The sequence below is a fragment of the Odontesthes bonariensis genome, chromosome 15 (genome assembly GCF_027942865.1).
Source record: "Odontesthes bonariensis isolate fOdoBon6 chromosome 15, fOdoBon6.hap1, whole genome shotgun sequence".
In the NCBI taxonomy this organism is placed as follows: Eukaryota; Metazoa; Chordata; class Actinopteri; order Atheriniformes; family Atherinopsidae; genus Odontesthes; species Odontesthes bonariensis.
The window spans coordinates 1,701,013-1,771,583 of record NC_134520.1 but is presented as its reverse complement, the minus strand read 5'-3'; the positions used below and the strand labels follow the sequence as shown (position 1 = coordinate 1,771,583).

General features: G+C 54.5%; 4 protein-coding genes across 4 annotated transcripts; 2 read left to right on the top strand and 2 right to left on the bottom strand.

Moving 5' to 3' along the window:
- The first annotated feature begins 17,477 nt into the window (after positions 1-17,477).
- On the top strand, positions 17,478-21,653 carry cpt2 (carnitine palmitoyltransferase 2). Its single transcript, XM_075484591.1, has 5 exons — positions 17,478-17,851; positions 18,190-18,270; positions 18,356-18,462; positions 18,539-19,843; positions 20,417-21,653. The coding sequence occupies exons 1-5, from the start codon at positions 17,673-17,675 to the stop codon at positions 20,743-20,745; spliced, it is 2,001 nt and encodes a 666-aa protein (XP_075340706.1). The 5' UTR covers positions 17,478-17,672; the 3' UTR covers positions 20,746-21,653.
- A 61-nt stretch (positions 21,654-21,714) lies between these two features.
- On the bottom strand, positions 21,715-24,971 carry magoh (mago homolog, exon junction complex subunit). Its single transcript, XM_075484592.1, has 5 exons — positions 24,757-24,971; positions 24,366-24,424; positions 23,851-23,961; positions 22,020-22,102; positions 21,715-21,926 (listed from the first exon to the last, which is right to left on the bottom strand). The coding sequence occupies exons 1-5, from the start codon at positions 24,845-24,847 to the stop codon at positions 21,827-21,829; spliced, it is 444 nt and encodes a 147-aa protein (XP_075340707.1). The 5' UTR covers positions 24,848-24,971; the 3' UTR covers positions 21,715-21,826.
- Positions 24,972-25,464: 493 nt separating this feature from the next.
- Positions 25,465-27,693, top strand: aatf (apoptosis antagonizing transcription factor). The gene has a single exon (XM_075484588.1). It carries the CDS (start codon positions 25,530-25,532, stop codon positions 27,126-27,128), a length of 1,599 nt encoding a protein of 532 aa, XP_075340703.1. The 5' UTR covers positions 25,465-25,529; the 3' UTR covers positions 27,129-27,693.
- Positions 27,412-33,309, bottom strand: uck2a (uridine-cytidine kinase 2a). The gene is made up of 7 exons (XM_075484590.1): positions 33,055-33,309; positions 31,852-32,011; positions 31,621-31,717; positions 31,209-31,351; positions 29,473-29,570; positions 29,327-29,375; positions 27,412-28,871 (listed from the first exon to the last, which is right to left on the bottom strand). The coding sequence occupies exons 1-7, from the start codon at positions 33,157-33,159 to the stop codon at positions 28,744-28,746; spliced, it is 780 nt and encodes a 259-aa protein (XP_075340705.1). The 5' UTR covers positions 33,160-33,309; the 3' UTR covers positions 27,412-28,743.
- Positions 33,310-70,571: the final 37,262 nt, after the last annotated feature.

Here is a 70,571-nt window from a genome sequence, read left to right as displayed (position 1 = left end):
TAACTATTTTACCGTATTTACGTTTATCCTTAGCCAGCAGTTTTAAATAGGATTCTATGTCGCCCGCTCAGGCCCCTGGAATGCATTTGACTATGGCCGCTGGTGTCTCTAATGCCACGTTTCTGACTATAAAGCTGCCAGTTACCAGGGTTTTGTCCTCAGCGGGTGTGTCGCTGAGTGGGGAAAATCTGTTTGAAGCGTGGACAGGTCGATGGTGAACAACGGGCTTGACTTTAGAGCTATGCCTCTTCCTGACAGTCACCCAGCCACGTTGTAATCCTGGCTGCTCAGGTTCTGCTAGGGGGAGGCTAATTGAGCTAGCTACGCTAGGTGGCTCCACACTGGCAAAAGGGACCTGGCTCGCTATCGGTTGATTTTCAACAGTGCAGAGCCGAGCTTCCAATTCAGATAACCTCGCCTCCAAAACTACAAAAAGACTACATTTGTTACATGTACCATTATCGCTAAAGGAGGCAGAGGAGTAACTAAACATCTGACACACGGAGTAGGTGAAAGCAGGAGAAGGAGGAAGAGAACCGGTAGCCATGCTACGCTAGAGAACCAGACACACCGTTAAAAAGTGAGAATAAAGATTAAAGATCTGTAGGAGTGTGTTAGAACAGAACGGTAAGCTATAGAGTTTAACTATGCAAAATTGTGTAAGTTATAGATAGAAATAAAGTGATAATCAGTAGTCCAAGCAGAGCAAGAAATTCCACAGTGCACAAGCAAGGTAACAGGAAGTGATGCAATACGTCTTACCGCAAAGCAAAGCGTCACAGCGTCACAAAGAATGACGATAATGGCAAAAGCCAGGCGCCGGTGGCATGAGCCACGTACGCAGTGTATGATCCAGAACAGTATAAAAGGTTGTCACAAATTGAGGTCAGAGGGAACTTACGGACATTCTGTACGCACATGTTTCTGTGACGGTTTGTTCAAATAAACTTCCCCATGAGAGGCTGACCGACGCGGATTCGACTCCTTTTCTCCACAACATAATGGTGACCCCGACGTGATCTGAACACGCAACCTTCTGACTACAGGACAGAATAATCATGTTAATCTAAGAACATACGGAGTGTACATGCACAGGTAGAGACAGGAAAACAGTGTAACTGTGGAAGATGGTTTGTGGGGGAAGGCAGCACAGAGTATGTGGTATAGATGGGCATGGTACACTACGAGAGAACTGACAGCGACGGAGTGTCTCATATGCGCAGACGCTCCAGGAGCATTGCCTGTTGTTGTTCCAGAACCACACACCTTCAGAGACTGTGCGGTGGTCCAGCAACGGGAATGCAGAGAAGGTAGGTTTACATCGGAAGAGGATAAATGGTTATTGTTTAAGCTTCCTATGTGTGGTATTAAGTGCAGATTGATGTTTGGGGCAAATAAATGACATATTGTTTTCAAAATAGGGATATATCCATATTGGAGTCTTCTTACAACACAGGATGGGCCTCCTACTGATTATAGAGTAGACTACGATAGTGAGTTTGAATGCTTTACAAGTGATGGATTTACTAATGACAGTGGAACTCACGTAGGTAACACTATGGTTAAATGCAATGTCACATGGGTTTTATCTTGGTTTCCACACGCAAATTGAAACCAATATTTATCAGGACACCTGTGTGGTTTGAAAATCCAATTCCTTTGGATCGAAAATGTGAAAATATAGAAAAAACAATAAGCACGTTTACTTGGATGCAATAGGGCAGCCGAGAGGGATTCCTTTTGAGTTCAAAGCACGCAGTGAGATCCAGGGGTGGAAAGTAACGAATTACATTTACTCACGTTACTGTAATTGAGTACTTTTTATGAGTAATTTGTCATTTTCTGAGTAGTTTTTGAAATGTGTAATTTTTACTTTTACTCGAGTACATTTTGACCCAAGTACTTTTACTTCGCTACATTTGAAACCCCTCACGTTACTGAGTAAAACAAATATTTATGTTGAAAAATTAAATGCGGGCGGAAATTTAAACAGCTGTCCCGGAACTGAAAGTCAATAGCTGGGTTTCACTTGACGTCACTTCTGTATTTTCTAAGCGCACGAACCTAAGTGGTGGGCAACTGGAGCTGGGTCCCATTGAAAACACAGTGTTTTGTCTGCCACTTTTTTGCCCAAAATGCCTCAGGTTTGTGCCGTTTTTAGATGTTGCAATCGGTCTAACCGAGAGAAGGGAAAGGGTTACTATCGAGTACCTAAGGTAATCGCCCATAGAGGTGAGAAATGGAAAAAACTCACAGAACAACGCCGCAAAAAGTGGATAGCTAACCTACGTTTACAGGGGCTGAATCTGCAAATGCTCGTGTCTGCAGTGACCACTTCGTCAAAGGTATGCGCGAATTCTAACTGTTTTGTAGTAGTGCAGTAAAGTATTATGTTGTTAAAAAATGCCAATCAACAGTAATGTAATACGGGCTCCGTTTGGGCTTTGTTTTGAAGGCTGCCCCAGCGCATTGTTGGCTACCGAGTCAGTGGACTGGGCTCCGACGTCAGTATTTGGATATTTGGATCTCGGCATTTTATCAAAACATAAACATTTTTTATTGTTATTCCACAATGAAGTCCCGCAGGTCAGAGGGTTCTGGGGAATTGGAGGGGTATCTTGCCTGTGTGTCGGAGAGCATGGACCTGCTGAACTCCTTCCCAAACATTAAGAAGCTGTCTCTGAAACTCAACACAGGCCTTCCAGCCTCAGCTGCCTGTGAGAGGCTTTTTAGTTCAGCCGGGTTGCTCTTCACAGCAAAGAGAGCAAGACTTACAGCAAAAAACTTCGAAAATCAGCTGCTGCTGAAATTGAACAAGAGCTTTTCCGGTCTAAAGTTGTAGATAGTTGGCAGATTTGTGGGATCCTGTGGGCACTGTATTTTGTTTAGTGGGATCCTGTGAGCATTTTGTTTTATTTTGAGATGTGGGATCCTGTAGCATTTTAGTTTGATTTGTGGTATCCTGTGGGCACTTAATTTTGCGTGCATTTTGTTTTTTTAATACTTTGATTGTAGTTTAAATTTCTTTATTCTTATCATAGTGTTGTCCGTTGGACAATAGGACTGAAAATTGTTTGCACTTTATTCAATTCAATTCAATTCAAAAATACTTTATTTATCCCAGAGGGAAATTAAATGTTGATGTAACTCAATTAAATCAAGGAGTTATTATAGATGCTGATGGCTGTGGGCAGGAAAGATTTCCTGTAGCGGTCCGTTTTGCATCCAAACTGAAGAAGCCTTTGACTGAAGAGACTCTGTTTTCCGATAACAGTCTCATGGAGAGGATGTTCAGGGTTGTCCATAATTATGGTACAAGTTGTGACTGTCCTTGTGAGGAAGTATGTTCCTGAGCCCAGTTGATATTTTGCAAGTGTGGATGTGCACTTTAATACACCTCGAAATAGATTAAAACAACTTGTACTGAATTTGATTCATGACTCATCCTTTTTTGCATTAAGAAACTGAAAGTAATTAAGTAACTTTTACTCAAATTATATTTTAAATTAAGTAATTTTGTACTTTTACTCAAGTAAATTTTGAGATGGGTAATTTTACTTTTACTCTGAGTAGAATTTAGGCAAAGTAAAGATACTTTTACTTAATTACAATTTTTCAGTACTCTTTCCACCTCTGGTGAGATCGCAGCTGGATTTGAGTCTATTTTGCCGTGGATCACAATATATAAAATGTGGAGTGGATTAATTACATATACTACAACCAACAGGGAATTCTTAACTACACGAGTGAAGGGTTTGCAGCCTTTGGAAGACAACTACATGAGACAGGTATGATGGCTTGGCAGAACAGACAAGTTTTAGATTGGATATTAGCAGAGAAAAGTGGTGTTTGCCAGATGGTTGGGGAAAAATGTTGTACATTTATACCCGGGAACACTGCAGCTGATGGGACGTTTACAACTGCCATGAAGAAGATCAGAGAACTGAAAGAGGAGCTGAAGAGTATTGCTGGTGGGAGTGAATGGTGGTGGACTGGTCTGTTTGGGATTTTGGGAGAAGGGGGAGTGATGACAGTTAAGGCGGGAATAGCTATATTGTTGATAGTGAGGATGGTTTCCCTATTGGGGTGTTGCATTGTACCCATTCTGAGAAGGTGGTTGCTGCAAGTGATGTTCAAACAAACAGTGGAAGAAGCCAGGATGCAGCTGACCTTGCGAGTCCGGGTCTGAGGACCAACGCATGGAAGAACTGGACGACGAACGAAGGTTATCAACGGACGGTTCACAAGATTCTTTCTTCGGGTGTGGAACCAAGTATAGACTGACAGGGAGAGGAGATGGTAAAGATCTCTTTTTGGGAGCGAAGTACTGGCGACTCCTCCCAGAGTTAGCTTAGCAGTTCCAGACCCAGCCGGACGGATGTTCGGCCAGAAGCAGACGACGCCAGAGTACGGGAGATGGGACGGGACTGGAAGAGCTGCATTACATTGCATTTTATTACTATTGTTGTGTGATAATCCATAATTTTATGTATTGTACTTGGTACAAAACTGTGATTTATTCATTTGATGATGCTTGTGTATTCATTCTATGTTTATTATCAATCAGAACTAATCACTAATATGTCCATTGCCAGTTGTGTCAGTCAACTGTTCGGAGTGCGACCTTTGGTAAAGTGGTCGGTCGCCAAGTGGGGTGGGGCCGTAGGTGAGTTTTCCCAAGAATAAGAACATGAGTTACGGAAGTAGCAGCCAGTGGGTTTTTCGCTCCTATGCACTGCGAACAGTGGACAAGTGTGATGGCAATGTTAAAATTTGTATTATTGTTGAATTCAGTATCATTTAATGTGATTTGGGTACATATATATATTCCTTTTCATTTATTCAATATGTTCCCTTTGACTTAGAATGTAGAATTATTAGAATAATTTAGTGTTGATTATGTTAATTAATTATTAATTAATTGGTTATGTTAATTATGTGGGATGATTTTCTTTCATTTTAGATTATTTCTTTATTAAATCACTGATAAGTGATTTCAGGGGGGATTATGTGGGAGAGAAATGTCATGACATGGCCTAATTACATCGTGTGCTTTGTTGTTCGGTTCATATGAATATTGTTTAAGATTAGAATGAGCTTGTTTACGATAATGGCAAAAGCCAGGCGCCGGTGAGCCACGTACGCAGTGTATGATCCAGAACGGTATAAAAGGTTGTCACAAATTGAGGTCAGAGGGAACTTACGGACATTCTGTACGCACATGTTTCTGTGACGGTTTGTTCAAATAAACTTCCCCATGAGAGGCTGACCGTCGTGGATTCGACTCCTTTTCTCCACAACAGAGGCATCCTAACCAGATGCCCGAGCCACCTCATCTGACTCCTCTCGATGCGGAGGAGCAGCGGTTCTACTCCGAGCCCCTCCCGGATGACCGAGCTTCTCACCCTATCTTTAAGGGAGAGCCCAGACACCCTGCGGAGGAAACTCATTTCGGCCGCTTGTATTCGCGATCTCGTTCTTTCGGTCACTACCCACAGCTCGTGACCATAGGTGAGGGTAGGAACATAGATTGACCGGTAAATCGAGAGCTTGGCCTTCTGGCTCAGCTCCTTCTTCACCACGACGGGCCGGTGCAGAGCCCGCATCACTGCAGACGCCGCACCGATCCGCCTGTCAATCTCCTGCTCCATTCGTCCCTCACTCGTGAACAAGACCCCGAGATACTTGAACTCCTCCACTTGGGGAAGGATCTCGTTCCCGACCCGGAGAGGGCATTCCACCCTTTTCCGGCCGAGGACCATGGTCTCAGATTTGGAGGTGCTGATTCTCATCCCAGCCGCTTCACACTCGGCTGCGAACCGCTCCAGTGAGAGCTGAAGATCACGGCCCAACGACGCTAACAGAACCGCATCGTCTGCAAAAAGCAGAGACCCGATTCTGAGGTCGCCAAAATGGACTCCCTCAACGCCCTGGCTGTGCCTAGAAATTCTGTCCATAAAAATTATGAACAAAATCGGTGACAAAGGGCAGCCCTGACGGAGTCCAACCCTCACAGGAAACATGTCCGACTTACTGCCAGCAATGCGAACCAAACTCTGACACTGGTCATACAGAGACCGAACAGCCCATATCAAGGAGTCCGGCACTCCATACTCCCGGAGTACCCCCCACAAGAGTCCCCGAGGGACACGGTCGAACGCCTTCTCCAAGTCCACAAAACACATGTAGACCGGTTGGGCGAACTCCCATGCACCCTCCAGGATCCTGCGGAGGGTATAGAGCTGGTCCACTGTTCCACGGCCAGGACGAAAACCACACTGCACCTCCTGAATCCGAGATTCGATTATCCGGCAGATCCTCCTCTCCAGTACCCCCGAAAAGACCTTACCTGGGAGGCTGAGGAGTGTGATCCCCCTATAGTTGGAACACACCCTCCGGTCCCCTTTTTTAAAGAGGGGGACCACCACCCCGATCTGCCAGTCCAGAGGCACTGCCCCCGATGTCCACTCGATGCTGCAGAGGCGTGTCAACCAAGACAGCCCCACAACATCCAGAGCCTTGAGGAACTCAGGACGGACCTCATCCACCCCCGGGGCCTTGCCACCGAGGAATTTTTTGACCACCTCGGCAACCTCGGCCCCAGAAATGGGAGGCCCCACATCCGAGCTCCCCAACTCTGCTTCCTCATCGGAAGGCGTGTCGGAAGGATTGAGGAGGCCCTCGAAGTATTCCCCCCACCGACTCACAACGTCCCTAGTTGAGGTCAGCAGAGCCCCGCCCTCACCATACACGGTGTTGACGGTGCACCGCTTCCCCCCCCGAGCCACCGGATGGTGGACCAGAAACTCCTCGAGGCCGTCCGGAAGTCATTCTCCATGGCCTCCCCGAACTCCTCCCAAGCCCGAGTTTTTGCCTCAGCAACCGCCGAGGCTGCGTTCCGCTTGCCCTGTCGGTACCCATCAGCTGCTTCCAGAGTCCCACTGGCCAAAAAGGCCCGATAGGACTCCTTCTTCAGCTTGACGGCTTCCCTCACCACTGGTGTCCACCAGCGGGTTCGGGGATTGCTCAGGTCCGAACAGCTCAGGTTCCTTCCCCAGCAGAGAGGTGACGTTCCACGTCCCAAGAGCCAGCTTCAGTAGCCAAGGATCAGACTGCCAAGCTCTCGATTTACCGGTCAATCTATGTTCCTACCCTCACCTATGGTCACGAGCTGTGGGTAGTGACCGAAAGAACGAGATCGCGAATACAAGCGGCCAAAATGAGTTTCCTCCGCAGGGTGTCTGGGCTCTCCCTTAAAGATAGGGTGAGAAGCTCGGTCATCCGGGAGGGGCTCGGAGTAGAACCGCTGCTCCTCCGCATCGAGAGGAGTCAGATGAGGTGGCTCGGGCATCTGGTTAGGATGCCTCTGTTGTGGAGAAAAGGAGTCGAATCCACGACGGTCAGCCTCTCATGGGGAAGTTTATTTGAACAAACCGTCACAGAAACGTGCGTACAGAATGTCCGTAAGTTCCCTCTGACCTCAATTTGTGACAACCTTTTATACCGTTCTGGATCATACACTGCGTACGTGGCTCACCGGCGCCTGGCTTTTGCCATTATCGTAAACAAGCTCATTCTTTTTTTTTTTTTTTTACTTATTTTTTATTTGACACATTCATACATACAAACACAAATTCAACAACATAGGAGATGTGCGTTACATACAGATAGATTATAGTCCTTTGAAAGTTTTTTCCGTTCCCTAACCTCTCATTGACTAGATCTTTGTAATTATCAGTCAGTGTTCTCGTACTTAATACGTCATACTTTCATATTCTACAACCAAAAAACAATACCACCAAGTCTTAGTACTTGGAAAAACTGCGTTCAAGTATTTAAAACATTACAACAATATTACTGGGCATGTATTGTTGTAATGTTTTAAATACTTGAACGCAGTTTTTCTAGAGAATATAATTGTTTTGTATATGGGATTATTCTCCATCGACTCTTTTGGGCTTTCACATGCGCGAGCCTACAACCAGCGGTGAGTTACATGCTGTTTATAAAGTTGTTTTGTAACGTCCCCATGCCAGTAATGTGAGAACCATGCATATGGTTTTGATGGTAAGGCTTGTGACTTTATTGTCGGATGGGTTATAAAGTGGTGTGACGTTTCTGCAGTGTGCAAGTTGTTGTTTTACGTGGAAGGGTTAGCGCTTGCCCCTTAGCCACCACGTATTAGCCTCGCATGACATGCTGTGCGGACAGAGCGATCTCCACACAGGGAGCGCAGATACGCACCTCTCTGTGTCCTACTATCACTATTTGACAACCCCTAGCAATGGAAACACGCTTCAAATGCCCCGGAGTTCCCCTTTAAGTTAGGTAAATTCAACCCTCCCTTGTCTTTTTTGCTAAGAAGCGTCTTGTATTTAATTCTCGCTTTTTTATTTTGCCATAAGAATTTTGAAATGATTTTGTCCAGTTTTTTTAGAAAAGCTCCAGAGATCACAATGGGCAACGACTGGAACAAAAACAATAACCTTGGCAGTATATTCATTCTTACTGCTTCTACTCTTCCCAGCAGAGTCAATGGCAAAATCTCCCATCTAGCCAAATCATTCTTTATCTCAATCATCAATTTCCCATAGTTAGCCTCAAATAACTGAGCTGTACCAGGAGTGATAGTTATACCCAGGTATCTAAACCCTCTTTCGGTCCATTTAAAGTGGACCTTATCTTTAAGTTCTCCTGGACATTGTCCTGAGACCATCATAGCTATTGATTTGGCTTCATTCGTCAAATACCCTGATATTTCACCATATTCTTTTAAGTTGTCTAGTAACGCTGGTATAGACATGGAGGGCTCACTTATATATGTTAATAAATCGTCCGCAAATAACGACGTTTTGTGTTCTATGCCCCCCTCATCTTTTATTCCTTTTATGTTTTTATTTTGTCTTATTGACTCCGCTAACGGTTCAATACTTGCAGCAAACAGCAGCGGGCTCAGGCAGTCCCCTTGTCTGACTCCTCTTTTGAGATGGAAAAATTCTGAGCAGCAGCCATTGACTCTGATCCGTGATTTGGGATTTTTATAAACAATTTTTACCCAGTTTATAAATGCTGAATGAAACCCAAAAACCTCCAATGTTTGATACAAGAAGTTCCACTTCACGCGGTCAAATGCCTTTTGTGCATCTAGGCTAAGCAGCATGGTAGGTTGTCGATTGTTTTTAGTGCATGATATAAGATTTAATGTTCTTCTGATATTATTAGCTCCTTGTCTCCCCGGGATAAACCCAGTTTGATCTGGTTTGATTAATTTAGTTATATGTTGTTGCATTCTCTGTGCTAGTATGCTTGTTAATATTTTTAAATCATTACAGAGCAAGCTAACAGGTCTATATCCCTCACATGAAGTCGGGTCCTTGCCCTCCTTATGTAGCACAGAAATTATGGCTTCTGACCAAGTACCTGGAGGGTTTCCTGTTGACAGAGCATAGTTAAAAACCCTGCACAATACTGGTGTAATCTCTTCTGCAAAACATTTATAAAATTCTCCAGGGAAGCCATCTGTACCTGGCGATTTGTTACTTTTAAGGGTTTTTATCGTGTCATTTATTTCTTGTGATGAAATTGGTTTTATCATTTCAGATGCTTCCTCTTTCGTTAATGTTGGTAACCGTAGTTCTTTGAAAAATTCTTGTGTTTTGGTCTCAGTGAGATTAGACTCTGAGTCATTATATAAGTTTTTATAATATTCTGCAAAGGCCTCTGCTATCTCTGTTGGCTTAGCTGTGATTAAATTGGAGCTGGGATGCCTTATTTTAGTGATTATTCTATTTGTTTGAGCTTTTCGCAGTTGAAATGCCAGTAACCGGCTTGCTCTGTTACCCATCTCATAATATCTTTGATTTGTAAAACGAAGAGCTCCTTCTGCTTTGTATGTTAGTAGTTCATCCAACTCACGCCTAATTTTTTTTTTAAATCGAGAAGAATGGAGCTGTTAGATGTCCTTTTATGTTCTAACTCCAACTCTCTGATTTTGTTTTCTAGTTTTCCTTGTTGTTTCAATCGAGCTTTTTTCAATCTGGATGTTATTTCTATTATTTTCCCTCTTATGACTGCTTTTCCTCCCTCCCACAAAATCGATGGTGAGACCTCAGCGTTGTCATTTATTTGAAAATATTCCTTTAAATGTTGCTTTAGTTCTTTGATTACCTTTTCATCTGATAGGATCGACACATTGAGTCTCCAGTACCTGAAGAAGGATTCCCTGCCCAGCTCAAGAGATAGTGTGATGGGGGCGTGGTCACTTATAGTTATAGACTCTATACTGCAATTCCTGACTTTGTGTATGTGTTGTTTTGACACACAGAAAAAGTCTATTCTTGAGTAACTACTATGTGGGTTAGAAAAGAAGGTAAAGTGCTTCTCTTTAGGATTATTATGTCTCCATGAATCAATAAGGCCTAATTCTTTTATAACATTATTTAGTACTCTGGATTTTTTTGTATTTGGTCCTTTCTCTGGTGGCAGTCTGTCTAATTTACCATCCTGTATAGTATTAAAATCCCCCGCCATGATTATCATCCCTTGTCCATTACTGGAAACTATATTAGCTATGTTCTTGAAGAATGTTTCATTCTCCTCATTTGGGGCATAGATGTTTAATATCGAAATAGTAATTTCTCCTATTGTGCCAACCACCATAATATCTGCCCATATCATCTTTAATCACTTTCTCTGCAGAAAAAGGTAGAGATTTATTGATTAGTATGGCCACTCCCCTTTTCTTGCCATATGAAGCATGAAATACTTGGTTTACCCATTCCCTTCTCAGTTTTTTATGTTCATTCTCACTCAGGTGAGTTTCTTGTAATAGTGCAATTGCACATTGTAGTTTCTTCAACTGACTTAATATTTTCTTCCTCTTAATGGGATGATTTAAACCATGCACATTATAAGACACCAGGTTCAACCTATTCATGATATTTTAAGTTGTTGACCGTCAGCTCTGTTCCTCCTATAAATAAAACCAACCGTGCAAAACAGTACACAGCGAGAAAACAAACAAATAATACACATCTCCCTTTGAACTGATGTACAACAACAATGAACTCCCAAAAGTCCCATCATCAGAGAGATGTGGCAAAGTCTCTCTGGGGAAATAGCACAATGTGCACCTGTAACTTCTCAGATGTAATTAAGTTGCTACTTACTCAAATTGAGCTCCAAGTTAGCTCATTCAACCAATTTTGACATTAATATATAAGCAGTATTTAAATACCATAACTAGCTCTTTAATACTCTTTTAGCATTTTACTAGCCGGATATTCAGATTGTCCGTATTATATATTCTTCAGGATTGTTTTCACTTTTAGATCCAGACTACTGTCTGGTCCTTACCATTGTGAACTTCAGAGTTCACTGCATGAGGGCTTGAAGGTCTGCCTCTGTGATGCATGGCTGTCTCCTCTTCCCCTTCTGACCTGCTGCAGCGGTCCAGCTGCCATGCATCCTCACTCTCTGTAGTTTCTCCCACTCGTCCTCCACCACATGAATCCCCATGTTCCTCAGCATGGGTGCGGCCTCCATCAGTGTGGCGAATGTCTTAGTCCCTGTTTCCAGAAGCACCTTCAGTTGTGCAGGATATGGAGACTGTGCCTTTATGTTTTTCTCCTTCAACTTTTTTATTACATCCCGTACTTGTTTCCTCTTCTTCTGTATCTCGTTGGTGTAGTCTTGGTTGAAGTAGATGGTCCGTCCCTCATGTGTTATTTTTTGTTTCCATGCTTGCTGTATGATGCGGTCTTTCACCTGGTGATCAATGAAGCGGGCGATGATGGCTCGCGGGGGGGCCGTGCTCTCCGTCGGTTTGGCCATCAGCGAGCGGTGCGCTCTTTCGATGCGGACATCCGCGGCCGCGGGGATTTTCAGTGATGAGCAGATGAAGTCAGTCACAAATCCTATGGTGTCACCTCTCTCTGCTCCCTCCGGGATCCCGTGTATCCGTATGTTGTTGCGCCTTGACCTTGATTCCAAGTCTTCGCATTTTGCCGTTAAAGGGGAACTCCGGGGCATTTGAAGCGCGTTTCCATTGCTAGAGGTTGTCAAATACTGATAGTAGGACACAGAGAGGTGCAAATCTGCGCTCCCTGTGTGGAGATCGCGCTGTTCGCACAGCGTGTCATGCGAGGCTAATACGTGGTGGCTAAGGGGCAACTGCTAACCCTTCCACGTAAAACAACAACTTGCACACAGCAGAAACGTCACACCACTTTATAAACCATCCGACAATAAAGTCACAAGCCTTACCATCAAAACCATATGCATGGTTCTCACATTACTGGCATGGGGACGTTACAAAACAACTTTATAAACAGCATGTCACTTACCTCTTGTCGGTAGGCTCGCGCGTGTGAAAGCCCAAAAGAGTCGATGGACGATAATCCCATATACAAAACAATTATCTTCTCTAGAAAAACTGCGTTCAAGTATTTAAAACATTACAACAATATTACTGGGCATGTATTGTTGTAATGTTTTAAATACTTGAACGCAGTTTTTCTAGAGAAGATAATTGTTTTGTATATGGGATTATCGTCCATCGACTCTTTTGGGCTTTCACATGCGCGAGCCTACAACCAGCCGGTGAGTTACATGCTGTTTATAAAGTTGTTTTGTAACGTCCCCATGCCAGTAATGTGAGAACCATGCATATGGTTTTGATGGTAAGGCTTGTGACTTTATTGTCGGATGGTTTATAAAGTGGTGTGACGTTTCTGCTGTGTGCAAGTTGTTGTTTTACGTGGAAGGGTTAGCAGTTGCCCCTTAGCCACCACGTATTAGCCTCGCATGACACACTGTGCGAACAGCGCGATCTCCACACAGGGAGCGCCGATTTGCACCTCTCTGTGTCCTACTGTCAGTATTTGACAACCTCTAGCAATGGAAACGCGCTTCAAATGCCCCGGAGTTCCCCTTTAACATGGCCTCTTGGTGAAGGAGAAAGGCGACTGATCGTTCCAGCCGCGCCGCCCTGTCTTCAGTCTCCCCCAACCTTTCTTCCACTTCCAGTTCGCTGCTCCAGCGAGGCAGTTCTCTCCACAAGTTCCCTTACATTAGTTTCTAGTCTCACCAGAGCTTTCTTGTTTTCATTTGCCGCTTCTGTGTGCTCTTGTCTCAACTTGCGTAGCTCCGCCAATATTACGGATTCCTGTTCCCCGCCGTCGAGTCCCTTCTCCGGCATGGCTCCCCTCGCCGAGTCCATCTCCTCAGTGTTCGCGTATTCTTTTTTAGACCTTGTCTCCATCTATTTTTTTGTTGTCATTGACTTTCGTTGTCAAGTTCCCTTGACTTTGGCCCACTTTCCGTTGTTAATGATGTTTAAAAGAGCTAGTTTTAATTGGTTTCTTCGAGAGCTAACTTTTTATGCTGTCTTCTCCAACATGGCGCCACCGGAAGTCGGCAAAACAAGCTCATTCTAATCTTAAACAATATTCATATGAACCAAACAACAAAGCACACGATGTAATTAGGCCATGTCATGACATTTCTCTCCCACATAATCCCCCCTGAAATCACTTATCAGGGGCCGAAATGAGTTTCCTCCGCAGGGTGTCTGGGCTCTCCCTTAGAGATAGGGTGAGAAGCTCGGTCATCCGGGAGGGGCTCGGAGTAGAACCGCTGCTCCTCCGCATCGAGAGGAGTCAGATGAGGTGGCTCGGGCATCTGGTTAGGATGCCTCCTGGACGCCTCCCTGGTGAGGTGTTCCGGGCCCGTCCGACTGGGAGGAGGCCCCGGGGAAGACCCAGGACACGTTGGAGAGACTATGTTTCTCGGCTGGCCTGGGAACGCCTCGGGGTCCCCCCAGAAGAGCTGGAGGAAGTGGCCGGGGACAGGGACGTCTGGGTTTCTCTGCTTAAGCTGCTGCCCCCGCGACCCGATCCCCGGACAAGCGGCAGATAATGGATGGATGGATGGAGTATTTGGCAGGCAAAACTGACTGTGGTGACAGAAAATTCACAGTTGACATGGTGTACGTGGAGAAGTGAAGACTGCTTACCATCTTTAAGAGCTGAACAGACAAAACTGATTTACTTGAGAGTATTTCTCAACATTTGAGTAAACAGGTTGCACGCGATGTGCAAAATCCATCCAAAACCCAAATAAACAGTGCAGTAATGCACTTCAAAAAAGAGAAAACCTTGGGTCTTGGGTTTAGACTTATTTTCAGATTCTGCGTGGAAAACAACACTGAAATAAATCATGAAAGAGTTATTTGGTCACAAAATTTACTACCCTGCACGATCAGATTAGCAACAGAGGGCGATGAACCAAAGAGCTGGGAAGCTGCCACCTGACTTGCACAAACTTAGTAGACCATTGGTGACTTATTGCAGAAAGTGGGCATGAAACAGGTCGATCAAACAGTCGGGGATTAAACAGTCTGTTAAATATGTTTGGTTAAATTTCAAGAACATGCACGAATCTCATGATGTGGCTCAGAATCAGAAATCTCAGAGCATATGAAAAGGTACAGACAGCACTGACACGAAACATTCTTTTTCAAAGAAAGTGAAACATACTGATGGAAGTTGCAACATACACATACATATCTATATAGATATCTCTGTATATAGATCCGTATTTTAATCTGCAATCTACATGTGGTATTTGATCAGAAACCTTACAAATGGATAAATTAAAACAAGGCTCAGATATCGAGATGAACCTGCAGATTAATAACCTCTGGTTTCGAGATTTAGTATTCATTTCTCTCCCGGCTGCCCCAACATTACCAAAAAAAAGTAAAGCAGCAAGGATGAAAACCACGTTGCACGTTTTGAATTAATGGATCAGGAACAAAAGCATACATGAGACACTTCTTTATCACCCCGCTACCCTGTAAGGAAACATTAAGAGCTATTATAGTCAAAAGTTCTTTTATATGAGACTAATTTGACAAAAAAGAAATAAAAAGAAGGCTCCAAAAGAAGATGATTTCAGGGTAAGTTGTAAATATGATGAATCATTTCCTAAACCATCTGATCAAGATATTTGGCAGACAGCTGATATAAAGACACATAAGTGTTAACCTCAACCTTCACACACCTCCTGCAGGCTTTGCTTACACATCGCCAGCGTCCGTGCTAACGTCAAACACACATCCAAGTTATGAAACCTTCCCAGCTGGTGTCATTTCAAGGTTTAAAGGTAATGTGGGATCTCAGCCTAACATTCCTCTGCCTAGTGAGTGAAGCTACGCACGGACGTGGCTCAAACATCAAACGTTCAGGTTTATGGGAATAAACCTGCCTATGCATACGCAATGTTGCAATTGAAGCCGACTTACGGGATTGTGCTTTTATCATGACATTCTACACCAATCTAGAAGGTTAAAACGTCCCATCATCATCACCAAATGCTAGTCACAGGACGACTTGTCGCATTACCTTCACACATTGTGGCCTTTGAGGATCTTTAACTAACAATTAGCATTGATTTGAATCATGAAAGTATACACCAAAAAATAATTAATTAATTAATAAAAAAATCAGATCATTATTTGTTACATAACATCAATAGTTAGTTTGCTGAGTAGAAATGATAGATATCTTGTTACAGTCTTATGCATTATACATGTCTTATACATTTCAGCAAAACTATGTGACATACGACACTAAATCCGATAAAGATAATATTAGTTGGGAAATGTACATCAACACATTTCTTTTTTTTTTAAACTTTTTTTCCACGTCATGCCCGTCTGGCATGCCTGGTCATATAAGTAAAAAAAAAAATGGAATCCTCTCTGATCCATGAACCAGAAGTGCACCAGGTCGCTGCAGAACAAGTTAATCAATAAAAATTAAAAAACCACCCATATTCACCCGAACACCATGCCGTCGAAAAAGTGTCTGCTGCCACGCAGATTAAAGCAATACAATGTAACTTCTCAAAAAGCCCATTATGGAGCTCCCCCTACAGGCTGTTCCGAGAGCAACTCTAGTCCGGTCTCTTGCTTTGTCGGCCTCTCTCTTTCTCTTCCTTGCTTCATCAGTCAACGTCTTCTTCTGTTTCTTCGGTGCCTCTGCCATGATGATCGTACTGACAATGTTGCGCTAGCTTAGCCTTATACCTGGGAGCGTGAGAGGGGTCTATTTGTTTTTGCGGTAGGTGTGCCATGAAGAAAGTCGAAGTACTTCCGCTCAGCTCCCGGGCCGGTCCAGGAAAGTTACATAGCGCAGTTTTTCCAACTCAGACCCCCGAAGGGCATAGGAGACAGGCCAATCGTAATATTAAAACTCATTCTAGCCACACAAATTTTTTCAAGCTGTTATTTTAAGGTAGAAATGTTACATAGTATTACTTTAAGAGAAATAAGCACAATAACTCAAAAGTAGAGCCTTGAGATGTAAACGTAAGGTTAGGGTTATTGCCAGGAAAAACAGTTGTCGCAAAAAAACAAAAAAGAACAACAAAAAAAAACTGTCTGCATCCTTGAGGAGGACTTCACATTGTACGAAGAAAGAATGACTCAAATTTCTGGTAATCTTTTCTTGGACTGATTAATATAATGTAGTAGTGACTGCTTTAATTTTTTTATTTTTTTTATCGCTCTTGTTTTTATTCAAAGGTATCGTAAATAAACTTGGGGAATAATTACACATGTTTCCTCAACACAAGAGTTGAGTACATCTCGGGGCCTCTTTCAAACCCTCGCAGACATACTTAGGCAGTGCACTCGGGGGTGTGGGGTGGGGTGGGGTGGGGTAAGAATAAGTGGGGGCTGTTTGAAAGAAGCGTGCAGTCTTGGCTGCAAGGTGTCACGGCAAGTTAAAGATCTACTCCAGTAATGCTATAAATATATTAGATTTGAACTAGAAATTGTATGAAAAAAGTCATTCTCTTTGTGATCAGTAAAACCACAGCTGATCCACTGACTCCACTTTTTTTGCACTTCAGTTACAGTAATGACGTCAAGTAAAAGTGAACATGAGCACTTATTCATGCAAAATACATTTACAGTCTTCCATATATATATATATATATATATATATATATATATATATATATATAACAGCACATTTGCAGCTTGCAAGTTGTTTTCTTCAGTTTTTTCCAAGTTCTGCTTATATTGCTGAACAGTGAAAATGTGAATATACAGTATTTGTTAATGTACCACCTTTGCCACAGGTTTATCTAATATGCTAAATTGCCTTTATGGAGTCATTTTCAGATTATGATAGATGTGATGAAGGGTTCACAAACAGTTCCAGACCTTTTAGAAACCTGAAATAGTTGCAAGTCAGAGAGTAGAGCTATCCTGCTGCAGCGTCAGGGTGGTGGCCCTGAAGTGCAAAACACAACAGCAAAAGAGAAAACACAACAGCAAAAGAGAAAACACAACAGCAAAAGAGAAAACACAACAGCAAAAGAGAAAACACAACAGCAAAAGAGAAAACAGCATTGTGTTTTCTCTTTTGCTGTTGTGTTTTGCACTTCAGGGCCACCGTACCTCTCAGGCAGAGAAGGGTCAGCTAAGGAAGTGTGCTAATGCTTGCTAGCTGGTTAGCCATCGTATCAACCTGCGGGCAGAGCGGAGGCCCGGGTGTCCTTCTAACTTGAGCTTTTCTTCTCCCTGTGAAAGTGAACGCTTTGGTGTGTATCACATCACAGAAAACAAAGAGCTGTAGACACTCAGTGTAATAGTTTGTACAATGGCCGGTTTGCTTGCTGTGCAATGCGCTGCCTCTCTAAGGAAACCTGGGAGTCTGATTCATTTCAAAAGTGCAGCGGTGGGGATCCATTCTCAGAGACTCAGCAGCAGAAGAGTTTCTTCGGAGTACTTGCAGGAAAGCGTCGTGCCATCGATGCATTACCAGAAGAGCTTACCCAGGTAGGGAGCTGAATGGGAGTTCGCTCCCATTTGGACATTATCCAAACCAAATGCTGATACTAATAATAAGCAGCGCTTTGGTCCAAAATTGATCGGGATTCCACTGGACGTGTGTGATGGATGTTTCTAGATGTTGTGAATGAAAGAAGGTGACCCACAAAGCTCATAGATCAATGTAGGTAAAAGGGCACGCCTGGCCTGAGCTCGTTAAGCACACGGTGGTGTGAATGACAGGATTCATGGAGCCGGTTGGCAAACTTTCCGCTGCTGTGACTTTATGTAAAGCATGATTTTAGATGAATATTAATGGTGTAAATACAGCATCATTTACTGTTTAGACTCCCCGTCCCAAAGCTGGAGGATACTGTCAGGAGGTATTTAGCAGCCCAGAGGCCTCTGTTGGACAATGACCAGTTCAGGTACGCTCTCTCCAGGATGCCACTCTTCATTTGATTATTGGATGAGTTCACCATTAATACAGCTAAATGTGTGGGTCCCTTTCAGTGCAACACAGAAAATTGCTCTGGATTTCCAGAAGAGTGTGGGGAAACAGCTGCACGAGGAACTGGTGGCTCAGGACAAGCACAATAAGCACACGAGCTACATCTCAGGTGAGCGTGTCTCCCTCAGCGTGACCGCAGCCCAACCGAGCCTCTCTGTTTCATCTGCTCACATCTCTCCTTTCAGGGCCGTGGTTCGATATGTATCTGTCTGCACGCGACTCTGTGGTCCTGAACTTCAACCCCTTCATGTCCTTCAATGCTGACCCCAAAGCGGAATACAATGAGCAGCTGGTGCGCTCGGCCAACATGGTGTGTTCCGCCGTGCGCTTCATGAAAACCCTGCGAGCAGGATTGTTGGAGCCTGAGGTTTTCCACCTGAACCCGGCCAAAAGCAACACAGACACATTCAAAAAGCTGATTCGTTGGGTGCCATCTTCCCTATCTTGGTATGGAGCCTACATGGTGAACGCATACCCCCTGGATATGTCTCAGTACTTCCGCCTCTTCAGTTCAACTCGCATTCCTAAACGTGGGCGAGATGAGCTCTTCACTGACGAGAAGAGCCGGCACCTGCTGGTCATGAGAAAAGGCAACATGTATGTCTTTGACGTTGTGGACAGAGATGGGAATATGGTGGCGCCTGTGGAGATCTATTCCCACTTAGAGTACATTTTGTCTGACCCGACGCCAGCACCCGCCTTCCCACTGGGCGTCCTCACCAGTGAGAACCGAGACGTCTGGGCCGGGCTGAGGGACCAGCTTCTGGCTGCTGGAAACGCAGAGCATTTACAGATGGTGGACAGCGCCCTCTTCTGCCTCTGCCTGGATGACGAGAGCATGCGGGACCATATTCACATCTCCCACAACATGCTGCACGGTGACGGCTGCAACAGGTGGTATGACAAGTCCTTCAGCGTCATCGTGAGCAAAGATGGGCAGGCAGCCATTAACTTTGAGCACTCCTGGGGCGACGGCGTGGCTGTGCTCCGCGTTCAGAACGAGATCTTTAAAGACACGACAGAGAAGCCGCTGGTCCAGCCGGGTTCTGCGGCCGCTGCTGTGGACTCGGCCTCTGCTGTGCACAGACTGCACTTCAACCTCAACCCTGAACTGCAGAGCGGCATCCAAAAGGCCAAAGAGAACTTTGACTCGGCTGTGTCCAAGCTCACCATCGATGCCATGGAGTTCAGGAAAGGTGGGAAGGAGCAGCTGAAGAAGAGCAAGCTGAGTCCAGACGCTGTAGCCCAGCTAGCCTTTCAGATGGGCTACCTGAGGCAGTACGGTCAGACCGTAGCCACCTACGAGTCCTGTAGTACTGCAGCGTTCAAGCACGGCCGCACAGAGACCATCCGACCAGCCACCGTACACACCAAAAGATGCTCGCACGCCTTCGTGCACCAGCCTGACAAACACAGCGTGGAGCAGCTGTGTGCCATGCTCAGTGACTGCTCCAAATATCATGGTCAGCTCACAAAGGAGGCAGCTATGGGTGCGTATAAAACACTGTGCATAGAAATGCTCATCACCATAATATTTAACTTACACTGCAAGTCATTTTATTAAAGCCACGCTATGCAGAATATTGATTTATGTATTTGATCTCAGGGCTTAAAGCCAAACTCTTTCACCGTAATGCTGAGATCAGAAATAGGATTTCCTTGTCTGTAACTTGGGCAAAGTTTCCTCAAAAGACAGCTTACACAGCAACCAGAAAGCTGTTTTCATTTATTATTTGCATCTCAAGGTAAAACGTTGGGTTCCATGAAGTTGTGACGTCCCACTTTTCAGACACACTGAATGCATGGTGTGCTTTAATGTTTTAACTTCAGTGTTTGCTCACATTTACAGCTTCTCTGACAGGAGGCTTTAATCAAGGATTCTGATTTGACTGAGACCCATTTTTTAAGGAGTTGCAACCCTCTTAAGTGTTGCAGCAACACGTTAGATGTTACAGCTGTAGGAGGGTTGCGTAACATGCCTAATACAGTCAGAAGCGTAAATATTCAGCGCAGCGTTTCTCAGTGTTTATCACACTAACTGCTTCTTGTACTTGTTCCACCAGGCCAAGGTTTCGACCGTCACCTGTTTGCCTTGCGTTACCTGGCCCACTCAAAGGGCCAAGCTCTCCACAGCTTGTACACAGACCCGGCTTACGCTGCCATTAATCACAACATCCTGTCCACCAGCACCCTCACAAGTCCTGCGGTCAGTCTCGGGGGTTTTGCACCAGTGGTGCCCGATGGGTTCGGCGTTGGTTACGGCGTCCATGATGACTGGATCGGCTGCAATGTGTCCAGCTATCCAGCTCGCAACGTCCACGAGTTCCTGCAGTGTGTCCATAAGTCTTTAGAGGACATTTTTAGTGTTCTGGAAGGGAAGCCACTCAGCTGAGGAAAGAAAGTGTGTGTCAAGTTTTCTAAATCAGTCAGGATGAGTGGCATTACGCAGCTTTCAGTTGGCAGATTCAATGAATAAACGCACATGATTTGTACGTTAGTGGGCTTCTTTCAGTACCTACAGCTTGCTGTCAGATCAGAGAAAATCTTTGTTGAATTGTTCTTAAATTTGATGTGGAATTGCACATCCAGTCTCAACATTAGCAAACAGCAAACATTTGAATGTAAGTAATTATTCAGGCAATCTTAAAGATACTAAAGAAATGAGTGGAGAAATGCTGTGCCTTATTAAAAATTACCGTAAATTCTGGACTATAGAGCACACCTGAATATGAGCCACACCCTCTAATTTAAAAAGAAAATCCATTTTGTACTTATAATCCGGTGCAGCCTATACAAGATGCAGGTGTCCACATTGTAATATGAGATATTTACACAGAAAGATGTTACACGGGAGGATTTTTAAACTTTTAATTAAATGCGTATGGTAACAGATAAACTGTAAATGCTTTTTTTTTTTTTTTTTTTAACTAACAGTGCCTATAACACCAATGGTTTTAACTTAAATACCTATCGGTAACGCACAAATACGTGGCATTAATGCTTTTTATTTTCTTCCAAACAGTGCCTGTAACACAGCTGGTTAAAAAAAGACAGTAATGTTACGAGGCAAAAATGTTTTGGCGGCATGAAAAAAAATAGCTGCACCTTATAAGCTCAAAGCCTGGGAGAGAAGTAGCGGCTTATAGTCCAGAATTTACAGTAACATCACTAACACCATTTTAACGTCTTCACTGGTTGGTTAAAGCCTCGTTGTGGTTGTGTTTTGGAATATAACTTGTAATTTAATACCTTTGCTTTATCATTTGTCTTTGTACAAATAAAAATAAATTACGAACAGTAGTATTCCTTCTCCCTAGGAATTTATTCCATCTTCTGCATTTGAGTTATAAAAAAGGCCAACTTTCTTTTTTGTTCGCTGTTTATTTCAAATAAAAAAGATTCCACCAAAAGCAAATGTACAAATGCGGTAGTACAACATAAACTAAAGTAATAAAAATGAGCAGATCCATATTTTAGATGGGCTTGATTTTGAAGTGAAGGCCGATCAAACTGAAGACGAGACATTTCAGATCTTGAACCAGATAGTAGAACACGCGAAGACCTTCGGGGTCCCTGAAACACAGTGAAACATGTCAAGTTCTCTCCAGTTGTCGGTGAAATCCGACTGCAGTGTCTGTTAGTCACACTCCTGGAAATAGAACTCACTTTGACTGGTTGACATCAATCAAGGAGCCAATTTTGGAAGTTGTGAATGAAATGTGCTCATCCCCAATGACAATCTCCAGCTCCTGAGAAAACACAAAAACAGGCTGAAAATGTTGATGACATTTTATTAAATGTTGAGTTTCTCAATATAAAAGTCTGATCAGCAGTACAAACATCAACAAGTTCAAAGGAGCACTTTTGGGTAGTTCTTATTAACAGCTATGGAAATATAACCAATGTTCATATTACGGAGATGAAGAAAAGCTCCTGTGCGCTCCCAGTCAGGAGTGTGAATGAGTAGGGGTGTGCAAAACTTTGGCTGCTTTTCTTTATGTACAGTGCAGAGATGCAGAGAAATGAAGTGAACCCTTAGATTTAACCACTTTGATCGTTTTCAGTAATAATCATTTCAGTATTTACAAAACTGCTTCAGCCAAACTCTGAACAGCTCAAGCTGATTAGTGAGGATTGTTATTTGCTGACTGGAAGGGGAAATCCTCGGTGATCATCCTGAAGTATGCCTTCAACTTTAATCTTTAATCGGGATTCAGTCTGCTACAACAATGCAGTCACCATTTTACACAAGATGTGCATCTTCTTTGTTCACGCTTTAGTTCTACAATCAGAGGGCGCTTCAGCAAAACATACAACTAGTTTGAGTTCATTCAACTAGTTGCATATTGTTTTAAATTTGTTCCAACTTTAATTCAAATGGGAAGACCTGAAAAGTGGCTTTAATCATCACCTTTAGGTCTCGTTTCACTCCAGAGACCCGTTTCTGCCAGAAGCTTTTTTCCAAATCTAAATAGGAAATGTTTGAATAACAACATTTAACATGGACAAAAACAACTAGTTTTGTGTTACCAGTTAACATACATCGTCTTTGATGAGAACTATTGTTGAAAAAGCTTTTACACAGCGGTCGTGCCAGATTAAAGTAAAGAAAGTTAAATCCTTATTACGCTGCTGCCATTCCCCTTATGGCAGCTCAATAAACAGGAGAAGCTCAGCAGCACAGACAGCCCACCCACACACAGAGTACACTCAAGCTATGCTTAGAGTTCCACTTGGCCATTTACCCAGACCACATCTTTGTCCTTGTATACGTGCACAACAGTCAAATCCAGCTAGTGACAGAAGTATATCCAACACTGGACTGTGCGGGTCAACCCTGAAGACAACTTTTAGTGAGTGTCTGGGACTTTGTGCGTGTACAGGTGAGTACAGGTGACCTCGCTGCACAGACATTCTCTTTAAGTCACTTACAATGGGGATTTTTGTCCGACAACACTGTGGTTATAAAAAAAATTTAATCTGGATTTATTAGAGCAGAGCACCAGTCTGGAAATGCTTTCTGAGGCAGTGAGTTGATGCGTTAACTTAGCTCACACAGTAAGCAGCAGGACAAAAGAAACAGCAAATATGTGAACAGGACATTTAGCTGTACTTTTATACTTTATACTGTACTCATGTTTTACTGATTCTACCTGAAAAAATGACTTTGCAGTGTGTGTAAAGTAAAGCATTGGAACGTAGTAGAGCACATACATGCAGCATGATTCAAACCCCTAACCTTATTTGGGTGTGGAAATCCAGTTTGGGACTAACATGTATTTCAAACGTCCAATAAAGACATTTTCTTGTGTCGTGCAAACATATTTGCTGACAACGGTAAAAAGAGGGCGAATTGCACAGTGCCGACTCTGCACATAAGCAACAGTTCAGCCAAGCAGCCTGAATGACACAGGATGTTACTTTGTTGCAAATCTCTCCTGGGTGAGGGTTGAACTCAATGGATTATACTGTGAAAAGCATGATCAAAATGACACACCTGTCTTCCAACTCTATCAGGAGGTGGCCACAGGGCGTCGTCTTCCTTGGTGATTTCACTGTCATCAATGATCCTTTTCAGCTCCTCCATCACACTTTTGTGTACGTATGCCTGGGACGGTTCAAAAAAAAAAAAAAAGAAAAGAAAGAAAAGTACATGTGAACCGTAAATGACTGGGACATATAAAACCTGTGTGAGCTCAAATTACTATCACAATACGAGTGTAATCTTCAGCACTGTGTCGGAAACAGAGAATGAATCTCTATCAACCCCCCTTCATAAAACCAGTCCTGCATGAAGGCTTTAAAAGTACCCCCAAAATGTGATCATTTCATCATAAATGCAAATGACAAATCAATGTCATTAGACTTGTAACACTGAAGCATAATTACACTGAATTTTAAGATGAGCAACAATTCCACAGGAATTCAGTCCATATAACCTGCAGAAGAATGTTCATTCTATGGTGGATCCTCAATTTCAACATCATTTACGTGTTTAGAATAATAAGTTACCTCCTTCCTGATCATGACGTCGTTCTTGTAGTTGCTGTTATTTGCATATCTCAATTTACCTGCAAGAAAGTAGTTGGATCCAAAAATAAACGGTGAATCACAGTCAGGTTGGAGAAAGAAAAAAAAGTTTGCCAACATGGGCCACATGGTTTGTATACACGAACATGATACCACTCGGAACATTTCACTGTATTTCTATCGTGAATGCATTATAATAACGCGTGCGAAATGTTCAAACTTAAGGAATGACCTGAAAAACTGGTCCTAAAGACATTTAGCCGCTTACAGCTCGCTGTTAGTCCGCCGCGGCCTACTCACTGCCGGGTGCTAACAAAGTTAGCCTGAACCAAGGAAAGCAACGCATCCGTTTTTACCGCCAAGCAGTACTTACCGTCTGGTCTGAATTCAAATTCCAGAAACTCGTGTCCAAACTTCCCCTTGTGCCCAACATAATATCTCAAATAAAAGTCACTTGTTGACATATTTACTCTCCAGAATGTGCAGTCTCTGATAAAGTCTAACGGACAATCGTAGCAAGAGCAGCTCGGAGTCCTAGCCTCGCCACTTAGCTGCGCATGCGTAGAGAGTCACTAGTTGATTTGGAAAATTGTCCCGCTTTTTGTCTTTCAGGTTTACTGGAACTTCCCGTTTATGTTTCTTCTGCAACTTAACGATTAAGAATTCTGGATATTTTATTTGGTCATTTCCTTTTGGATCTAAGACACAGAGACATAGATAGATACATAGATAGACTAAAAGTTGCAAAAAATATAAAAAGAAAAATATACCTTGATGATACCCATTAGACTTTAAGTCAGTATTCAAATAAATAAAGATGAGTTGTTGTTTTTGTTGTTCTACATTAATCTCCTGAATTTTTCCTGTTTTGTTTAATTCAACCAATGTGTCTTTCCCACAGTTGTTGGTCTTAAAGTGTTACTTGATTAATAAAATTGACTCTGGAGACTGATGATTGATACTGAAGACCAACACGTGAAACAGTCCTTGAGCGCCGTGAAGAGGCTTTGCCTGGAAGGCATCGTGTAGGGATTAGAGGGCAGCCTCACTTGGCTGTCGGCGCATTTTTGTAACGTCATCAACAGCCTCGTCTCAGGAAGGAAATCTTCTGAATGTGCGGCACGTGTGGCGTATGAACTTTTAGTCATGACGAGCTCGTTCTCACAAGAGTTGGAGGATTTGTTGAATCCTTTGCCGAAGTTTGCAGATCCAGAAGATGATGCTGACGAGGCGACCAAAGCCCGAGTAACAGCGAGTTTCAGCGGGGACGAGGCGGACGATGGAAGCGGCCTCAGTGTTCTGCGGAAACACAACACAGCGCTGCTCTCAGACACAGACAGACGGTATGTGGGGAAGCCAGTGTCCCGCCAACAGCTGCTGATGGACTGTAAAGGACCTGGCAGGGAGGATGATGATGATGATGATGATGATGTGAACGATAAGATTGAAGATGAAGAAGAGGATTGTGTGGAGGATCACGAGGCTGATGAAAAGAGTTCAGATGATGATGAGGAGGAGTTGCTGGGGAGTGATGCATCAGCATCTCACATGCAGGGCTCTGGCGTGGGCTCTCCTCGGGTGCTGGACTTCTACAAACTGACTGCGGGCATGGATCATCTGGGAGTCAGTGCTGAGGACTCCGAAGGAAGCGAAGAAGATGACGACTCGGGTGATGATGAGATGGAAGGCACAGTCGTCTGCACATTTTCCAAAGATGAAGTGGAGAAGGAGGTTGGGAAAGGGAAGGCTGTGAAGGACCAGCTGGACCTGTGGGACCAGCTGCTCGAGGGTCGAATCAAAATCCAGAAAGCTCTGGTGACGGCCAACCAGCTTCCACAACCAGGGACCCTTCCAGAGTTCAAGAGGAGGGATGGAGCTGAGCTGGCGGGGGCGCTGAAGAACTCTCACAAGGCTTTAAAAGCTCTCCAAAGGTCCCTGCTGGAGCTGCATGACCAGCTGCTGTTCCAGAACGCAGACACCAGAACCGTCGCCGGAGGGCAGGCACGAGCTCAGAGCGGAGACGAGGAGATGAACAGCGAGGAGCACGAAGAGGAAGAGCCGGCGGCTCAGGGCTCTGGAGCGCCCAAACGGAAACTGGAGATGGCGCAGTACCCAGACTTCATGGCCAAACGCTTTGCTGCTTTCCAGCCTTACTGTAGCTCCACACTGCAGAAGTGGCACGACAAAACCAGGCTGAGTGTGGGCAAGAGCAGCAAAGGTTTCGGGGCATTTGAAAGGAACATTCTGACCCAGGTGGAGCAGGTGCTGATGGACAAAGAGCGGTTGCTGCGGCGCACGCAGACCCGGCGCTCCGAGTACAGGATCTTGGGGAAAAAGGAGGCGCCTGCCGTGCTGGCGGAGGATGTCCTCTCAGAGGGAGAGGTGGCAGAGCAGCAACTGAAGTCAAACACTCATTTGAAAGATCTGGACGAGGACATATTTGATGACGACGACTTCTACCACCAGCTCCTAAGAGAGCTGATTGAGCGCAGGACCAGTGCAGCTGACCCAAACAGTCAGGTAGCCATGGGCAGGCAGTGGCTGGCCATCCAGAAGCTGCGCAGCAAGATCAAGAAGAAGGTGGATACCAAAGCCAGTAAGGGGCGGAAAGTCCGATACCACATCCACAGCAAGCTGGTCCATTTCATGGCGCCTGTGGACCACAGCTCAGTGAGCGAGGAGGCCCGCAGTGAACTGTACCGCAGCCTGTTTGATCAGAAGGCCTCTGCCAGGGAGGGATGTTAGAGGGGGAAGCCCCAGGCTTTTGGGTGAAGCATCTCCACAGGCAGCAGGTGGAGGGAGACGGGGCTCTGCTCCGCTCCTCCATCAGCAGGAGCGCCTCACTGTGGCTGCACAGAGACCTGATGGGAGTAAAACAACATGCTCACTTCTGTAGAACAGAGCTTACAGCTCAGGAGTATGTGTGAATAAAGTGTTTCTGTCAAAGTATGAGACTCATCTGAATGAAAGGAAATAAATCTGCAGTTTGAGCTTTCACTTCATATGATTCAACAAATCAAATGTTTTGCCTTTTTTATTTTTTTTAAATTAAGACAATACCAGTTCAGTCCACAGAAGGTACTGCCCATTTCCATAAGTCTGTGAAATAAACGGGTTTAAAATGATAAACAAGCTGAACTGCTATCCACTTCCTGTTCTGTTGCATTATGGGAGCACAGTTTCCATCGACAGCACAATAATTTAAGGCTTTTCACATTTATTTATTCATTGTTTGCTGACTCAAATAGTCCCAAGTCGACATTTTTCTTGAATCTTTGTGAATATACTGAAAAAATAAATCAGTTGGATGGAGAAGTTGTTTTACATGTCGATCTGTAAATGTTGTAGATTTGGGACACAGCCGACATCATGAATCACAAGCTGTACACAGATATAAGACTGTGGAAGGGCCGACTGCCTCCCAGTATCTGCTGCTCAGATGGAATCAGGTCCGGGTCACACCTACTGCAGGAAACAGGATCTGGCACTTTACTCTCACTTCAAAATAAAAAACTTTGTCTAACCTCAAAGTGATGACAGAGCAAGTTAAAGGCTTTTTAAAGCGACACAGCAAACAACCAGTACCTGAGAACTTTATAACAGGGAATGGGAATACAGAAAGAAAGCTGCATGAATAAAACATACAAAGCATTTTCACAGTAGGCATATCCGACTCAATGTGGTTTTACAGCTTAATGCACATTTGAACTGAAAACATTTGGATCCGAGTGCTTCATGGTTCCGGGAATCAAAGAAAACTAACCCTTAGCCTATATTTCACAGCATAATCATTCTTCCTAACATTTTAAGTCAAATCAATGGAGATGTGTATCAGATAAATTAAGGTGGAAATCTGATATTTCATTAATCTACTAACTAATAATTCCATTAACATAAAAAAAAAGCATGTACAGCTTAGGCACGACAGGACAGCATTTCACATTATTTCAAAATCAACTTGTTGAAGTTCGAATATGATGTTTGATGGCGCGTGGAAGACAAAAAAAGTCAGATTGCATTGGTAGAGGGAACCACAGCCCTGCCTTTAAACCGCGCGTCACGGCACCAGTGTCACCAGGGAGCTGAAACTTACTTTGTTTTTCCATCTCAATGCTGCGCTGAAGGCAAGCAGCTTTAGCTTTAAATTAGCTTCAACATCATACAATACACAAGCTAAGAAGAAGAACAGAATCAAACTGCTTAAACAGAGCCTCCCTGTTGTTACGGGTTCCGTCAGCCCGAGCACACCAAAGGGAGGCCGTTTGGTTTCCTGCCGCGTGTGACGCAGAAGCGACGCCGGAGAGCACATTTTGCGCATTCAAGCGAATGTTTCCTCCTCTCTGTGGAAGAGTGCTGAGCTTTAGTGAGGCCGACTGCTGGACTCCAGGTTCTTGGTTGTTCCGTAGCTGCTGAACCACCCATTCAGCCGCTTGGTCAGACCGCCGTTCAGAATGTCTTGGATGTGCTGAACAATCAGATTTATAGCAACTGTAGTGAGAAAGAAAGGCATTGGGTAATCAGGGTGACTTACAGCATTTAAATCTCTTTTCATTAAGCTATGAATGAATGCCCGTCTGGAAAGGGAGCTTTGGATAACCCATCAAAGGAAAAATAACTTACAGCAGATCTAACATTGAGCACCTGGATATTTGTTTACAGAAAATCTGAAGCTTCACACGCAGTGAGACTAACTGGCTCAGGACAGGCGTCCCACCCCGGGACAGGCGTCCCACCTCAGTCTGTTTGACTAATGTTCAGCTTTCTTTCGCAGCTTCTTTTGAATTCCTCTTTTCACAAATCACATTAATGTCGCTCTGTCGTTGTCTTGCTTCCTTATTTTCAAGGGCAGAATTCACAGCTGCATCCTTCAAGATAACGCTGTTGAGTCTGTAACTTGGTGCGATTGATACACGTCTCAGACCAAATGCACCAACGATACTCACCAATGTTGTCAGCGCCTCTGGGTATTATCACGTCGGCGTATTTCTTGGTCTGCACAGCATCAGATAGAGGGGGAAAAGGAGAAAAGTTAGATGATGACCAAGTGTTCAGAGCTGCCACCATCCCAACGAGAAGAGAATGCACACACCGGCAGGCAGAACTCCTCAAACGCAGGTTTGACAAAGGTGATGTACTGCGCTAGAACGCTCTCCAAGTCTCGACCGCGTTCAGTTATGTCCCGCAGCACTGAGGGAAAAGAAACAGAAGTGCTCCGAGTTTGGTTCATGAACAAACACGACAAACTCTGGGTTAGCTAGCTCCACAAAACCCACAGCCGATTCAGTTCTGACGCAACAGCTGCACGTCAGAGTTCGGACACTTTAGATCTGATCAATTTAAACAACCCTGAAGAAAAAAAATAGCTTACTTATTTTCCAATCCGAGTTTACGTCATAATGAGTGGAACTTTGTCCACAACATTCTGACTGTTGCACAGATCCATGAGCAGAACTTAAAGGATAACTCCGGTATTTTCAACATTAAGCCTCTTTTCTGAGTCGTCTGCAATGTTTTAGAACCCCCCTCACCGCTTTTTTGATGTTTACTGTTGTCTCCGGTATTTGCCTAATTTTGATTCTTCTCAACCTGCTTCAGAATGGCAAGTCATGCGCATGTCTAGAAAGGTCCGTAAAAGCACCATAAACGTCCGTTTTCAAAATAATCAACTCACCGGAGTGGTTACTGGTGTGCACTGGTAATCCAGATCAAATTTCGTGGCGAAAAGTTGCTTCTGTCGTGTTTTATTTGACATTTTGTAAATCCCATTGAGTTCTATTGAAGACTGGATGTTCGTTGATATTAGTCCGCCATCAAGTGGTGTGGAGTATAGCAAGTCAGATTCAACTGCTGAGCGGAAGTTTATCCACAGCTGTGAGGTGGCTAAGAAAATAGTGCGAGCATGAACGAGCTGCCAAATAAAACACGACAGAAGCAACTTTTCGCAACGAAATTTGATATGGATTACCAGTGCACACCAGTAACCACTCCGGTGAGTTGATTATTTTGAAAACGGACGTTTATGGTGCTTTTACGGACCTTTGTAGACATGTGCATGACTTGCCATTCTGAAGCAGGTTGAGATGAATCAAAATTAGGCAAATACCGGAGACAGCAGTAAACATCAAAAAAGCGGTGAGGGGGGTTCTAAAACATTGCAGACGACTCAGAAAAGAGGCTTAATGTTGAAAATACCGCAGTTATCCTTTAAGTCCAAACCCGTTTTTTTTGTTTGAAGTAGTATTTGTTAAAAAAAGTTTTAGCCTGTGAAGCTCTAAATTTTGCGATGTACACAGAACTGCATTTGGGTTCAGTAGCTCCTGCCTCCCAGGGGACCAGCCTGGAAGCTGTGGCAACACAAAGGGATGGCACTGCGAAGCCAAGTGAAATGTGAGGGACACTTCTGTAAAGAAAAAGTCAGCTCCGTTTCAGCACACCGTTTCCATTGCGCTAATAAGGCAGATTTTTTTTTTTTTTTTTTTTTTTTTTTTAAAAAAACCAGTGGAACAGGGCTGCAGAAATTCATTAAGGAAAGAAGGAGTGAAAAGATGGCAGCAGATTTAAGTTGGACCCACAGAGGGAACCAGCTCTGGAGCAGGTTATTAAAGTTATTAAGGTGACTTAGTTAACACTGAAAAGTTGGCTTCAGGCTGTACCTTTGCCATACACCGACCCGGCTAAGTAGTGAGCTAAGATTTGGTTGCATTTCTGCTGCGTTTGGACAAAATCTCTTTCCTCTTCCTTTCCATTTCGGGGCTTTCCTAAAATGCCAAACACCTTTTTATTTTTTTTAAAGGATCTTCTAGAGTTCATAAGAATTAACATCACCTCTCCGCGACAGACGCGTGTCTGCGTCGGTGTCCACGAACAGCTTCATTTGGAAAAGGTCTCGGATCTCCTGAGAATAGAACATCAGGATGCCCTCAAACAGCACCACATCAGCAGGATACACAGTTACAGTCTCCTCTTTCCTGCCATGCAGAAGGCATCAGAAACAAGAGCAAACACTTAAAGCCACTGGTGCAACATTTGCTGAAGATGATATGAAAAGATATATCAATTAACCAAAGTGAACATCAGGTCTGCTGCATTGCGACTTATTTTAGAACACACAGGTTGAAACTGGCTAATATCGTTCAGTGTTGTGTGTATAATAATAATAATAATAATGACTTGGTTTTATATAGCGCCTTTCAAGTAACCCAAGGTCGTATGGACGAGGTGTGATGTCTGTAGTCACCTGGAATGAGAAACAAAGTCATAAACAGGGATGTGGACCGTTTTGCCCTCTTTGATGTCCCACAGGGTTGTGATTATGAGGTCATTGTCAAAGGCATCTAGACAAAACAAAGTACAAAAATAAAAAAAGACTTCTTGGAATGGCTCCTTACTAAACAAAGTTCAGCCGTCAGGGCAACAGCAGTTCTCAGTTTCACTGTAATAATGATACAAGTGGACACGGCGAGGGTACCTGGGTGGTCAAAGTTGAACTGGCCCTTCAGAGCCTTGGTCTTCTGCTCTGGGGTCAGGACCTTGTAGAAGCTGTCCTGGCTCAGGATGGCCACCTGCCGCTGGTGGTGGTCGATCTCGTTCTGGCCCAGCAGCTCCATGATCTTGCTGCACACTGATGACTTAGCAGACGTGAACACCAACAAGTGGGATGATGAACTTCACGGCCTGTTATCGATTTCCCCCAATGGTTTCATTTAAGCACCCCGAATGGTTGTGTGATCAGATGACACCAACTTTCATTCACACCCAGCCCCTCAGGGTCCATGTGGCACCCAAACACAGCGTGTTCCATTACCAAGTCAGCTCCTGTTTTAACTTCTTTCCATCTGTTCCCAGCAGACAGATATACAAAACAAAGAAGTGCAGTTGACTCCCTGTTCAGATAACATCTGGGAGAGCAGGTGCTTCTGTGAGCGGTTCAGACAACAGGGGCATGAGATCAGGAAATGGAACCCACAAACAGCCGTCTGCTGCGTGGACTCAGCACTACACCACGTATAATGCATCTCTTTCTGAACTTCCAAACAGAGGATGCCAACTACAGGCTGCATGTTTTAGAATGATAGTGCATTTATTTAGTCAACCATGGCACAAAAGACACGATTGCAAAGCCAAAGAGCAAGCTGGAGCGATGCTTAACTGAAACAATGAATGATGTTAGCAGCTCCAGAAAAAACAGCAAGAGGAAAGAAAAATGAACATATTATTCAGAAAACTACATTAAGCTTCATTTGGCAGTGCTGAGGAGTTATTGAGCTTTAAAGGCGTTGCTTTTGTCTGCCATTCCATGACCTTTTAGCCCCTCTACCCTGCACAGCTGATGCTCATCATAATTCCCACTCATCTTCATACTCTGACCCTGGGCAGATATCTGTGCACCTCACTGCTTTTCACCATCTAAAACTCTCATTTACAGTGCACGTGTGTGACAGGGCAGAATGCATTACTCCATCACACAATCAGTTCTGTGGACCCAGTACAGAAGACACCTGGGACAAATACCCTGAGAAATTAAAGTGCGCATCATCTGTTTTACACGCCGTCAAAATCAAATGGATTCTGCGCCTTCATTGATCACACACCCGGTGTGAGACAGCGCTATCAAACAGAGAAATGAGAGAAATGAGAGAAAAGATGTGTGCACTCTGATGCAGAAGCCCACCTTGCCGCTGGCGGTCCCCCCGGCCACACCAATGAGGAAAGGCTGCCGGGTATCGCCGTCATGCTCGCCGTGGTCACCTGGCTTTGTCTCGCTGCCGCCCGTCATGCTTCATCTGCGGGGCGATGCAGCCTCTGACACGCGGGCTGTGCGCGCTCCTCCCCTTTGATGACGGTGCGGCTGATGGAGATGCTGCTGGTGACGTCAGGTTAAAGGAAGCGCTGATGGCTTCTCTGAGACCTTCAGTTGGACAGTACACTCACATTGGATATGTATCTGTCTGATTGTTTGTGTAGCGCAGCTTTATTTTGAAAAGCACGAGCGAGAAAAGTTGCCTTTCTTCTCCTTCAAGATCAAATCAAATGCAGCTCTGCAGGACCATTTCAACGATTTGCTGCCACTTGCATCACCGGATGAACTCCTTCCAGAGCCCGGCAGGCCCGTGCACTGCGCCACTGGCATGCGCGTGGAGTGTGTGGAGCATCAGCACTGCAGCTGCTCGGAGGGAAAAGATTCTCCCACTGAAAGGCGTTCTTTAATGTCAGATAGGCTGCTCAGTGCTCCATGGACTGGGAGAACAGGAGGCTGAACATTATAGACACGTGTGAATATTAACTCTTTTTTTTACAGCATCTCAAGAATGACAGATGAGCTTTCATAGCCAGAGGTCTGCAGAGGTGGCTGTTTGGTGTCAGTCAATACCTCATCTATTTAGACCCGTCTGCAATAAACAAGGTGGCGAAAAGAAGAGGCCAGCAGAAAAGCCTGGAAGCAGCATCTTTGTCAGCATGCACAGGCTTACTTTGGCAGAATTTATAAATAAATGAAGTGTAATTTTGAAAGTCTGTTCCTCATTCAAAAGCACAAACAAACAAGTTCACATCTCCACACAACCGGTGCTGCATTGGCAGGTTTTATATGGAGCTAGCTGCTCTGCTAACAGAGGCTGTATGATCGTTAGGCACAGACGGAGCCATCAGAAGGAGAAGACACTCCTGTTTTACAGCCCTGACAGCAGGCTCACACAGAGCAGGGGCTCACACAGAGCAGGGGCTCACACAGGGCAGGGGCTCACACAGAGCAGGGGCTCACACAGGGCAGGGGCTCACACAGGGCAGGGGCTCACACAGGGCAGGGGCTCACACAGGGGAGGGGCTCACATAGGGCAGGGGCTCACACAGAGCAGGGGCTCATATAGAGCAGGGGCTCACACAGGGGAGGGGCTCACATAGAGCAGGGGCTCACACAGAGCAGGGGCTCACACAGAGCAGGGGCTCACACAGGGGAGGGGCTCACACAGAGCAGGGGCTCACATAGAGCAGGGGCTCACACAGGGGAGGGGCTCACATAGAGCAGGGGCTCACACAGAGCAGGGGCTCACATAGAGCAGGGGCTCACATAGAGCAGGGGCTCACACAGGGGAGGGGCTCACATAGAGCAGGGGCTCACACAGGGGAGGGGCTCACACAGAGCAGGGGCTCACACAGAGCAGGGGCTCACATAGAGCAGGGGCTCACACAGGGCAGGGGCTCACACAGGGGAGGGGCTCACATAGGGCAGGGGCTCACACAGGGCAGGGGCTCACATAGAGCAGGGGCTCACACAGAGCAGGGGCTCACATAGAGCAGGGGCTCACACAGAGCAGGAGCTCACACAGAGCAGGGGCTCACATAGAGCAGGGGCTCACACAGGGGAGGGGCTCACATAGAGCAGGGGCTCACACAGAGCAGGGGCTCACATAGAGCAGGGGCTCACACAGGGGAGGGGCTCACATAGAGCAGGGGCTCACACAGAGCAGGGGCTCACATAGAGCAGGGGCTCACACAGGGCAGGGGCTCACATAGGGCAGGGGCTCACATAGAGCAGGGGCTCACACAGGGCAGGGGCTCACACAGGGGAGGGGCTCACATAGGGCAGGGGCTCACACAGGGCAGGGGCTCACATAGAGCAGGGGCTCACACAGGGCAGGGGCTCACAAAGAGCAGGGGCTCACATAGGGCAGGGGCTCACACAGGGCAGGGGCTCACATAGAGCAGGGGCTCACACAGAGCAGGAGCTCACATAGAGCAGGGGCTCACACAGGGGAGGGGCTCACATAGAGCAGGGGCTCACACAGGGGAGGGGCTCAGATAGAGCAGGGGCTCACACAGAGCAGGGGCTCACATAGAGCAGGGGCTCACATAGAGCAGGGGCTCACACAGAGCAGGGGCTCACATAGAGCAGGGGCTCACATAGAGCAGGGGCTCACACAGGGGAGGGGCTCACATAGAGCAGGGGCTCACACAGAGCAGGGGCTCACATAGAGCAGGGGCTCACACAGAGCAGGGGCTCACACAGAGCAGGGGCTCACATAGAGCAGGGGCTCACACAGGGGAGGGGCTCACATAGAGCAGGGGCTCACACAGAGCAGGGGCTCACATAGAGCAGGGGCTCACACAGGGGAGGGGCTCACATAGAGCAGGGGCTCACACAGAGCAGGGGCTCACATAGAGCAGGGGCTCACACAGAGCAGGGGCTCACATAGAGCAGGGGCTCACACAGGGCAGGGGCTCACACAGGGGAGGGGCTCACATAGGGCAGGGGCTCACACAGGGCAGGGGCTCACATAGAGCAGGGGCTCACACAGGGCAGGGGCTCACAAAGAGCAGGGGCTCACATAGGGCAGGGGCTCACACAGGGCAGGGGCTCACATAGAGCAGGGGCTCACACAGGGCAGGGGCTCACATAGGGCAGGGGCTCACACAGGGCAGGGGCTCACACAGGGCAGGGGCTCACATAGAGCAGGGGCTCACATAGGGCAGGGGCTCACACAGAGCAGGGGCTCACACAGGGCAGGGGCTCACATAGGGCAGGGGCTCACACAGGGCAGGGGCTCACACAGAGCAGGGGCTCACATAGAGCAGGGGCTCACATAGGGCAGGGGCTCACATAGAGCAGGGGCTCACACAGGGCAGGGGCTCACATAGAGCAGGGGCTCACATAGGGCAGGGGCTCACACAGAGCAGGGGCTCACATAGAGCAGGGGCTCACATAGGGCAGGGGCTCACACAGGGCAGGGGCTCACACAGGGCAGGGGCTCACACAGAGCAGGGGCTCACATAGAGCAGGGGCTCACATAGGGCAGGGGCTCACACAGAGCAGGGGCTCACATAGAGCAGGGGCTCACACAGGGCAGGGGCTCACACAGAGCAGGGGCTCACATAGAGCAGGGGCTCACACAGGGGAGGGGCTCACATAGAGCAGGGGCTCACATAGAGCAGGGGCTCACACAGAGCAGGGGCTCACACAGAGCAGGGGCTCACATAGGGCAGGGGCTCACACAGGGCAGGGGCTCACACAGAGCAGGGGCTCACACAGGGCAGGGGCTCACATAGGGCAGGGGCTCACACAGGGCAGGGGCTCACACAGGGCAGGGGCTCACATAGAGCAGGGGCTCACACAGGGCAGGGGCTCACATAGAGCAGGGGCTCACATAGAGCAGGGGCTCACACAGAGCAGGGGCTCACACAGAGCAGGGGCTCACATAGAGCAGGGGCTCACATAGGGCAGGGGCTCACACAGGGCAGGGGCTCACATAGAGCAGGGGCTCACACAGGGCAGGGGCTCACACAGAGCAGGGGCTCACATAGAGCAGGGGCTCACACAGGGGAGGGGCTCACATAGAGCAGGGGCTCACATAGAGCAGGGGCTCACACAGAGCAGGGGCTCACACAGAGCAGGGGCTCACACAGGGCAGGGGCTCACATAGAGCAGGGGCTCACATAGAGCAGGGGCTCACATAGAGCAGGGGCTCACACAGAGCAGGGGCTCACAAAGAGCAGGGGCTCACACAGGGCAGGGGCTCACACAGAGCAGGGGCTCACATAGAGCGGGGGCTCACACAGAGCAGGAGCTCACACAGAGCAGGAGCTCACACAGGGCAGGGGCTCACAAAGAGCAGGAGCTCACACAGGGCAGGGGCTCACACAGAGCAGGGGCTCACACAGGGCAGGAGCTCACACAGAGCAGGAGCTCACACAGGGCAGGGGCTCACACAGAGCAGGGGCTCACACAGGGCAGGAGCTCACACAGAGCAGGAGCTCACACAGGGCAGGGGCTCACACAGAGCAGGGGCTCACACAGGGCAGGGGCTCACATAGGGCAGGGGCTCACACAGGGCAGGGGCTCACACAGAGCAGGGGCTCACATAGAGCAGGGGCTCACACAGAGCAGGGGCTCACATAGAGCAGGGGCTCACACAGAGCAGGGGCTCACATAGAGCAGGGGCTCACACAGGGGAGGGGCTCACATAGAGCAGGGGCTCACACAGAGCAGGGGCTCACATAGAGCAGGGGCTCACACAGGGCAGGGGCTCACATAGAGCAGGGGCTCACACAGGGCAGGGGCTCACACAGGGGAGGGGCTCACATAGGGCAGGGGCTCACACAGGGCAGGGGCTCACATAGAGCAGGGGCTCACACAGGGCAGGGGCTCACAAAGAGCAGGGGCTCACATAGGGCAGGGGCTCACACAGGGCAGGGGCTCACATAGAGCAGGGGCTCACACAGAGCAGGAGCTCACATAGAGCAGGGGCTCACACAGGGGAGGGGCTCACATAGAGCAGGGGCTCACACAGGGGAGGGGCTCAGATAGAGCAGGGGCTCACACAGAGCAGGGGCTCACATAGAGCAGGGGCTCACATAGAGCAGGGGCTCACACAGAGCAGGGGCTCACATAGAGCAGGGGCTCACATAGAGCAGGGGCTCACATAGAGCAGGGGCTCACACAGGGGAGGGGCTCACATAGAGCAGGGGCTCACACAGAGCAGGGGCTCACATAGAGCAGGGGCTCACACAGAGCAGGGGCTCACACAGAGCAGGGGCTCACATAGAGCAGGGGCTCACACAGGGCAGGGGCTCACACAGGGCAGGGGCTCACATAGAGCAGGGGCTCACACAGGGGAGGGGCTCACATAGGGCAGGGGCTCACACAGGGCAGGGGCTCACATAGAGCAGGGGCTCACACAGAGCAGGGGCTCACATAGAGCAGGGGCTCACACAGAGCAGGAGCTCACACAGAGCAGGGGCTCACATAGAGCAGGGGCTCACACAGGGGAGGGGCTCACATAGAGCAGGGGCTCACACAGAGCAGGGGCTCACATAGAGCAGGGGCTCACACAGGGGAGGGGCTCACATAGAGCAGGGGCTCACACAGAGCAGGGGCTCACATAGAGCAGGGGCTCACACAGGGCAGGGGCTCACATAGGGCAGGGGCTCACATAGAGCAGGGGCTCACACAGGGCAGGGGCTCACACAGGGGAGGGGCTCACATAGGGCAGGGGCTCACACAGGGCAGGGGCTCACATAGAGCAGGGGCTCACACAGGGCAGGGGCTCACAAAGAGCAGGGGCTCACATAGGGCAGGGGCTCACACAGGGCAGGGGCTCACATAGAGCAGGGGCTCACACAGAGCAGGAGCTCACATAGAGCAGGGGCTCACACAGGGGAGGGGCTCACATAGAGCAGGGGCTCACACAGGGGAGGGGCTCAGATAGAGCAGGGGCTCACACAGAGCAGGGGCTCACATAGAGCAGGGGCTCACATAGAGCAGGGGCTCACACAGAGCAGGGGCTCACATAGAGCAGGGGCTCACATAGAGCAGGGGCTCACATAGAGCAGGGGCTCACACAGGGGAGGGGCTCACATAGAGCAGGGGCTCACACAGAGCAGGGGCTCACACAGAGCAGGGGCTCACATAGAGCAGGGGCTCACACAGGGGAGGGGCTCACATAGAGCAGGGGCTCACACAGAGCAGGGGCTCACATAGAGCAGGGGCTCACACAGGGGAGGGGCTCACATAGAGCAGGGGCTCACACAGAGCAGGGGCTCACATAGAGCAGGGGCTCACACAGAGCAGGGGCTCACATAGAGCAGGGGCTCACACAGGGCAGGGGCTCACACAGGGGAGGGGCTCACATAGGGCAGGGGCTCACACAGGGCAGGGGCTCACATAGAGCAGGGGCTCACACAGGGCAGGGGCTCACAAAGAGCAGGGGCTCACATAGGGCAGGGGCTCACACAGGGCAGGGGCTCACATAGAGCAGGGGCTCACACAGGGCAGGGGCTCACATAGGGCAGGGGCTCACACAGGGCAGGGGCTCACACAGGGCAGGGGCTCACATAGAGCAGGGGCTCACATAGGGCAGGGGCTCACACAGAGCAGGGGCTCACACAGGGCAGGGGCTCACATAGGGCAGGGGCTCACACAGGGCAGGGGCTCACACAGAGCAGGGGCTCACATAGAGCAGGGGCTCACATAGGGCAGGGGCTCACATAGAGCAGGGGCTCACACAGGGCAGGGGCTCACATAGAGCAGGGGCTCACATAGGGCAGGGGCTCACACAGAGCAGGGGCTCACATAGAGCAGGGGCTCACATAGGGCAGGGGCTCACACAGGGCAGGGGCTCACACAGGGCAGGGGCTCACACAGAGCAGGGGCTCACATAGAGCAGGGGCTCACATAGGGCAGGGGCTCACACAGAGCAGGGGCTCACATAGAGCAGGGGCTCACACAGGGCAGGGGCTCACACAGAGCAGGGGCTCACATAGAGCAGGGGCTCACACAGGGGAGGGGCTCACATAGAGCAGGGGCTCACATAGAGCAGGGGCTCACACAGAGCAGGGGCTCACACAGAGCAGGGGCTCACATAGGGCAGGGGCTCACACAGGGCAGGGGCTCACACAGAGCAGGGGCTCACACAGGGCAGGGGCTCACATAGGGCAGGGGCTCACACAGGGCAGGGGCTCACACAGGGCAGGGGCTCACATAGAGCAGGGGCTCACACAGGGCAGGGGCTCACATAGAGCAGGGGCTCACATAGAGCAGGGGCTCACACAGAGCAGGGGCTCACACAGAGCAGGGGCTCACATAGAGCAGGGGCTCACATAGGGCAGGGGCTCACACAGGGCAGGGGCTCACATAGAGCAGGGGCTCACACAGGGCAGGGGCTCACACAGAGCAGGGGCTCACATAGAGCAGGGGCTCACACAGGGGAGGGGCTCACATAGAGCAGGGGCTCACATAGAGCAGGGGCTCACACAGAGCAGGGGCTCACACAGAGCAGGGGCTCACACAGGGCAGGGGCTCACATAGAGCAGGGGCTCACATAGAGCAGGGGCTCACATAGAGCAGGGGCTCACACAGAGCAGGGGCTCACAAAGAGCAGGGGCTCACACAGGGCAGGGGCTCACACAGAGCAGGGGCTCACATAGAGCGGGGGCTCACACAGAGCAGGAGCTCACACAGAGCAGGAGCTCACACAGGGCAGGGGCTCACAAAGAGCAGGAGCTCACACAGGGCAGGGGCTCACACAGAGCAGGGGCTCACACAGGGCAGGAGCTCACACAGAGCAGGAGCTCACACAGGGCAGGGGCTCACACAGAGCAGGGGCTCACACAGGGCAGGAGCTCACACAGAGCAGGAGCTCACACAGGGCAGGGGCTCACACAGAGCAGGAGCTCACACAGGGCAGGGGCTCACACAGAGCAGGGGCTCACACAGGGCAGGGGCTCACATAGGGCAGGGGCTCACACAGGGCAGGGGCTCACACAGGGGAGGGGCTCACATAGGGCAGGGGCTCACACAGGGCAGGGGCTCACATAGAGCAGGGGCTCACACAGAGCAGGAGCTCACACAGAGCAGGGGCTCACATAGAGCAGGGGCTCACACAGGGGAGGGGCTCACATAGAGCAGGGGCTCACACAGAGCAGGGGCTCACATAGAGCAGGGGCTCACACAGGGGAGGGGCTCACATAGAGCAGGGGCTCACACAGAGCAGGGGCTCACATAGAGCAGGGGCTCACACAGGGCAGGGGCTCACATAGGGCAGGGGCTCACATAGAGCAGGGGCTCACACAGGGCAGGGGCTCACACAGGGGAGGGGCTCACATAGGGCAGGGGCTCACACAGGGCAGGGGCTCACATAGAGCAGGGGCTCACACAGGGCAGGGGCTCACAAAGAGCAGGGGCTCACATAGGGCAGGGGCTCACACAGGGCAGGGGCTCACATAGAGCAGGGGCTCACACAGAGCAGGAGCTCACATAGAGCAGGGGCTCACACAGGGGAGGGGCTCACATAGAGCAGGGGCTCACACAGGGGAGGGGCTCAGATAGAGCAGGGGCTCACACAGAGCAGGGGCTCACATAGAGCAGGGGCTCACATAGAGCAGGGGCTCACACAGAGCAGGGGCTCACATAGAGCAGGGGCTCACATAGAGCAGGGGCTCACACAGGGCAGGGGCTCACACAGGGGAGGGGCTCACACAGAGCAGGGGCTCACATAGAGCAGGGGCTCACACAGGGGAGGGGCTCACACAGGGCAGGGGCTCACATAGAGCAGGGGCTCACACAGGGCAGGGGCTCACATAGGGCAGGGGCTCACACAGGGCAGGGGCTCACAAAGAGCAGGGGCTCACATAGGGCAGGGGCTCACACAGGGCAGGGGCTCACATAGAGCAGGGGCTCACACAGGGCAGGGGCTCACATAGGGCAGGGGCTCACACAGGGCAGGGGCTCACACAGGGCAGGGGCTCACATAGAGCAGGGGCTCACATAGGGCAGGGGCTCACACAGAGCAGGGGCTCACACAGGGCAGGGGCTCACATAGGGCAGGGGCTCACACAGGGCAGGGGCTCACACAGAGCAGGGGCTCACATAGAGCAGGGGCTCACATAGGGCAGGGGCTCACATAGAGCAGGGGCTCACACAGGGCAGGGGCTCACATAGAGCAGGGGCTCACATAGGGCAGGGGCTCACACAGAGCAGGGGCTCACATAGAGCAGGGGCTCACATAGGGCAGGGGCTCACACAGGGCAGGGGCTCACACAGGGCAGGGGCTCACACAGAGCAGGGGCTCACATAGAGCAGGGGCTCACATAGGGCAGGGGCTCACACAGAGCAGGGGCTCACATAGAGCAGGGGCTCACACAGGGCAGGGGCTCACACAGAGCAGGGGCTCACACAGAGCAGGGGCTCACACAGGGGAGGGGCTCACATAGAGCAGGGGCTCACACAGAGCAGGGGCTCACACAGAGCAGGGGCTCACATAGGGCAGGGGCTCACACAGGGCAGGGGCTCACACAGAGCAGGGGCTCACACAGGGCAGGGGCTCACATAGGGCAGGGGCTCACACAGGGCAGGGGCTCACACAGGGCAGGGGCTCACATAGAGCAGGGGCTCACACAGGGCAGGGGCTCACATAGAGCAGGGGCTCACATAGAGCAGGGGCTCACACAGAGCAGGGGCTCACACAGAGCAGGGGCTCACATAGAGCAGGGGCTCACATAGGGCAGGGGCTCACACAGGGCAGGGGCTCACATAGAGCAGGGGCTCACACAGGGCAGGGGCTCACACAGAGCAGGGGCTCACATAGAGCAGGGGCTCACACAGGGGAGGGGCTCACATAGAGCAGGGGCTCACATAGAGCAGGGGCTCACACAGAGCAGGGGCTCACACAGAGCAGGGGCTCACACAGGGCAGGGGCTCACATAGAGCAGGGGCTCACATAGAGCAGGGGCTCACATAGAGCAGGGGCTCACACAGAGCAGGGGCTCACAAAGAGCAGGGGCTCACACAGGGCAGGGGCTCACACAGAGCAGGGGCTCACATAGAGCGGGGGCTCACACAGAGCAGGAGCTCACACAGAGCAGGAGCTCACACAGGGCAGGGGCTCACAAAGAGCAGGAGCTCACACAGGGCAGGGGCTCACACAGAGCAGGGGCTCACACAGGGCAGGAGCTCACACAGAGCAGGAGCTCACACAGGGCAGGGGCTCACACAGAGCAGGGGCTCACACAGGGCAGGAGCTCACACAGAGCAGGAGCTCACACAGGGCAGGGGCTCACACAGAGCAGGAGCTCACACAGGGCAGGGGCTCACACAGAGCAGGGGCTCACACAGGGCAGGGGCTCACATAGGGCAGGGGCTCACACAGGGCAGGGGCTCACACAGGGGAGGGGCTCACATAGGGCAGGGGCTCACACAGGGCAGGGGCTCACATAGAGCAGGGGCTCACACAGAGCAGGAGCTCACACAGAGCAGGGGCTCACATAGAGCAGGGGCTCACACAGGGGAGGGGCTCACATAGAGCAGGGGCTCACACAGAGCAGGGGCTCACATAGAGCAGGGGCTCACACAGGGCAGGGGCTCACATAGGGCAGGGGCTCACATAGAGCAGGGGCTCACACAGGGCAGGGGCTCACACAGGGGAGGGGCTCACATAGGGCAGGGGCTCACACAGGGCAGGGGCTCACATAGAGCAGGGGCTCACACAGGGCAGGGGCTCACAAAGAGCAGGGGCTCACATAGGGCAGGGGCTCACACAGGGCAGGGGCTCACATAGAGCAGGGGCTCACACAGAGCAGGAGCTCACATAGAGCAGGGGCTCACACAGGGGAGGGGCTCACATAGAGCAGGGGCTCACACAGGGGAGGGGCTCAGATAGAGCAGGGGCTCACACAGAGCAGGGGCTCACATAGAGCAGGGGCTCACATAGAGCAGGGGCTCACACAGAGCAGGGGCTCACATAGAGCAGGGGCTCACATAGAGCAGGGGCTCACACAGGGCAGGGGCTCACACAGGGGAGGGGCTCACACAGAGCAGGGGCTCACATAGAGCAGGGGCTCACACAGGGGAGGGGCTCACATAGAGCAGGGGCTCACACAGAGCAGGGGCTCACATAGAGCAGGGGCTCACACAGAGCAGGGGCTCACATAGAGCAGGGGCTCACACAGGGCAGGGGCTCACACAGGGGAGGGGCTCACATAGGGCAGGGGCTCACACAGGGCAGGGGCTCACATAGAGCAGGGGCTCACACAGGGCAGGGGCTCACAAAGAGCAGGGGCTCACATAGGGCAGGGGCTCACACAGGGCAGGGGCTCACATAGAGCAGGGGCTCACACAGGGCAGGGGCTCACATAGGGCAGGGGCTCACACAGGGCAGGGGCTCACACAGGGCAGGGGCTCACATAGAGCAGGGGCTCACATAGGGCAGGGGCTCACACAGAGCAGGGGCTCACACAGGGCAGGGGCTCACATAGGGCAGGGGCTCACACAGGGCAGGGGCTCACACAGAGCAGGGGCTCACATAGAGCAGGGGCTCACATAGGGCAGGGGCTCACATAGAGCAGGGGCTCACACAGGGCAGGGGCTCACATAGAGCAGGGGCTCACATAGGGCAGGGGCTCACACAGAGCAGGGGCTCACATAGAGCAGGGGCTCACATAGGGCAGGGGCTCACACAGGGCAGGGGCTCACATAGGGCAGGGGCTCACACAGGGCAGGGGCTCACACAGAGCAGGGGCTCACATAGAGCAGGGGCTCACACAGGGGAGGGGCTCACATAGAGCAGGGGCTCACATAGAGCAGGGGCTCACACAGAGCAGGGGCTCACACAGAGCAGGGGCTCACATAGGGCAGGGGCTCACACAGGGCAGGGGCTCACACAGAGCAGGGGCTCACACAGGGCAGGGGCTCACATAGGGCAGGGGCTCACACAGGGCAGGGGCTCACACAGGGCAGGGGCTCACATAGAGCAGGGGCTCACACAGGGCAGGGGCTCACATAGAGCAGGGGCTCACATAGAGCAGGGGCTCACACAGAGCAGGGGCTCACACAGAGCAGGGGCTCACATAGAGCAGGGGCTCACATAGGGCAGGGGCTCACACAGGGCAGGGGCTCACATAGAGCAGGGGCTCACACAGGGCAGGGGCTCACACAGAGCAGGGGCTCACATAGAGCAGGGGCTCACACAGGGGAGGGGCTCACATAGAGCAGGGGCTCACATAGAGCAGGGGCTCACACAGAGCAGGGGCTCACACAGAGCAGGGGCTCACACAGGGCAGGGGCTCACATAGAGCAGGGGCTCACATAGAGCAGGGGCTCACATAGAGCAGGGGCTCACACAGAGCAGGGGCTCACAAAGAGCAGGGGCTCACACAGGGCAGGGGCTCACACAGAGCAGGGGCTCACATAGAGCGGGGGCTCACACAGAGCAGGAGCTCACACAGAGCAGGAGCTCACACAGGGCAGGGGCTCACAAAGAGCAGGGGCTCACACAGAGCAGGAGCTCACACAGAGCAGGAGCTCACACAGGGCAGGGGCTCACACAGAGCAGGAGCTCACACAGGGCAGGGGCTCACACAGAGCAGGGGCTCACACAGGGCAGGAGCTCACACAGAGCAGGAGCTCACACAGGGCAGGGGCTCACACAGAGCAGGAGCTCACACAGGGCAGGGGCTCACACAGAGCAGGGGCTCACACAGGGCAGGGGCTCACATAGGGCAGGGGCTCACACAGGGCAGGGGCTCACATAGAGCAGGGGCTCACACAGGGCAGGGGCTCACAAAGAGCAGGGGCTCACATAGGGCAGGGGCTCACACAGGGCAGGGGCTCACAAAGAGCAGGGGCTCACACAGAGCAGGGGCTCACATAGAGCAGGGGCTCACATAGAGCAGGGGCTCACACAGGGCAGGGGCTCACACAGAGCAGGGGCTCACATAGAGCAGGGGCTCACATAGAGCAGGGGCTCACACAGGGCAGGGGCTCACATAGAGCGGGGGCTCACATAGAGCAGGGGCTCACACAGAGCAGGGGCTCACATAGAGCAGGGGCTCACACAGGGGAGGGGCTCACATAGAGCAGGGGCTCACACAGAGCAGGGGCTCACATAGAGCAGGGGCTCACATAGAGCAGGGGCTCACACAGAGCAGGGGCTCACATAGAGCAGGGGCTCACACAGAGCAGGGGCTCACATAGGGCAGGGGCTCACATAGAGCAGGGGCTCACATAGAGCAGGGGCTCACACAGAGCAGGGGCTCACATAGAGCAGGGGCTCACATAGAGCAGGGGCTCACACAGAGCAGGGGCTCACATAGAGCAGGGGCTCACACAGGGGAGGGGCTCACATAGGGCAGGGGCTCACACAGGGGAGGGGCTCACATAGGGCAGGGGCTCACATAGAGCAGGGGCTCACACAGAGCAGGGGCTCACATAGAGCAGGGGCTCACACAGGGCAGGGGCTCACACAGGGGAGGGGCTCACATAGGGCAGGGGCTCACACAGGGCAGGGGCTCACATAGAGCAGGGGCTCACATAGGGCAGGGGCTCACAAAGAGCAGGGGCTCACATAGGGCAGGGGCTCACACAGGGGAGGGGCTCACACAGGGGAGGGGCTCACATAGGGCAGGGGCTCACACAGGGCAGGGGCTCACAAAGAGCAGGGGCTCACACAGGGCAGGGGCTCACAAAGAGCAGGGGCTCACACAGAGCAGGGGCTCACACAGGGGAGGGGCTCACATAGGGCAGGGGCTCACACAGGGCAGGGGCTCACAAAGAGCAGGGGCTCACATAGGGCAGGGGCTCACACAGGGCAGGGGCTCACAAAGAGCAGGGGCTCACATAGGGCAGGGGCTCACACAGGGCAGGGGCTCACATAGAGCAGGGGCTCACACAGGGCAGGGGCTCACAAAGAGCAGGGGCTCACACAGAGCAGGAGCTCACACAGAGCAGGAGCTCACACAGGGCAGGGGCTCACACAGGGCAGGGGCTCACATAGAGCAGGGGCTCACACAGGGCAGGGGCTCACAAAGAGCAGGGGCTCACATAGGGCAGGGGCTCACACAGGGCAGGGGCTCACATAGAGCAGGGGCTCACACAGGGCAGGGGCTCACAAAGAGCAGGGGCTCACACAGAGCAGGAGCTCACACAGAGCAGGGGCTCACATAGAGCGGGGGCTCACACAGAGCAGGGGCTCACACAGGGCAGGGGCTCACACAGAGCAGGGGCTCACACAGGGCAGGGGCTCACATAGGGCAGGGGCTCACACAGGGCAGGGGCTCACACAGGGCAGGGGCTCACATAGAGCAGGGGCTCACATAGGGCAGGGGCTCACATAGAGCAGGGGCTCAGACAGGGCAGGGGCTCACATAGAGCAGGGGCTCACACAGGGCAGGGGCTCACACAGAGCAGGGGCTCACATAGAGCAGGGGCTCACACAGGGGAGGGGCTCACATAGAGCAGGGGCTCACATAGGGCAGGGGCTCACACAGGGCAGGGGCTCACATAGAGCAGGGGCTCACACAGGGCAGGGGCTCACAAAGAGCAGGGGCTCACATAGGGCAGGGGCTCACACAGGGCAGGGGCTCACAAAGAGCAGGGGCTCACATAGAGCAGGGGCTCACATAGGGCAGGGGCTCACACAGAGCAGGGGCTCACATAGAGCAGGGGCTCACATAGAGCAGGGGCTCACACAGGGCAGGGGCTCACACAGAGCAGGGGCTCACATAGAGCGGGGGCTCACATAGAGCAGGGGCTCACACAGGGCAGGGGCTCACACAGAGCAGGGGCTCACATAGAGCGGGGGCTCACATAGAGCAGGGGCTCACACAGGGCAGGGGCTCACATAGAGCAGGGGCTCACATAGAGCAGGGGCTCACACAGGGCAGGGGCTCACACAGGGGAGGGGCTCACATAGGGCAGGGGCTCACACAGGGCAGGGGCTCACATAGAGCAGGGGCTCACACAGGGCAGGGGCTCACAAAGAGCAGGGGCTCACACAGAGCAGGAGCTCACACAGAGCAGGAGCTCACACAGGGGAGGGGCTCACACAGAGCAGGGGCTCACATAGGGCAGGGGCTCACACAGGGCAGGGGCTCACATAGAGCAGGGGCTCACACAGGGCAGGGGCTCACAAAGAGCAGGGGCTCACATAGGGCAGGGGCTCACACAGGGCAGGGGCTCACAAAGAGCAGGGGCTCACATAGGGCAGGGGCTCACACAGAGCAGGGGCTCACATAGAGCAGGGGCTCACATAGAGCAGGGGCTCACACAGGGCAGGGGCTCACACAGAGCAGGGGCTCACATAGAGCGGGGGCTCACATAGAGCAGGGGCTCACACAGAGCAGGGGCTCACATAGAGCAGGGGCTCACACAGGGGAGGGGCTCACATAGAGCAGGGGCTCACACAGAGCAGGGGCTCACATAGAGCAGGGGCTCACATAGAGCAGGGGCTCACACAGAGCAGGGGCTCACACAGGGGAGGGGCTCACATAGAGCAGGGGCTCACACAGAGCAGGGGCTCACATAGAGCAGGGGCTCACACAGGGGAGGGGCTCACATAGAGCAGGGGCTCACATAGAGCAGGGGCTCACACAGAGCAGGGGCTCACATAGAGCAGGGGCTCACACAGGGGAGGGGCTCACATAGAGCAGGGGCTCACACAGAGCAGGGGCTCACATAGAGCAGGGGCTCACACAGAGCAGGGGCTCACATAGAGCAGGGGCTCACACAGGGCAGGGGCTCACACAGGGGAGGGGCTCACATAGGGCAGGGGCTCACATAGAGCAGGGGCTCACACAGGGCAGGGGCTCACAAAGAGCAGGGGCTCAGACAGGGCAGGGGCTCACATAGAGCAGGGGCTCACATAGAGCAGGGGCTCAGACAGGGCAGGGGCTCACATAGAGCAGGGGCTCACATAGAGCAGGGGCTCACACAGGGCAGGGGCTCACACAGGGGAGGGGCTCACATAGGGCAGGGGCTCACACAGAGCAGGGGCTCACATAGAGCAGGGGCTCACACAGAGCAGGGGCTCACATAGAGCAGGGGCTCACACAGGGCAGGGGCTCACACAGGGGAGGGGCTCACATAGGGCAGGGGCTCACACAGGGCAGGGGCTCACATAGAGCAGGGGCTCACACAGGGCAGGGGCTCACAAAGAGCAGGGGCTCACATAGAACAGGGGCTCACACAGGGGAGGGGCTCACATAGAGCAGGGGCTCACACAGGGGAGGGGCTCACATAGAGCAGGGGCTCACACAGAGCAGGGGCTCACATAGAGCAGGGGCTCACACAGAGCAGGGGCTCACATAGAGCAGGGGCTCACATAGAGCAGGGGCTCACACAGGGGAGGGGCTCACATAGAGCAGGGGCTCACACAGAGCAGGGGCTCACATAGAGCAGGGGCTCACACAGAGCAGGGGCTCACATAGAGCAGGGGCTCACATAGAGCAGGGGCTCACACAGGGCAGGGGCTCACACAGAGCAGGGGCTCACATAGAGCAGGGGCTCACACAGAGCAGGGGCTCACACAGAGCAGGGGCTCACATAGAGCAGGGGCTCACACAGGGCAGGGGCTCACACAGAGCAGGGGCTCACATAGAGCAGGGGCTCACACAGAGCAGGAGCTCACACAGGGCAGGGGCTCACATAGAGCAGGGGCTCACACAGGGGAGGGGCTCACATAGAGCAGGGGCTCACACAGAGCAGGGGCTCACATAGAGCAGGGGCTCACACAGGGGAGGGGCTCACATAGAGCAGGGGCTCACACAGAGCAGGAGCTCACACAGGGCAGGGGCTCACATAGAGCAGGGGCTCACACAGGGGAGGGGCTCACATAGAGCAGGGGCTCACACAGAGCAGGGGCTCACATAGAGCAGGGGCTCACACAGGGGAGGGGCTCACATAGAGCAGGGGCTCACAAAGAGCAGGGGCTCACATAGAGCAGGGGCTCACACAGAGCAGGGGCTCACATAGGGCAGGGGCTCACACAGAGCAGGGGCTCACACAGAGCAGGGGCTCACATAGAGCAGGGGCTCACACAGAGCAGGAGCTCACACAGAGCAGGGGCTCACATAGAGCAGGGGCTCACACAGGGGAGGGGCTCACATAGAGCAGGGGCTCACACAGAGCAGGGGCTCACATAGAGCAGGGGCTCACACAGGGGAGGGGCTCACATAGAGCAGGGGCTCACACAGAGCAGGGGCTCACATAGAGCAGGGGCTCACACAGGGCAGGGGCTCACATAGGGCAGGGGCTCACATAGAGCAGGGGCTCACACAGGGCAGGGGCTCACACAGGGGAGGGGCTCACATAGGGCAGGGGCTCACACAGGGCAGGGGCTCACATAGAGCAGGGGCTCACACAGGGCAGGGGCTCACAAAGAGCAGGGGCTCACATAGGGCAGGGGCTCACACAGGGCAGGGGCTCACATAGAGCAGGGGCTCACACAGAGCAGGAGCTCACATAGAGCAGGGGCTCACACAGGGGAGGGGCTCACATAGAGCAGGGGCTCACACAGGGGAGGGGCTCAGATAGAGCAGGGGCTCACACAGAGCAGGGGCTCACATAGAGCAGGGGCTCACATAGAGCAGGGGCTCACACAGAGCAGGGGCTCACATAGAGCAGGGGCTCACATAGAGCAGGGGCTCACACAGGGGAGGGGCTCACATAGAGCAGGGGCTCACACAGAGCAGGGGCTCACATAGAGCAGGGGCTCACACAGAGCAGGGGCTCACACAGAGCAGGGGCTCACACAAGGGAGGGGCTCACATAGAGCAGGGGCTCACACAGAGCAGGGGCTCACATAGAGCAGGGGCTCACACAGAGCAGGGGCTCACATAGAGCAGGGGCTCACACAGAGCAGGGGCTCACATAGAGCAGGGGCTCACACAGGGCAGGGGCTCACACAGGGGAGGGGCTCACATAGGGCAGGGGCTCACACAGGGCAGGGGCTCACATAGAGCAGGGGCTCACACAGGGCAGGGGCTCACAAAGAGCAGGGGCTCACATAGGGCAGGGGCTCACACAGGGCAGGGGCTCACATAGAGCAGGGGCTCACACAGGGCAGGGGCTCACAAAGAGCAGGGGCTCACACAGAGCAGGAGCTCACATAGAGCAGGGGCTCACACAGGGCAGGGGCTCACACAGAGCAGGAGCTCACACAGGGCAGGGGCTCACACAGGGCAGGGGCTCACACAGGGCAGGGGCTCACACAGGGCAGGGGCTCACACAGGGCAGGGGCTCACATAGAGCAGGGGCTCACATAGGGCAGGGGCTCACATAGAGCAGGGGCTCACACAGGGCAGGGGCTCACATAGAGCAGGGGCTCACATAGGGCAGGGGCTCACACAGAGCAGGGGCTCACATAGAGCAGGGGCTCACATAGGGCAGGGGCTCACACAGGGCAGGGGCTCACATAGAGCAGGGGCTCACACAGGGCAGGGGCTCACACAGAGCAGGGGCTCACATAGAGCAGGGGCTCACACAGGGGAGGGGCTCACATAGAGCAGGGGCTCACATAGAGCAGGGGCTCACACAGAGCAGGGGCTCACACAGAGCAGGGGCTCACATAGGGCAGGGGCTCACACAGGGCAGGGGCTCACACAGAGCAGGGGCTCACACAGGGCAGGGGCTCACATAGGGCAGGGGCTCACACAGGGCAGGGGCTCACACAGAGCAGGGGCTCACACAGGGCAGGGGCTCACATAGGGCAGGGGCTCACACAGGGCAGGGGCTCACATAGAGCAGGGGCTCACACAGGGCAGGGGCTCACATAGAGCAGGGGCTCACATAGAGCAGGGGCTCACACAGAGCAGGGGCTCACACAGAGCAGGGGCTCACATAGAGCAGGGGCTCACATAGGGCAGGGGCTCACACAGGGCAGGGGCTCACATAGAGCAGGGGCTCACACAGGGCAGGGGCTCACACAGAGCAGGGGCTCACATAGAGCAGGGGCTCACACAGGGGAGGGGCTCACATAGAGCAGGGGCTCACATAGAGCAGGGGCTCACACAGAGCAGGGGCTCACACAGAGCAGGGGCTCACACAGGGCAGGGGCTCACATAGAGCAGGGGCTCACATAGAGCAGGGGCTCACATAGAGCAGGGGCTCACACAGAGCAGGGGCTCACAAAGAGCAGGGGCTCACACAGGGCAGGGGCTCACACAGAGCAGGGGCTCACATAGAGCGGGGGCTCACACAGAGCAGGAGCTCACACAGAGCAGGAGCTCACACAGGGCAGGGGCTCACAAAGAGCAGGGGCTCACACAGAGCAGGAGCTCACACAGAGCAGGAGCTCACACAGGGCAGGGGCTCACACAGAGCAGGAGCTCACACAGGGCAGGGGCTCACACAGAGCAGGGGCTCACACAGGGCAGGGGCTCACATAGGGCAGGGGCTCACACAGGGCAGGGGCTCACATAGAGCAGGGGCTCACACAGGGCAGGGGCTCACAAAGAGCAGGGGCTCACATAGGGCAGGGGCTCACACAGGGCAGGGGCTCACAAAGAGCAGGGGCTCACATAGGGCAGGGGCTCACACAGAGCAGGGGCTCACATAGAGCAGGGGCTCACATAGAGCAGGGGCTCACACAGGGCAGGGGCTCACACAGAGCAGGGGCTCACATAGAGCGGGGGCTCACATAGAGCAGGGGCTCACACAGAGCAGGGGCTCACATAGAGCAGGGGCTCACACAGGGGAGGGGCTCACATAGAGCAGGGGCTCACACAGAGCAGGGGCTCACATAGAGCAGGGGCTCACATAGAGCAGGGGCTCACACAGAGCAGGGGCTCACATAGAGCAGGGGCTCACACAGAGCAGGGGCTCACATAGGGCAGGGGCTCACATAGAGCAGGGGCTCACATAGAGCAGGGGCTCACACAGAGCAGGGGCTCACACAGAGCAGGGGCTCACACAGAGCAGGGGCTCACATAGAGCAGGGGCTCACACAGAGCAGGGGCTCACAAAGAGCAGGGGCTCACATAGGGCAGGGGCTCACATAGAGCAGGGGCTCACACAGAGCAGGGGCTCACAAAGAGCAGGGGCTCACACAGAGCAGGGGCTCACACAGAGCAGGGGCTCACATAGAGCAGGGGCTCACACAGAGCAGGAGCTCACATAGAGCAGGGGCTCACACAGGGCAGGGGCTCACACAGAGCAGGGGCTCACATAGAGCAGGGGCTCACATAGGGCAGGGGCTCACACAGGGGAGGGGCTCACATAGGGCAGGGGCTCACATAGAGCAGGGGCTCACACAGAGCAGGGGCTCACATAGAGCAGGGGCTCACACAGGGCAGGGGCTCACATAGAGCAGGGGCTCACACAGGGCAGGGGCTCACACAGGGGAGGGGCTCACATAGGGCAGGGGCTCACACAGGGCAGGGGCTCACATAGAGCAGGGGCTCACACAGGGCAGGGGCTCACAAAGAGCAGGGGCTCACATAGGGCAGGGGCTCACACAGGGCAGGGGCTCACATAGAGCAGGGGCTCACACAGGGCAGGGGCTCACAAAGAGCAGGGGCTCACACAGAGCAGGAGCTCACACAGAGCAGGAGCTCACACAGGGCAGGGGCTCACACAGGGCAGGGGCTCACATAGAGCAGGGGCTCACACAGGGCAGGGGCTCACAAAGAGCAGGGGCTCACACAGAGCAGGAGCTCACACAGAGCAGGGGCTCACATAGAGCGGGGGCTCACACAGAGCAGGGGCTCACACAGGGCAGGGGCTCACACAGAGCAGGGGCTCACACAGGGCAGGGGCTCACATAGGGCAGGGGCTCACACAGGGCAGGGGTTCACACAGGGCAGGGGCTCACATAGAGCAGGGGCTCACATAGGGCAGGGGCTCACATAGAGCAGGGGCTCAGACAGGGCAGGGGCTCACATAGAGCAGGGGCTCACATAGAGCAGGGGCTCACACAGAGCAGGGGCTCACACAGAGCAGGGGCTCACATAGAGCAGGGGCTCACACAGAGCAGGGGCTCACACAGAGCAGGGGCTCACATAGAGCAGGGGCTCACATAGAGCAGGGGCTCACACAGGGCAGGGGCTCACACAGAGCAGGGGCTCACATAGAGCGGGGGCTCACATAGAGCAGGGGCTCACACAGGGCAGGGGCTCACACAGAGCAGGGGCTCACATAGAGCGGGGGCTCACATAGAGCAGGGGCTCACACAGAGCAGGGGCTCACACAGGGCAGGGGCTCACACAGAGCAGGGGCTCACACAGGGCAGGGGCTCACATAGAGCAGGGGCTCACATAGAGCAGGGGCTCACACAGGGCAGGGGCTCACACAGGGGAGGGGCTCACATAGGGCAGGGGCTCACACAGGGCAGGGGCTCACATAGAGCAGGGGCTCACACAGGGCAGGGGCTCACAAAGAGCAGGGGCTCACACAGAGCAGGAGCTCACACAGAGCAGGAGCTCACACAGGGGAGGGGCTCACACAGAGCAGGGGCTCACATAGGGCAGGGGCTCACACAGAGCAGGAGCTGACACAGGGCAGGGGCTCACACAGGGCAGGGGCTCACATAGAGCAGGGGCTCACACAGGGCAGGGGCTCACAAAGAGCAGGGGCTCACATAGGGCAGGGGCTCACACAGGGCAGGGGCTCACAAAGAGCAGGGGCTCACATAGGGCAGGGGCTCACACAGAGCAGGGGCTCACATAGAGCAGGGGCTCACATAGAGCAGGGGCTCACACAGGGCAGGGGCTCACACAGAGCAGGGGCTCACATAGAGCGGGGGCTCACATAGAGCAGGGGCTCACACAGAGCAGGGGCTCACATAGAGCAGGGGCTCACACAGGGGAGGGGCTCACATAGAGCAGGGGCTCACACAGAGCAGGGGCTCACATAGAGCAGGGGCTCACATAGAGCAGGGGCTCACATAGAGCAGGGGCTCACATAGAGCAGGGGCTCACACAGAGCAGGGGCTCACACAGAGCAGGGGCTCACATAGAGCAGGGGCTCACACAGGGGAGGGGCTCACATAGAGCAGGGGCTCACATAGAGCAGGGGCTCACACAGAGCAGGGGCTCACACAGGGGAGGGGCTCACATAGAGCAGGGGCTCACACAGAGCAGGGGCTCACATAGAGCAGGGGCTCACACAGGGGAGGGGCTCACATAGAGCAGGGGCTCACATAGAGCAGGGGCTCACACAGAGCAGGGGCTCACATAGAGCAGGGGCTCACACAGGGGAGGGGCTCACATAGAGCAGGGGCTCACACAGAGCAGGGGCTCACATAGAGCAGGGGCTCACACAGAGCAGGGGCTCACATAGAGCAGGGGCTCACACAGGGGAGGGGCTCACATAGGGCAGGGGCTCACACAGAGCAGGGGCTCACATAGAGCAGGGGCTCACACAGAGCAGGGGCTCACATAGAGCAGGGGCTCACACAGGGCAGGGGCTCACACAGGGGAGGGGCTCACATAGAGCAGGGGCTCACACAGGGCAGGGGCTCACACAGAGCAGGAGCTCACACAGGGCAGGGGCTCACACAGAGCAGGGGCTCACACAGGGCAGGGGCTCACACAGAGCAGGGGCTCACACAGGGCAGGGGCTCACACAGAGCAGGGGCTCACACAGGGCAGGGGCTCACACAGAGCAGGAGCTCACACAGGGCAGGGGCTCACACAGAGCAGGGGCTCACACAGGGCAGGGGCTCACACAGGGCAGGAGCTCACACAGGGCAGGGGCTCACACAGAGCAGGGGCTCACACAGGGCAGGGGCTCACATAGGGCAGGGGCTCACACAGGGCAGGGGCTCACATAGAGCAGGGGCTCACACAGAGCAGGGGCTCACATAGAGCAGGGGCTCACACAGAGCAGGGGCTCACACAGGGGAGGGGCTCACATAGAGCAGGGGCTCACACAGAGCAGGGGCTCACATAGAGCAGGGGCTCACACAGAGCAGGAGCTCACACAGGGCAGGGGCTCACACAGAGCAGGGGCTCACACAGGGCAGGGGCTCACACAGAGCAGGGGCTCACACAGGGCAGGGGCTCACATAGGGCAGGGGCTCACACAGGGCAGGGGCTCACATAGAGCAGGGGCTCACATAGGGCAGGGGCTCACACAGGGCAGGGGCTCACATAGAGCAGGGGCTCACATAGGGCAGGGGCTCACATAGAGCAGGGGCTCACACAGGGCAGGGGCTCACATAGAGCAGGGGCTCACACAGGGCAGGGGCTCACATAGAGCAGGGGCTCACATAGGGCAGGGGCTCACATAGAGCAGGGGCTCACACAGGGCAGGGGCTCACATAGAGCAGGGGCTCACATAGAGCAGGGGCTCACACAGAGCAGGGGCTCACACAGAGCAGGGGCTCACATAGAGCAGGGGCTCACAGAGGGCAGGGGCTCACACAGGGCAGGGGCTCACATAGAGCAGGGGCTCACACAGAGCAGGGGCTCACATAGAGCAGGGGCTCACACAGGGGAGGGGCTCACATAGAGCAGGGGCTCACACAGAGCAGGGGCTCACATAGAGCAGGGGCTCACACAGGGCAGGGGCTCACATAGGGCAGGGGCTCACACAGGGGAGGGGCTCACATAGGGCAGGGGCTCACACAGGGCAGGGGCTCACATAGAGCAGGGGCTCACACAGGGCAGGGGCTCACAAAGAGCAGGGGCTCACATAGGGCAGGGGCTCACACAGGGCAGGGGCTCACATAGAGCAGGGGCTCACACAGAGCAGGAGCTCACATAGAGCAGGGGCTCACACAGGGGAGGGGCTCACATAGAGCAGGGGCTCACACAGGGGAGGGGCTCAGATAGAGCAGGGGCTCACACAGAGCAGGGGCTCACATAGAGCAGGGGCTCACATAGAGCAGGGGCTCACACAGAGCAGGGGCTCACATAGAGCAGGGGCTCACATAGAGCAGGGGCTCACATAGAGCAGGGGCTCACACAGAGCAGGGGCTCACATAGAGCAGGGGCTCACACAGAGCAGGGGCTCACACAGAGCAGGGGCTCACATAGAGCAGGGGCTCACACAGGGGAGGGGCTCACATAGAGCAGGGGCTCACACAGAGCAGGGGCTCACATAGAGCAGGGGCTCACACAGGGGAGGGGCTCACATAGAGCAGGGGCTCACACAGAGCAGGGGCTCACATAGAGCAGGGGCTCACACAGGGGAGGGGCTCACATAGAGCAGGGGCTCACACAGAGCAGGGGCTCACATAGAGCAGGGGCTCACACAGAGCAGGGGCTCACATAGAGCGGGGGCTCACACAGGGCAGGGGCTCACACAGGGGAGGGGCTCACATAGGGCAGGGGCTCACACAGGGCAGGGGCTCACATAGAGCAGGGGCTCACACAGGGCAGGGGCTCACAAAGAGCAGGGGCTCACATAGGGCAGGGGCTCACACAGGGCAGGGGCTCACATAGAGCAGGGGCTCACATAGGGCAGGGGCTCACACAGGGCAGGGGCTCACATAGAGCAGGGGCTCACACAGAGCAGGGGCTCACATAGAGCAGGGGCTCACATAGGGCAGGGGCTCACACAGGGCAGGGGCTCACATAGAGCAGGGGCTCACACAGGGCAGGGGCTCACACAGAGCAGGGGCTCACATAGAGCAGGGGCTCACACAGGGGAGGGGCTCACATAGAGCAGGGGCTCACATAGAGCAGGGGCTCACACAGAGCAGGGGCTCACACAGAGCAGGGGCTCACATAGGGCAGGGGCTCACACAGGGCAGGGGCTCACACAGAGCAGGGGCTCACACAGGGCAGGGGCTCACATAGGGCAGGGGCTCACACAGGGCAGGGGCTCACACAGGGCAGGGGCTCACATAGAGCAGGGGCTCACACAGGGCAGGGGCTCACATAGAGCAGGGGCTCACATAGAGCAGGGGCTCACACAGAGCAGGGGCTCACACAGAGCAGGGGCTCACATAGAGCAGGGGCTCACATAGGGCAGGGGCTCACACAGGGCAGGGGCTCACATAGAGCAGGGGCTCACACAGGGCAGGGGCTCACACAGAGCAGGGGCTCACATAGAGCAGGGGCTCACACAGGGGAGGGGCTCACATAGAGCAGGGGCTCACATAGAGCAGGGGCTCACACAGAGCAGGGGCTCACACAGAGCAGGGGCTCACACAGGGCAGGGGCTCACATAGAGCAGGGGCTCACATAGAGCAGGGGCTCACATAGAGCAGGGGCTCACACAGAGCAGGGGCTCACAAAGAGCAGGGGCTCACACAGGGGAGGGGCTCACATAGAGCAGGGGCTCACATAGAGCAGGGGCTCACACAGAGCAGGGGCTCACACAGGGCAGGGGCTCACACAGAGCAGGGGCTCACATAGAGCGGGGGATCACACAGAGCAGGAGCTCACACAGAGCAGGAGCTCACACAGGGCAGGGGCTCACAAAGAGCAGGGGCTCACACAGAGCAGGAGCTCACACAGAGCAGGAGCTCACACAGGGCAGGGGCTCACACAGAGCAGGAGCTCACACAGGGCAGGGGCTCACATAGAGCAGGGGCTCACACAGAGCAGGAGCTCACACAGAGCAGGAGCTCACACAGGGCAGGGGCTCACACAGAGCAGGAGCTCACACAGGGCAGGGGCTCACACAGAGCAGGGGCTCACACAGGGCAGGGGCTCACATAGGGCAGGGGCTCACACAGGGCAGGGGCTCACATAGAGCAGGGGCTCACACAGGGCAGGGGCTCACAAAGAGCAGGGGCTCACATAGGGCAGGGGCTCACACAGGGCAGGGGCTCACAAAGAGCAGGGGCTCACACAGAGCAGGGGCTCACATAGAGCAGGGGCTCACACAGGGCAGGGGCTCACACAGGGGAGGGGCTCACATAGGGCAGGGGCTCACATAGGGCAGGGGCTCACATAGAGCAGGGGCTCACACAGGGCAGGGGCTCACAAAGAGCAGGGGCTCACATAGGGCAGGGGCTCACACAGGGCAGGGGCTCACATAGAGCAGGGGCTCACACAGGGCAGGGGCTCACAAAGAGCAGGGGCTCACACAGAGCAGGAGCTCACACAGAGCAGGAGCTCACACAGGGCAGGGGCTCACACAGGGCAGGGGCTCACATAGAGCAGGGGCTCACATAGAGCGGGGGCTCACACAGAGCAGGGGCTCACATAGAGCGGGGGCTCACACAGAGCAGGGGCTCACACAGGGCAGGGGCTCACACAGAGCAGGGGCTCACACAGGGCAGGGGCTCACATAGGGCAGGGGCTCACACAGGGCAGGGGCTCACACAGGGCAGGGGCTCACATAGAGCAGGGGCTCACATAGGGCAGGGGCTCACATAGAGCAGGGGCTCAGACAGGGCAGGGGCTCACATAGAGCAGGGGCTCACATAGAGCAGGGGCTCACACAGAGCAGGGGCTCACACAGAGCAGGGGCTCACATAGAGCAGGGGCTCACACAGGGGAGGGGCTCACATAGAGCAGGGGCTCACATAGAGCAGGGGCTCACATAGGGCAGGGGCTCACACAGGGCAGGGGCTCACATAGAGCAGGGGCTCACACAGGGCAGGGGCTCACAAAGAGCAGGGGCTCACATAGGGCAGGGGCTCACACAGGGCAGGGGCTCACAAAGAGCAGGGGCTCACATAGAGCAGGGGCTCACATAGGGCAGGGGCTCACACAGAGCAGGGGCTCACACAGAGCAGGGGCTCACATAGAGCAGGGGCTCACATAGAGCAGGGGCTCACACAGGGCAGGGGCTCACACAGAGCAGGGGCTCACATAGAGCGGGGGCTCACATAGAGCAGGGGCTCACACAGGGCAGGGGCTCACACAGAGCAGGGGCTCACATAGAGCGCGGGCTCACATAGAGCAGGGGCTCACACAGAGCAGGGGCTCACACAGGGCAGGGGCTCACACAGAGCAGGGGCTCACACAGGGCAGGGGCTCACATAGAGCAGGGGCTCACATAGAGCAGGGGCTCACACAGGGCAGGGGCTCACACAGGGGAGGGGCTCACATAGGGCAGGGGCTCACACAGGGCAGGGGCTCACATAGAGCAGGGGCTCACACAGGGCAGGGGCTCACAAAGAGCAGGGGCTCACACAGAGCAGGAGCTCACACAGAGCAGGAGCTCACACAGAGCAGGGGCTCACATAGGGCAGGGGCTCACACAGGGCAGGGGCTCACACAGAGCAGGGGCTCACATAGGGCAGGGGCTCACACAGAGCAGGAGCTCACACAGGGCAGGGGCTCACACAGGGCAGGGGCTCACATAGAGCAGGGGCTCACACAGGGCAGGGGCTCACAAAGAGCAGGGGCTCACATAGGGCAGGGGCTCACACAGGGCAGGGGCTCACAAAGAGCAGGGGCTCACATAGGGCAGGGGCTCACACAGAGCAGGGGCTCACATAGAGCAGGGGCTCACATAGAGCAGGGGCTCACACAGGGCAGGGGCTCACACAGAGCAGGGGCTCACATAGAGCGGGGGCTCACATAGAGCAGGGGCTCACACAGAGCAGGGGCTCACATAGAGCAGGGGCTCACACAGGGGAGGGGCTCACATAGAGCAGGGGCTCACACAGAGCAGGGGCTCACATAGAGCAGGGGCTCACATAGAGCAGGGGCTCACACAGAGCAGGGGCTCACATAGAGCAGGGGCTCACACAGAGCAGGGGCTCACACAGGGGAGGGGCTCACATAGAGCAGGGGCTCACACAGAGCAGGGGCTCACATAGAGCAGGGGCTCACACAGGGGAGGGGCTCACATAGAGCAGGGGCTCACATAGAGCAGGGGCTCACACAGAGCAGGGGCTCACATAGAGCAGGGGCTCACATAGAGCAGGGGCTCACACAGGGGAGGGGCTCACATAGAGCAGGGGCTCACACAGAGCATGGGCTCACATAGAGCAGGGGCTCACACAGGGGAGGGGCTCACATAGGGCAGGGGCTCACACAGAGCAGGGGCTCACATAGAGCAGGGGCTCACACAGAGCAGGGGCTCACATAGAGCAGGGGCTCACACAGGGCAGGGGCTCACACAGGGGAGGGGCTCACATAGGGCAGGGGCTCACACAGGGCAGGGGCTCACATAGAGCAGGGGCTCACACAGGGCAGGGGCTCACAAAGAGCAGGGGCTCAGACAGGGCAGGGGCTCACATAGAGCAGGGGCTCACATAGAGCAGGGGCTCAGACAGGGCAGGGGCTCACATAGAGCAGGGGCTCACATAGAGCAGGGGCTCACACAGGGCAGGGGCTCACACAGGGGAGGGGCTCACATAGGGCAGGGGCTCACACAGAGCAGGGGCTCACATAGAGCAGGGGCTCACACAGAGCAGGGGCTCACATAGAGCAGGGGCTCACACAGGGCAGGGGCTCACACAGGGGAGGGGCTCACATAGGGCAGGGGCTCACACAGGGCAGGGGCTCACACAGAGCAGGGGCTCACACAGAGCAGGAGCTCACACAGAGCAGGAGCTCACACAGGGCAGGGGCTCACACAGAGCAGGAGCTCACACAGGGCAGGGGCTCACACAGAGCAGGGGCTCACACAGGGCAGGGGCTCACACAGAGCAGGGGCTCACACAGGGCAGGGGCTCACATAGGGCAGGGGCTCACATAGGGCAGGGGCTCACACAGGGCAGGGGCTCACATAGGGCAGGGGCTCACACAGGGCAGGGGCTCACACAGGGCAGGGGCTCACATAGGGCAGGGGCTCACACAGGGCAGGGGCTCACATAGAGCAGGGGCTCACACAGGGCAGGGGCTCACATAGAGCAGGGGCTCACATAGGGCAGGGGCTCACACAGGGCAGGGGCTCACATAGAGCAGGGGCTCAGACAGGGCAGGGGCTCACATAGAGCAGGGGCTCACATAGAGCAGGGGCTCACACAGGGCAGGGGCTCACACAGGGGAGGGGCTCACATAGGGCAGGGGCTCACACAGAGCAGGGGCTCACATAGAGCAGGGGCTCACACAGAGCAGGGGCTCACATAGAGCAGGGGCTCACACAGGGCAGGGGCTCACACAGGGGAGGGGCTCACATAGGGCAGGGGCTCACACAGGGCAGGGGCTCACATAGAGCAGGGGCTCACACAGAGCAGGGGCTCACACAGAGCAGGAGCTCACACAGAGCAGGAGCTCACACAGGGCAGGGGCTCACACAGAGCAGGAGCTCACACAGGGCAGGGGCTCACACAGAGCAGGGGCTCACACAGGGCAGGGGCTCACACAGAGCAGGGGCTCACACAGGGCAGGGGCTCACATAGGGCAGGGGCTCACATAGGGCAGGGGCTCACACAGGGCAGGGGCTCACATAGAGCAGGGGCTCACACAGGGCAGGGGCTCACATAGAGCAGGGGCTCACATAGGGCAGGGGCTCACACAGGGCAGGGGCTCACATAGAGCAGGGGCTCACATAGGGCAGGGGCTCACATAGAGCAGGGGCTCACATAGGGCAGGGGCTCACATAGAGCAGGGGCTCACACAGGGCAGGGGCTCACATAGAGCAGGGGCTCACACAGAGCAGGGGCTCACACAGAGCAGGGGCTCACATAGAGCAGGGGCTCACAGAGGGCAGGGGCTCACACAGGGCAGGGGCTCACATAGAGCAGGGGCTCACACAGAGCAGGGGCTCACATAGAGCAGGGGCTCACACAGGGGAGGGGCTCACATAGAGCAGGGGCTCACACAGAGCAGGGGCTCACATAGAGCAGGGGCTCACACAGGGCAGGGGCTCACATAGGGCAGGGGCTCACATAGAGCAGGGGCTCACACAGGGCAGGGGCTCACACAGGGGAGGGGCTCATATAGGGCAGGGGCTCACACAGGGCAGGGGCTCACATAGAGCAGGGGCTCACACAGGGCAGGGGCTCACAAAGAGCAGGGGCTCACATAGGGCAGGGGCTCACACAGGGCAGGGGCTCACATAGAGCAGGGGCTCACACAGAGCAGGAGCTCACATAGAGCAGGGGCTCACACAGGGGAGGGGCTCACATAGAGCAGGGGCTCACACAGGGGAGGGGCTCAGATAGAGCAGGGGCTCACACAGAGCAGGGGCTCACATAGAGCAGGGGCTCACATAGAGCAGGGGCTCACACAGAGCAGGGGCTCACATAGAGCAGGGGCTCACATAGAGCAGGGGCTCACACAGGGGAGGGGCTCACATAGAGCAGGGGCTCACACAGAGCAGGGGCTCACATAGAGCAGGGGCTCACACAGAGCAGGGGCTCACACAGAGCAGGGGCTCACATAGAGCAGGGGCTCACACAGGGGAGGGGCTCACATAGAGCAGGGGCTCACACAGAGCAGGGGCTCACATAGAGCAGGGGCTCACACAGAGCAGGGGCTCACATAGAGCAGGGGCTCACACAGGGCAGGGGCTCACACAGGGGAGGGGCTCACATAGGGCAGGGGCTCACACAGGGCAGGGGCTCACATAGAGCAGGGGCTCACACAGGGCAGGGGCTCACAAAGAGCAGGGGCTCACATAGGGCAGGGGCTCACACAGGGCAGGGGCTCACATAGAGCAGGGGCTCACATAGGGCAGGGGCTCACACAGGGCAGGGGCTCACATAGAGCAGGGGCTCACACAGAGCAGGGGCTCACATAGAGCAGGGGCTCACATAGGGCAGGGGCTCACACAGGGCAGGGGCTCACATAGAGCAGGGGCTCACACAGGGCAGGGGCTCACACAGAGCAGGGGCTCACATAGAGCAGGGGCTCACACAGGGGAGGGGCTCACATAGAGCAGGGGCTCACATAGAGCAGGGGCTCACACAGAGCAGGGGCTCACACAGAGCAGGGGCTCACATAGGGCAGGGGCTCACACAGGGCAGGGGCTCACACAGAGCAGGGGCTCACACAGGGCAGGGGCTCACATAGGGCAGGGGCTCACACAGGGCAGGGGCTCACACAGGGCAGGGGCTCACATAGAGCAGGGGCTCACACAGGGCAGGGGCTCACATAGAGCAGGGGCTCACATAGAGCAGGGGCTCACACAGAGCAGGGGCTCACACAGAGCAGGGGCTCACATAGAGCAGGGGCTCACATAGGGCAGGGGCTCACACAGGGCAGGGGCTCACATAGAGCAGGGGCTCACACAGGGCAGGGGCTCACACAGAGCAGGGGCTCACATAGAGCAGGGGCTCACACAGGGGAGGGGCTCACATAGAGCAGGGGCTCACATAGAGCAGGGGCTCACACAGAGCAGGGGCTCACACAGAGCAGGGGCTCACACAGGGCAGGGGCTCACATAGAGCAGGGGCTCACATAGAGCAGGGGCTCACATAGAGCAGGGGCTCACACAGAGCAGGGGCTCACAAAGAGCAGGGGCTCACATAGGGCAGGGGCTCACACAGGGCAGGGGCTCACACAGGGCAGGGGCTCACACAGAGCAGGGGCTCACATAGAGCGGGGGCTCACACAGAGCAGGAGCTCACACAGAGCAGGAGCTCACACAGGGCAGGGGCTCACAAAGAGCAGGAGCTCACACAGGGCAGGGGCTCACACAGAGCAGGAGCTCACACAGGGCAGGGGCTCACACAGAGCAGGGGCTCACACAGGGCAGGGGCTCACAAAGAGCAGGGGCTCACACAGAGCAGGAGCTCACACAGAGCAGGAGCTCACACAGGGCAGGGGCTCACACAGAGCAGGAGCTCACACAGAGCAGGAGCTCACACAGGGCAGGGGCTCACACAGAGCAGGAGCTCACACAGAGCAGGAGCTCACACAGGGCAGGGGCTCACACAGAGCAGGAGCTCACACAGGGCAGGGGCTCACACAGAGCAGGAGCTCACACAGGGCAGGGGCTCACACAGAGCAGGGGCTCACACAGGGCAGGGGCTCACATAGGGCAGGGGCTCACACAGGGCAGGGGCTCACATAGAGCAGGGGCTCACACAGGGCAGGGGCTCACAAAGAGCAGGGGCTCACATAGGGCAGGGGCTCACACAGGGCAGGGGCTCACAAAGAGCAGGGGCTCACATAGGGCAGGGGCTCACACAGAGCAGGGGCTCACATAGAGCAGGGGCTCACATAGAGCAGGGGCTCACACAGGGCAGGGGCTCACATAGAGCGGGGGCTCACATAGAGCAGGGGCTCACACAGAGCAGGGGCTCACATAGAGCAGGGGCTCACACAGGGGAGGGGCTCACATAGAGCAGGGGCTCACACAGAGCAGGGGCTCACATAGAGCAGGGGCTCACATAGAGCAGGGGCTCACACAGAGCAGGGGCTCACATAGAGCAGGGGCTCACACAGAGCAGGGGCTCACATAGGGCAGGGGCTCACATAGAGCAGGGGCTCACATAGAGCAGGGGCTCACACAGAGCAGGGGCTCACATAGAGCAGGGGCTCACATAGAGCAGGGGCTCACACAGGGGAGGGGCTCACATAGGGCAGGGGCTCACACAGGGGAGGGGCTCACATAGGGCAGGGGCTCACATAGAGCAGGGGCTCACACAGAGCAGGGGCTCACATAGAGCAGGGGCTCACACAGGGCAGGGGCTCACACAGGGGAGGGGCTCACATAGGGCAGGGGCTCACACAGGGCAGGGGCTCACATAGAGCAGGGGCTCACACAGGGCAGGGGCTCACACAGGGCAGGGGCTCACATAGAGCAGGGGCTCACACAGGGCAGGGGCTCACAAAGAGCAGGGGCTCACACAGAGCAGGAGCTCACACAGAGCAGGAGCTCACACAGGGCAGGGGCTCACACAGGGCAGGGGCTCACATAGAGCAGGGGCTCACACAGGGCAGGGGCTCACAAAGAGCAGGGGCTCACATAGGGCAGGGGCTCACACAGGGCAGGGGCTCACATAGAGCAGGGGCTCACACAGGGCAGGGGCTCACAAAGAGCAGGGGCTCACACAGAGCAGGAGCTCACACAGAGCAGGGGCTCACATAGAGCGGGGGCTCACACAGAGCAGGGGCTCACACAGGGCAGGGGCTCACACAGAGCAGGGGCTCACACAGGGCAGGGGCTCACATAGGGCAGGGGCTCACACAGGGCAGGGGCTCACACAGGGCAGGGGCTCACATAGAGCAGGGGCTCACATAGGGCAGGGGCTCACATAGAGCAGGGGCTCAGACAGGGCAGGGGCTCACATAGAGCAGGGGCTCACATAGAGCAGGGGCTCACACAGAGCAGGGGCTCACACAGAGCAGGGGCTCACATAGAGCAGGGGCTCACACAGGGGAGGGGCTCACATAGAGCAGGGGCTCACATAGAGCAGGGGCTCACATAGGGCAGGGGCTCACACAGGGCAGGGGCTCACATAGAGCAGGGGCTCACACAGGGCAGGGGCTCACAAAGAGCAGGGGCTCACATAGGGCAGGGGCTCACACAGGGCAGGGGCTCACAAAGAGCAGGGGCTCACATAGAGCAGGGGCTCACATAGGGCAGGGGCTCACACAGAGCAGGGGCTCACATAGAGCAGGGGCTCACACAGGGCAGGGGCTCACACAGAGCAGGGGCTCACATAGAGCGGGGGCTCACATAGAGCAGGGGCTCACACAGGGCAGGGGCTCACACAGAGCAGGGGCTCACATAGAGCGGGGGCTCACATAGAGCAGGGGCTCACACAGAGCAGGGGCTCACACAGGGCAGGGGCTCACACAGAGCAGGGGCTCACACAGGGCAGGGGCTCACATAGAGCAGGGGCTCACATAGAGCAGGGGCTCACACAGGGCAGGGGCTCACACAGGGGAGGGGCTCACATAGGGCAGGGGCTCACACAGGGCAGGGGCTCACATAGAGCAGGGGCTCACACAGGGCAGGGGCTCACAAAGAGCAGGGGCTCACACAGAGCAGGAGCTCACACAGAGCAGGAGCTCACACAGGGGAGGGGCTCACACAGAGCAGGGGCTCACATAGAGCAGGGGCTCACACAGGGCAGGGGCTCACAAAGAGCAGGGGCTCACATAGGGCAGGGGCTCACATAGAGCAGGGGCTCACACAGGGCAGGGGCTCACACAGAGCAGGAGCTCACACAGGGCAGGGGCTCACACAGAGCAGGGGCTCACACAGGGCAGGGGCTCACACAGAGCAGGGGCTCACACAGGGCAGGGGCTCACATAGGGCAGGGGCTCACACAGGGCAGGGGCTCACACAGGGCAGGGGCTCACATAGAGCAGGGGCTCACATAGGGCAGGGGCTCACATAGAGCAGGGGCTCACACAGGGCAGGGGCTCACATAGAGCAGGGGCTCACATAGGGCAGGGGCTCACACAGAGCAGGGGCTCACATAGAGCAGGGGCTCACATAGGGCAGGGGCTCACATAGGGCAGGGGCTCACACAGGGCAGGGGCTCACATAGAGCAGGGGCTCACACAGGGCAGGGGCTCACACAGAGCAGGGGCTCACATAGAGCAGGGGCTCACATAGAGCAGGGGCTCACACAGGGGAGGGGCTCACATAGAGCAGGGGCTCACACAGAGCAGGGGCTCACACAGAGCAGGGGCTCACATAGGGCAGGGGCTCACACAGGGCAGGGGCTCACACAGAGCAGGGGCTCACACAGGGCAGGGGCTCACATAGGGCAGGGGCTCACACAGGGCAGGGGCTCACACAGGGCAGGGGCTCACATAGAGCAGGGGCTCACACAGGGCAGGGGCTCACATAGAGCAGGGGCTCACATAGAGCAGGGGCTCACACAGAGCAGGGGCTCACACAGAGCAGGGGCTCACATAGAGCAGGGGCTCACATAGGGCAGGGGCTCACACAGGGCAGGGGCTCACATAGAGCAGGGGCTCACACAGGGCAGGGGCTCACACAGAGCAGGGGCTCACACAGAGCAGGGGCTCACACAGGGCAGGGGCTCACATAGAGCAGGGGCTCACATAGAGCAGGGGCTCACACAGGGGAGGGGCTCACATAGAGCAGGGGCTCACATAGAGCAGGGGCTCACACAGAGCAGGGGCTCACACAGAGCAGGGGCTCACACAGGGCAGGGGCTCACATAGAGCAGGGGCTCACATAGAGCAGGGGCTCACACAGAGCAGGGGCTCACACAGAGCAGGGGCTCACATAGAGCAGGAGCTCACACAGAGCAGGAGCTCACACAGAGCAGGAGCTCACACAGGGCAGGGGCTCACACAGAGCAGGAGCTCACACAGGGCAGGGGCTCACACAGAGCAGGGGCTCACACAGGGCAGGGGCTCACATAGGGCAGGGGCTCACACAGGGCAGGGGCTCACATAGAGCAGGGGCTCACACAGAGCAGGGGCTCACACAGGGGAGGGGCTCACACAGGGCAGGGGCTCACACAGGGCAGGGGCTCACATAGAGCAGGGGCTCACACAGGGGAGGGGCTCACATACTCACATAGAGCAGGGGCTCACACAGAGCAGGGGCTCACACAGGGGAGGGGCTCACATAGAGCAGGGGCTCACACAGAGCAGGGGCTCACACAGGGGAGGGGCTCACACAGGGCAGGGGCTCACACAGGGCAGGGGCTCACATAGAGCAGGGGCTCACACAGGGCAGGGGCTCACAAAGAGCAGGGGCTCACATAGGGCAGGGGCTCACACAGGGCAGGGGCTCACATAGAGCAGGGGCTCACATAGGGCAGGGGCTCACACAGGGCAGGGGCTCACATAGAGCAGGGGCTCACACAGAGCAGGGGCTCACATAGAGCAGGGGCTCACATAGGGCAGGGGCTCACACAGGGCAGGGGCTCACATAGAGCAGGGGCTCACACAGGGCAGGGGCTCACACAGAGCAGGGGCTCACATAGAGCAGGGGCTCACACAGGGGAGGGGCTCACATAGAGCAGGGGCTCACATAGAGCAGGGGCTCACACAGAGCAGGGGCTCACACAGAGCAGGGGCTCACATAGGGCAGGGGCTCACACAGGGCAGGGGCTCACACAGAGCAGGGGCTCACACAGGGCAGGGGCTCACATAGGGCAGGGGCTCACACAGGGCAGGGGCTCACACAGGGCAGGGGCTCACATAGAGCAGGGGCTCACACAGGGCAGGGGCTCACATAGAGCAGGGGCTCACATAGAGCAGGGGCTCACACAGAGCAGGGGCTCACACAGAGCAGGGGCTCACATAGAGCAGGGGCTCACATAGGGCAGGGGCTCACACAGGGCAGGGGCTCACATAGAGCAGGGGCTCACACAGGGCAGGGGCTCACACAGAGCAGGGGCTCACATAGAGCAGGGGCTCACACAGGGGAGGGGCTCACATAGAGCAGGGGCTCACATAGAGCAGGGGCTCACACAGAGCAGGGGCTCACACAGAGCAGGGGCTCACACAGGGCAGGGGCTCACATAGAGCAGGGGCTCACATAGAGCAGGGGCTCACATAGAGCAGGGGCTCACACAGAGCAGGGGCTCACAAAGAGCAGGGGCTCACATAGAGCAGGGGCTCACATAGAGCAGGGGCTCACACAGAGCAGGGGCTCACATAGAGCAGGGGCTCACACAGAGCAGGGGCTCACAAAGAGCAGGGGCTCACATAGAGCAGGGGCTCACATAGAGCAGGGGCTCACACAGAGCAGGGGCTCACACAGGGCAGGGGCTCACACAGAGCAGGGGCTCACACAGGGCAGGAGCTCACACAGGGCAGGGGCTCACACAGAGCAGGAGCTCACACAGGGCAGGGGCTCACACAGAGCAGGGGCTCACACAGGGCAGGGGCTCACATAGGGCAGGGGCTCACACAGGGCAGGGGCTCACATAGAGCAGGGGCTCACATAGAGCAGGGGCTCACACAGAGCAGGGGCTCACACAGAGCAGGGGCTCACATAGAGCAGGGGCTCACATAGAGCAGGGGCTCACATAGAGCAGGGGCTCACACAGAGCAGGGGCTCACAAAGAGCAGGGGCTCACATAGAGCAGGGGCTCACATAGAGCAGGGGCTCACACAGAGCAGGGGCTCACACAGGGCAGGGGCTCACACAGAGCAGGGGCTCACACAGAGCAGGGGCTCACAAAGAGCAGGGGCTCACACAGGGCAGGGGCTCACACAGAGCAGGGGCTCACATAGAGCGGGGGCTCACACAGAGCAGGAGCTCACACAGAGCAGGAGCTCACACAGGGCAGGGGCTCACAAAGAGCAGGGGCTCACACAGAGCAGGAGCTCACACAGAGCAGGAGCTCACACAGGGCAGGGGCTCACACAGAGCAGGAGCTCACACAGGGCAGGGGCTCACACAGAGCAGGGGCTCACACAGGGCAGGGGCTCACATAGGGCAGGGGCTCACACAGGGCAGGGGCTCACATAGAGCAGGGGCTCACACAGGGCAGGGGCTCACAAAGAGCAGGGGCTCACACAGAGCAGGGGCTCACATAGAGCAGGGGCTCACATAGAGCAGGGGCTCACATAGGGCAGGGGCTCACATAGAGCAGGGGCTCACACAGAGCAGGGGCTCACATAGAGCGGGGGCTCACATAGAGCAGGGGCTCACACAGAGCAGGGGCTCACATAGAGCAGGGGCTCACACAGGGGAGGGGCTCACATAGAGCAGGGGCTCACACAGAGCAGGGGCTCACATAGAGCAGGGGCTCACATAGAGCAGGGGCTCACACAGAGCAGGGGCTCACATAGAGCAGGGGCTCACACAGGGGAGGGGCTCACATAGAGCAGGGGCTCACACAGAGCAGGGGCTCACATAGAGCAGGGGCTCACACAGGGGAGGGGCTCACATAGAGCAGGGGCTCACACAGGGCAGGGGCTCACAAAGAGCAGGGGCTCACATAGGGCAGGAGCTCACACAGGGCAGGGGCTCACACAGGGCAGGGGCTCACATAGAGCAGGGGCTCACACAGGGCAGGGGCTCACAAAGAGCAGGGGCTCACATAGGGCAGGGGCTCACACAGAGCAGGGGCTCACATAGAGCAGGGGCTCACATAGAGCAGGGGCTCACACAGGGCAGGGGCTCACACAGAGCAGGGGCTCACATAGAGCGGGGGCTCACATAGAGCAGGGGCTCACACAGAGCAGGGGCTCACACAGGGGAGGGGCTCACATAGAGCAGGGGCTCACACAGAG

What these genes read in the sequence shown, in the direction of transcription:
- cpt2 (XM_075484591.1), top strand. Translation starts at nt 17,673, where the DNA reads ATGGCCGGTTTGCTTGCTGTGCAATGCGCTGCCTCTCTAAGGAAACCT. An exon ending in GCACACGAGCTACATCTCAG is followed by an intron (nt 18,463 to 18,538) that starts GTGAGCGTGTCT and finishes CTCTCCTTTCAG; the next exon opens with GGCCGTGGTTCGATATGTAT. An exon ending in CACAAAGGAGGCAGCTATGG is followed by an intron (nt 19,844 to 20,416) that starts GTGCGTATAAAA and finishes TTGTTCCACCAG; the next exon opens with GCCAAGGTTTCGACCGTCAC.
- magoh (XM_075484592.1), bottom strand. Translation starts at nt 24,847, where the DNA reads ATGTCAACAAGTGACTTTTATTTGAGATATTATGTTGGGCACAAGGGG. An exon ending in CTGATAGAGTTGGAAGACAG is followed by an intron (nt 22,103 to 23,850) that starts GTGTGTCATTTT and finishes GTGTTTTCTCAG; the next exon opens with GAGCTGGAGATTGTCATTGG. An exon ending in ATTGATGTCAACCAGTCAAA is followed by an intron (nt 21,927 to 22,019) that starts GTGAGTTCTATT and finishes ACTGTGTTTCAG; the next exon opens with GGACCCCGAAGGTCTTCGCG.
- aatf (XM_075484588.1), top strand. Translation starts at nt 25,530, where the DNA reads ATGACGAGCTCGTTCTCACAAGAGTTGGAGGATTTGTTGAATCCTTTG.
- uck2a (XM_075484590.1), bottom strand. Translation starts at nt 33,159, where the DNA reads ATGACGGGCGGCAGCGAGACAAAGCCAGGTGACCACGGCGAGCATGAC. An exon ending in GGGGGACCGCCAGCGGCAAG is followed by an intron (nt 32,012 to 33,054) that starts GTGGGCTTCTGC and finishes ACGTCTGCTAAG; the next exon opens with TCATCAGTGTGCAGCAAGAT. An exon ending in CACGCGTCTGTCGCGGAGAG is followed by an intron (nt 29,571 to 31,208) that starts GTGATGTTAATT and finishes CTTTTCCCTCAG; the next exon opens with TGCTGCGGGACATAACTGAA.